At 36.4% G+C, this 72089-nt stretch overlaps 1 protein-coding gene across 1 annotated transcript; it reads right to left on the reverse strand.

Annotated features, from left to right (window-relative positions):
- Nucleotides 1-1138: 1138 nt before the first annotated feature.
- On the reverse strand, nucleotides 1139-36130 carry SNX16 (sorting nexin 16). The gene is made up of 9 exons (XM_061171808.1): nucleotides 36056-36130; nucleotides 34107-34354; nucleotides 33880-34019; nucleotides 28097-28183; nucleotides 20517-20665; nucleotides 6876-6945; nucleotides 2793-2929; nucleotides 2153-2272; nucleotides 1139-1409 (listed from the first exon to the last, which is right to left on the reverse strand). Exons 2-9 carry the CDS (start codon nucleotides 34252-34254, stop codon nucleotides 1313-1315), a joined length of 948 nt encoding a protein of 315 aa, XP_061027791.1. The 5' UTR covers nucleotides 34255-34354; nucleotides 36056-36130; the 3' UTR covers nucleotides 1139-1312.
- Between the last annotated feature and the right edge of the window lie 35959 nt (nucleotides 36131-72089).

The following is a 72089-nucleotide window of genomic DNA, read 5'->3' on the forward strand; positions in this document are numbered from 1 at the left end:
AGTTTCCTTCAGTTTTTAGAAAGCATACGCAGTTCAATATACCAACTGGGATTTCAAAATGCCAGCCTGATTACAGTGCTTATTAACAGCAATATGCAAAACAATAGAAATATAAAATAAATAACTTCATACTATAAAAATGAAACAAGGCACTTTCAACAAATATATGCAAAGCTGAGATAAACATTTTTTTCATAACGTGGACTCAAAGACTCTAGGAGACTTCTGTAAAGAGTGAAGTAGTGAAGGCACTACATAATTCTTTTTCCTAACTCCACTTACTAAAGAAATTCACCGATTAAACTTGGCACAAAAGAGTTTCATTGTCATAAAGTGCATCACTTGGCTAAATATATTAAGAAGAAAATCAGCATCAATACATTATAGCAACATATTCACATATACAGAAATAAAAATGCAATGCCAGGAGTTGACATAGGAACTTTGCAGGATATATGGCTTTTTCTCTTTTATTTTTCTGTATAACTGCCTATTTGCTTACAATCTATATTTTCAAAAGGGTATGCCTTGATTAGCAAAAAGAGGTAGTGTTCTGACAAAGGCAAACCCACTGATTCTATAGGTAGAGATTTAAGATAAAGATTATGTGGAAAATATACAAGTATAACATATAATACACTGGTACAACATTTATTTTAGTATTTTGATATTAGTGAATTTGCTTTTAAAATCAAGGTTATTTTATCACTTTAGCTATGTTATTACAGCTCTTTCAAAGAGTTTTCCTTTGGTACTAGAAAGTTTTCTTCTTTTAAATAGTAACATTCCAGATAAGCAACTTTTATTTAGAGATGATAAACATGTCAACATTTAAAACTCAATTCATCTTTACCATTTATTTAAACCATTAATGAAAATATATCATGTCTGAGACACAAGGAAGTATATAACCAACAGACAGCAACATGCAATTTATGTCCACTTAACTAATGTAACTGGTGATTTAAACACACACACACACACAAAGTGTGCACACCCACGTTAGTCTGGAGCAATATACTGGCAAAACAACAAAATAATTTATGCACAGTATTTCAGGATGTGGGCCTTGATGACAGAACTCTAGATTTTTTTTAGTGTGTTAAATACAAAGTTTGGCTAAAAGACAATGTAAAGCAACAGTGAATATATTTCCTATACCAATAACTTAAATTTTTCTTTATGTAAACTTTATACATGTGCAATCTTGCTGTTTTCTGTAAATGCTTCAGTCTCTTTTTTTTTTTAAATATCTGCTACTCTATTCTAAATTTGCAGGAACGTAAAAATGGAAGGAACCACTTGAGATGCATTAGTCGTCTTCCACATTATATGCCACTTCTGCCACTTCTATGTCTGATATGGAATTTTCAGGTTCACTAAAACTTGAGCATTGCTTATTATCAGCTCTGCAAAAAAAAGAGAAACACAATGAAGAGACTGGATGCACGCTATTTCACTTCACTATTACCTTAAAAATTTTTAAAGTCATGTAAAGAATATTTAAATATTTAATGGAAAAATATTTAATGAAAAAGAACATTTAAATATTCAATCAGAAATTTAATATTTTAAAGTTGTCATTGCCAGATAACACCTTTGGAGATATATTTTTAACTCTTTCAGTTCTCTGAACTACCACTTTTCAATACGAATCTAGTTTGTAATGACCTTTAACCAACAGAAAATTTGTTCTCATAATTATAGCTTAACCACTATCACTAATGTATTAATGGTGACCTTGGATTTATATGTAATAAAAATTCTATGGGTGTTCAAATATACCATCTTTTCATCATTCCTATTAGGTAGACACGGTGGTTGCTATTACAGTGTCCCACTTTTTGCGTGGAAAAGACTGACATTGAGAGAGATTAAAGTAATTTGTCAAGGTTACAAAATTAATGAATTAACTGAGTCACAGCCCAGTTAATTCAGACATATCTTCAAAATAAATAATGAAATTTATAGGCTGGATGACAAAGATTCATTTCTAGGGACAGCCTAGAATATCTATAATCTTCCTCTGTTTGCTCATCAGATTCATGATACAATAACACTGAGTTCATAAAAACATACTCTACAGAGTATTATGACTGTTTCTCTCCAATTATTCAGATGATTAGGCTATAATAAAACAAACATTATATACCTAGATTCTTCATCTAAGACATCTTGATCAACCTCAAGTGCAGAGGACTCCACCTTTAGGATCTGTCCACCTTCTGTTCCTGACACGAGCAGTGATTCTTCAGGTTCTAAACATAAGTTCCTAAAGGTAAAGTACAGCAACAAGTTATTTTCTATGAATAAAATAGGTATATATTTATTGTTCTGAATGCATGTAGCTTTAGTAGCCTTCAGCTGTTCTAAGTGTAGTCATATACCTAATAAACTGTTGACTCCGGGTGTCAACAGCGAAATCAGTACTTATGATTAATTTAAAATGATTTTAACATCAATTCGATATATGCTGACAAGAAGGCAAACTAGAACTTTCATAAGTGAAAAGTTGGCGTAAATGCCTAGAAACAAAGATACTATTTAAACAGGTTAAAATAATGTTTGTCTTGGTGAACAGCTAGAGCTTTATTTTCCTGATATTTCCCGTCCTTCAAATTTTCAGGCTTCTAAATAAATAATCAAACAGACAATTTTCCCAATCTACAAGGATGTACACCATGAGTCTAAGACTTTTGGAGTCATAAATTTCCTAAATTGTAACTTACAAAGGGCATTTAGCCCAGAGTATCGAGCTGAATTAGACTGAAAATGCAAGCATCACAACACACCTGATTCTGTTTTCTAGCGTGTCTATAAGAAGTTGCTTCTCACAGAGCAGTTTCTTCAGTGATTCCAACTCTTTTTGTTTTTCAAGTAGTTCTTTTTGAAAACGGTAGTTTGTCTCTTCTAAAGTTTCACAGAAAGCCTTAAAAACAAACAAACAGCAAATAAAAAACATATGCAGAAAGAGAATAACATTAATTACTTATGCAGTACCTTTCTCAAGGGCATAACTGAAGAGTCAAAGAACATAGGTAACCAAAATAATGTGTATACAACCCAGATGATTTGTTCTCCACCCTCATCTTTTTAGGTCGCTGCTACCTTAGTACCTACTGGGGAACTTATAAATAAATATAAGTCCCTTTTCTTGAGAATTATTAAGTAGTAAGCCAGGGTGCCTGAAATGAATATGTGATATCTCTCTAGTGTATAATTGGGAAAAAAATTACTAATAACCACTGTTTTAGCTTCTATTCTCCTTAGCCTGTTTTTGCCCAGTCCTAGATGATTATACTTTAAAGAAAAAAAAATAAAAAAAAGAAAACTGTGGCTATTGATTCCATTTGTATTAGCTCAGAAGACACATCCTATAATAACGATTTCCTTCATAGTGCCTTCAATATTATTTTCCCTTGCTTATCCTTTTACTATATTCACTCAAAGACATTCTATCCTTTATACCCAGGAAGCTAAACACTACTGAAATAGATTAAAACAAAAAACAAAATCATACTGCCATGATGAATGATGTCATGAAAAAAATGTGGGTCACTTACCTTGATGAGGCTTTCAGTGTTGCTGATCAATTCTTTTAATTGTTCCTAGTTATCTATCATTCCCTGTCTCCTTTGTGACTATGTTAAACCTTCACCCCTGGAAAATCCCCTACAATATGTTACTACTGGTGAGCCCAAGCCCAGCAGATGATCTTTATTCCTATACCAGAAAAAAAAAGTTACTCTCCCAGAATCCTAACTACATTTGCATTCCGTTCTTGTCCTCAAGAATATGTGCCTCTTCAAGTTAAGCCCAATCTCCTTTGGAAGCCTGCCCTATCCCATACACTCTCTCTTAAATTTTCAACCTTTCCCTCTCTTTTGGCCCTTAGGTTTATTTAATCAATTTGACTGAAGTTGATTAAGCAAACCCTAAAAATCTCTCCACATAAAAACAAAGTCATATCCACCACTCCCTTGATAGGAGTCTCTCTAGCTACTAACTCATCTTGTTCTTTTCAAAATAAAAAAGATTTCCAGGAAAGAAGTTTTTATAATCCAAATTTAGCCTCCCCATTCATGGCTAAAATCATTAGTTTTACTCTCTTTTCTCTACTAATTATACCCAGGCAAATGCTAACAATGACTTCTAACTGCCAAATCCAAAGTACTGTTTTTCTCAACTTCATAGCATGTCACTACTGAATTAAAAAGTAAAAAAAAAAAAAAAAATTAATGGAATCCTCTTTTATTGTCCTCTGTGAAACTTCCTGGTTCCCCTAACTTTACAGTTACTTCTTAGATTTCTACTTGTTCTTTGCATGTGGGCATTCATCAGAGTTTTGTTCTTGATTATATATTCTCTTGCTCTGTATCTCATCCTTGGGCAATTACTGTTATCACTTCAACTATAACCTATACTATTTGCTATCGACTTCCAATTGTTTTTTCTGTTCATCTCCAGCCCAGACCTTTCCTGAGTACATAGATATCATTCATATGCCTATTGGTCCCCTTCAACTGTATGTACTAATGGTAAGTCAAAATGCACTCCCAACGGAATATCTGCTCTACCACCTCATCATCAAAGCCACCAGGCAAACATCTTAGATCACTGCATTTCGCTACTTTCTATGACCCAGGTAACCCAGTCTTTTCCACTTTCTCCTTCTCCTCCTCCCCCACTGTCTCATCAACATCTCGCTATACTCATCTACTCTATACTCATTTCTACTGTGCAGTATTGGCATAAGGCTAGGTAATGCGATCAGTGAAAGAGAAGAGTGCAGAAGCAAACCCTTCCTTTCATGTTCATTTGACTTTTGATAAAGGTGCCAATACAATTCAACACAGGGTACCGACAAATTTTAATATCTATAGAAACTTAAGATCCTCACTTCACACCTTATACAAAATTAGCTCAGTATGGATGTAAGAGTTAAAACTATAAAACTTCTAGAAAAAAAAAAACAGGAGAAAATCCTGGTGGCCCTGTGTTAGGCAAAGAGTTCTTATGATACAATACCAAAAGCATAAGCCATAAAGGATGTGATAAAATGACCTTCATTATAATTAAAAACATTAGCACTTCAAAAGATACCATTAAGAAGATAAAAAGACACATACAGACTATGAGAAAATATTTGCAAATCATATATTTGATAAAGGACCTGTATCCAAAATAACGAATTCTTACAACTCAATAAGACAAACAACCCAACTAAAAAAATAAGCCAAAGGCTCAAACAGACAATTCATCAGAGAAAACATACAAATGGCAAAAAAGCACATGAAAAAGCGATTAACATAAAAATCATTACGGGTATACAAATTACAACTATAATGAAATACCATTTCACACCTACAAGAATGGCCATAATCCAACAGACAGATAATATCAAATGTTTGTGAGGACATGGAGAAACTGGAACTCTCATACACTACTGGTGGGAATGTAAAATGGCATAGCCACTTGGGAAAACTCTTTGTAAGTCTCTTAAAAAAGTTAAACATAATTTACCATATAACCAAACATTCTATTCTTAGGGATCAACCCAAGAGAAATGAAAACATATGTCCACAAAAAGCCTTCTCTGAAATTGTTCATAGCAGCATTATTCGTAATAACACAAAACTGGAAACAATCCAAATATCCCTCAGCTGGTGACTGGATAAACAAAATGTGGTGTATGTGCACAACAGAAAACCATTCAATAATAAAAGTAATGAAATACTGAGAGAGACTATAACATGGATGATGCTCAAAAACATTACTTTAAGTGAACGAAACTAGATGCAAAGATTATATATACTGTATACTATTGCATATTGTATATATTATGCATATACAATATTATGCATATTGTATATATGAGATTATATATATATAGGCACACATATACACTTATATGCACATATATATACACACACACAGTATGATTCTATTTATATGAAATATCCAGAAAAGACAAATTTGCAGAGACTGAGAGCAGATCAGTAGTTGTCTGGGGCTGGGAGTGTGGAATGGCTGCAAAATGGCTCATAGAATTTTTTTTGAGGTGATGGAATTTTCTAAAACTGGATTATGGTAATGGAGACACACTCTACAAATTTACTGTAAGTTATTAAATTGTACATTTACAATGAAATAGCAAATAGCAAATTTTATGAATGAAAATTTTACTTCAATAAAGCTGTTTAAAAAAAAGCTATGGCATTCCTCTAACACAAAGAACTGACTCAGTTTAACTGAAAACATTACAAATCTACCAATTAAATCTGTTCCATTTAAACACTATTAAACATTTGGAAGAAAAACTTGCATAAATCCTAGCTAATCTATTATTACCAAATCTGTTTGTGAATCTAGCCAATTGCTTCAAGAAGTAGGCTACTTTAACACGTCAAGTAGCGTAATTTGAGTAGCCTTAAGCTTGAGCTGAATTGATAACAGGACAATGACTTCTACTTCTGAAAATTAGTTTTTTAAATTTGATTTTAACTGTAGGTTCTTTACTTTGATACTTAGATGGAAGAAAACTCAGCATGCAAATGTTACTTTTAAATGTAAAATAAATTTCCAAGTAATTTTCTTTTTTCTGAAACGGTATAAATAAAGAGAATAAATGTAGAATTTAATTTTAGGGCTTCATAGACTATAGGACATGTATGAATTTTTATTTTTTCACTGAATTACGTTCATGTATTTCAATGAAAGAAAGCTTTGACTCAAACATTAAAAGCTTTCTGTGCAAAACTACCATGGTCCGAAATTATAACTTTGCTGTTTATTGTTCCATTCAAGAAACAATGTAGTTATTGTATGGTATTATTTGTTCCTCTTTTTCATGTGATATATAATACAGCACTTACCCTGCTTTCTTCTAGGCTATCAAATGGACCTGGTGGATCATCCAGACAAAGAAATTCTCTCACTGCAAGGCTTTCAAAGGAAAAAAAAAATTAGCTGGGGTACAAATAAGTTTACAAAAGATAGCAAGATAGCAGAAAGCAAAAGTTACTCTGAAGCTAGCTATAGTGTTTTAAGCAAGTTGGTTCTGCTGATAAATGAAAATAAGCAAGATGGCGTATGTGTTTTCACACAAGTAACAAAATACAAATATAAAATCTATAGAAGATACAAAGATTTTAGGTTATTTCTAAGATCTTATGAACATAAATAGATTGTGAATTTATGTTACATATAAACTACACGACATAAAACATAAATCAGAAATGGTACAGGAAACCAACGTAAATGGTGAAAAGACAGTATTATTTTCAAAGAAATATTAATTTGAACTAGTCTAAAAAAGTCATTATCTTTTTATGAAGAAATACAATTTCTAATTTATACTTCATTTGTTTCTTCTTCAGGAGATGATTCTAAAGTAACTAAAAAGTATTTACTATGAAACAAGTTAAAGATTTTTCTTGCAATCATGTTTGTTATATTAATTTACTTAAATATTTTCCCTAGAGAATTCAAGAGAAATAATTCTGATCATCCCATTTCTGAATTACCATAAAGTTCAAAATAATGAAATAATATGATATTGTTATACTTTTCAATTATCAGAAACAGGCTAAGAAGGTAGAAAACCGAACTTCCTTGTTACAAAATACTCCTCTTTCTAAAACGTAATCTTGAGAGACAGCTCTATATGTATGTTAAAACAAAAATGTGGAGACTTAAAGGATGATGATGAAGGGGGTGGTGATAAGGAGATAAATGGGATTTTTAGTAAAATCTTTCCAAAGGAAAAAATGAATATAGAGAAGTGGTGTTAAGAAAGTAATCCAGAAGATCCCAAAAATAGAAAAAAGAGGAGCAAGTTTCTGGATTATAAAATCTTGATAATATAGATAATAAAAAAACATACACTCAGGGAAACTGAGATAAAACTTGAGTATTCATAATCATGAAATAATAGAGATGGAAGGGATCGTAAATGTGATCTAGTAGAACTATCCATAGTATGCTGCTTATATTATCGCTTTTATATGCTCAGCCAAGAATATGTCTAAACACCTCCAGAAATAGGGACTATAATCATCTCTTAAAATAAACCATCCTAAGTTTGAATAACACAGACAACTAGAAAATTGTTTCTTCACTGAGCTGGATTTTTCTCACTGAAGATTCTATTCATGAGTCTTAGTTTGGCTTTCTGGGGCCCTTCCAGGTAAGTCTAAGTCTTCTTTCACATGATAACCCTAAAAATATGTCAAGAATGTTATGTTTACTCTAACCTTATACCTCTAACAAGCAATACTAACACACTGACATTTCCTTTTCTTTTTTCATGTAACAAAATTTACTGAGTACTTAAAGCCTATATGGTCTTCTGCATTCATGGAGCCAACATTTTTTTCCAGTTTTACTGAAATATAATTGACAATTAAAAATTATATATATTTAAGGTATATAACTTGACTCGATATATACATACATTATGAAATATGAAGTACAATCAAACTAATTAACATATCTATCACCTCACATGGTTACCATTTCTAACATTTTCAAAGTACACTACACACACAGGGCTTTCACATATCCTACTTTATTCAATTTCCACAACAATCATGTGAGGTGAGGATAGGCATTATACCTCCATTTTACAAGTGATAATAAAGTTCAGAGAGGTAAAATGACCCACCCAAGGTCATCAGTGCAAGTGGTAGAGCTAGACCTTAAATCTGTCTTCTGAGTATAAATATGTGTCTTTTTCTCCTTTAAACTCTTTTCTCTTATGTTTTGGTTCATTTGGATTCTTTCCCCTTGCTGATCACTTCTTTCTGACCACATTCAATTTCTCTGTATCTTTCTTTAATCAAAGTCTCTAGAATACTGCAGTTGGTCTAATAGTATAGAGAAGAACAGGACCACCATACGTTCTTTTGGTTTAGATATTATACTTTCTATCCACCCACTATTTATATCGGAAAACCAACTATTAGGCAGAATGAGGCACAAGAAATAAACTGATCTTGGGATTGACAGGTCAAAAGTTTGGATGAAACGCTGAGAGAACAGCCTTTAAGGATGAAAAGGAAAGTGCTAAGAAGTTTATGGAAGAGTCTTTTTAATACTTTCAGTGTATGACAACTTAATGTGTGACATTATTTCTTATAAGTTTATACTCAGATTTCCTCATTCATTAGTAACATTTTTATGTTCACCATTACTCTAATTATTGGAATGCTGCTGCTAGGAAAGAAAAAGGGGGTAAAGGGATATATGTATTTCTTTTTATACCTTTGGTTTATAGCAGAAATTCTTTTTATACCTTTGGTTTATAGCCCAAGATCCACAGTGATGTTGACAATGTACCTAGCTGTAGGAAAGTTTTTTTAGAGTAGTTATTCCATTTCATTCTCCTTCCCTAAAAATCTTTATGATTTATGGCTCACTAGAGTTCTACTCAAATGAAATCCAATGGATTCTCTAAATTTTTTTTCACTACAGTTCCAAGGTTATACTCCATGCCCTACTTTGTTTAATCTGTAGCATAAGAATGAAATTTAAAACTGGCACTACAACTGTGATTTACAAAACACTTTTTTCAGGGGTTCAATACATTTCTTCTGTTTCAATAGGACTCAGTTGATGGAGGAAGAAAGTTAATACTCTTAAGCTCTTTTCCCATCCAAGGAAAGGGACACACAAGAATGTCTTGGCAGATGGTAGTGTTTGAGAAAACAATTTCTTTCTCAAAAATTCGGGTACCTTTTCTCCCCCCTAGAAAAGGAAGCCTTTACCCCTTCTTGAGAATCACTGACTAGAGAACTTTATTTAGATTTGATAAATATTTGACTGCCTACGTGTGCCATGGCTCTGCTCAGTGATTTCTTATATATTATCAATGTATAATGTATAAACAAATCAAGTAAATTCAAATAAAGAATAAGTACCAAAGAGTCTATATTATTAAATGGTCTATGGATTAAATAGAAGTCAATTAAAAAAAAATTTATTATTTATTTACTTGTTCACTGATAGGTTCAATACAACCCCCTAATCTCTCTTCTGTATTTGATCTTTAATACTTTTGTTTCCATTTGACCATGATAATGAAGGTAAGAAAAACATCAGAATTATTAGGAGAGAAACCCATCTAAGAGAAAATTCAACAATCTGGAATTGAAAGGTATGGAAAGACTATCTTTCTGTTCTCTTTATCACGTAGAGTAACTTCTTACTGTGGTTGGGAAATCTCTATTTTAAAATTGTGATCAGTTGTTGACTTAACTTGCCTGAATATATAAGGAAACCAGAGATGGTACCCTTCAGCATTGTTTTCATCAGAGCAAATTTGCCCTATAGCTTAAACTCTTCCTTTGAGTCTCTTGAAAAAGTTTCCTTTAAAAGAGTTTTACTGTAATTTTCAAACTTCTTAAAAAACTATTTCATCCAGTGAATCTTCACCTTTTATTTCATAATATACCTTCCTTTTTTTCTTTCATGGGTATGTATTTGTATTGTATGTTTACCAATGTATTAATGTATACATTGGTAAGTATTTTTGACATAATTTCAAAAATAACTAATCTAACAGTATGGATAATCCCTAGCTTCTCTCCAAATATGTCAAACGATTAAATGTGATTATTAAGTTAATATTATATCATCACACACTCAAAGATAACTTTGTAAGAAAATACAAATTAATGTATGTAGACATGATTTTAAAAGACCAGTAATTTAATAGCTAAATGAGCTCTTTATCTCAAAATTTATATTAAAAAAAAGCTAAAACTAATGCCTACAATTCATTAAAAGGTCAATAAAGAACTATGTAAAATAAGTACTAAAAATACTAGATACTACTTCTGTCAAAACCAAATTAAGCACAAAAAGTCACTGCATGAAAATATTAATTGAGGGATTTCAGATAGAAATGTTTTATCAGTTACTATTTCTCTTCAGTATTCTCTACCAGTAAAAAGAAAATAACAAAAATTTGACATTAAATACAACCCCGAGGATAGGGACTCAGGGATCAAGGCTGGTGACAGTGAGGGTCATGGTGAGGGAGACGGGTTGGTGGGTGTGAAGCTGAAGGGCTCACGTTTACCCTCCTGGGGTGGATGTGCAGGCGAGGCTGTGAGCCTAGTTTATACCTTGATTATCTCTCACCTAGTTACTTTTAGTCCACTTGTGTCCCTACATTCAGTTTTACTCCTTCTAATACAAAAAATACTTCAAAAACAAATGTTTTATGTCAAACCCAGCTTAAAATCCATCTGTGCCTCCTCTAACAAGAGGGAACAAAGCCAAGGTCTTGGCATTGGCATAAAGTACCTGTGTACATTCAAGCTTTTACTGCCTTTCTTATTTGACACTTCAGCAATAGTGCATCCTCATGTCTATCATGTTGTTTCATGCTTGCTGCTATCATCCTGGCCCATCCTTCCCACCTTCAGCTGGCTAACTCAGACTTCATATTCATGACTTAGCTCATCTATTATCTCCTCATAGAATCTTCTCTGACTAAATCCCCCTCCCCTACACTCTACTTGGTTCAGTACTCTTATATGCATTACTACTCCACCTTGAAGAGATCCCTTTCATAGGACTTACTACACTGTATTATTAGTATTTTCTGTTTACCAAGCAGTCTGCTTCAACAAGAAGTAGATGACAAGTTCCAGGGCTGTACAGAATCTGAATAAATTAGCATAGCACAGAATAAGTATTCAAAAAATAATGAATTTATTTGTAAGAGCTATGCTAATTGCTCTTAAAAAAATAAATGAAACTATTAAGAACATCAGAACAAATTTCTATCCACTGTTGTAGATAAATAATACAGCACAACTCTCAAATTTGGGATGGAATTTAGTTTTTAATAGATATGCTTACTTTGACGAGGGAGTAAGCTTAGGACAGCAACATGTAAGACCAAAAGTCTTAAGAGTTAAAAGAAGGTTAGAATCTGGCTGTTTCTGATGGTATGCCTTCAAGATTTATAAAGAAGCACAATGAAAGGAATAGCATATGAGAAACTTAGAGCTGAAAGCAGATTTTTAGAGAACATTTAGTCCAATTACTTCATTTTCTAATTGGAAACACTAATTAAAATCAGCTAAGTAGGGCTTCCCTGGTGGCGCAGTGGTTAAGAATCTGCCTGCCAATGCAGGGGACACGGGTTCGAGACCTGGTCCAGGAAGATCCCACATGCCACGGAGCAACTAAGCCCGTGCACCACAACTACTGAGCCTGAGCTCTAGACCTGCAAGCCACAACTACTGAAGTCGGGGCACCTAGAGCCCGTGCTCCACAACAAGACAAGCCACAGCAATGAGAAGCCCGTGCACCGCAACGAAGAGTAGCCTCTGCTCACCGCAGCTGGAGAAAGCCCACACGCAGCAACGAAGCCAAAAGTAAATAAATAAATAAATATATAAAAAATAAATGCATACGTTTAAAAAAATCAGTTAAGTAATTGCCTAAAATTATTTCACTACTAAGCCCAGAAAACTGAATTTTGCATAAGGTCTTTGAGACCTAATTTAATAAGTTAAGAGTTTACGTGTATCTGAATACAAAATATTTAGCTTTATTACATTAAAAAAACTGTCCATGACTGAAAGTCCACCAAACTAATATTTTGTGGTAAAAATCATCCAACCAACCTTAGCAATAATGTGTTCATTCTCATGAGCTGTCATTATATAAACTACTGCATATATAACTGAATGCTTTCATTTTATAAAAATACTAAGACTAACTCAACCTCTCTTGACAGTATCTTCACATATAAAAACAACTTACACATTAATAAATTTCCTGTGAGAAGATGTGAAAATGTATAAAAAAGTTTCTTTACATATTCTTGTTCAAAAATTATAGATTTATTGAATTTTACAACTAGAAGAGACCTAAGAAGTCATCTAATCCAATATATCCCATGTAAATAATTCCCTCTTTAATACCACTGATAGTTATCTAGCCTAGTCTCTTCAAATACTGATGCTTAAGGTAAACTCACTTTCTCAAAAGGCAGAATATTTTTATACCAGACAGCTTGAAATGACATGTAGCTCTTTTTTATCTGAGCTGATGGGGGCTTCCTCTAATTGTTCACTTATTCCTAGTTCTACACGTTAGTCTTGCTATTCAAAATGAGGTCCCTAGGCCGGCAGCAACAGCATCACCTAGAAACCTGTTAGAAATGCAGACTCTCCACTCCAGACCTTGCTAATTCAGGACGTGCATTTGAACAAGATGCACACTATAGCTGGAGAAACACCGCTTTAAAGCTAAATATCATTTGATTAATTCTTTTCCCCATCACAATCTTTCAAATACATGAAGATGGTTATCATGTTCTTCCAAGTACTTTTTTTTTCAAAGGGTAAATTCTTATTTCTTTCAATTGTTTCCTCATGTAAATGTTTGGATACTATATACTACAATATATATTTTTTAAACCATGAACTGCTGTTAATCCAGATCTATCTGCACTTTTTTTCTTTTAACAGATGTAGAATTTAAAATACTGAATTTTGGCATGGAACTCCTTATAGATGAATGGTAATATAAGGAAAAATATGTAATTTTAACCCTTGTATTTTAAAGAATTAAGAAGAAAAATGTGGTAAATCAGGATATATGTGTAGTAATTCTGAAAACAGAGAATAGTAAGATATTTGGTGTGCTGATTAAATGATGTAATTATTTCAAAGTAGCACAAACCAGAATAAAACAATAAATAGCTAAATTTTAACTGTAACAGATTATGCAATATGAGAACTTCCCCATCTATCCATCTTTACACATCCTTCACCTTGACAAGCTGAGTTACATGGTGTTTCGGGTACAGGACTTTGCCTGCTTGCTTCTGCATTTTGATACAATATTCCCTCTCATTTGGAAAGTCCTTCTTTACTTTCTCTTTGTCGGTTCAAATAGCATTCATTCTTTAAAATCCAGCTCAAATATCACCCTCTAGGAAGCCTCCTCTAATTCTCCCAGTCAAAAGTTCCCTCTCTTCCTCTTCTGAAAGAGATGGAGCTCTATCCATTATAGTTCTTTTGGGTGTGTCTTCTTCCTATTCCGTTTTCTTGAATAAAGGATTAGCATCTAATGCACCTTTGTGTAGCTGTAATACCTTATATATAGTAAGACCTAAATAAACATTTATCAAACAAACAAAAACCAATAATAAATCCTTTATCATAAAAATACTAACATTATCTGTTTTCTCACTTTGTATTCTCTAAATGCATCTGAAAATAACATTCTCTTAAAACATTTAAACCAACAATTCTTAACATCCCTTCAGTTCTTACTTCACTTCTGTTTTGTTATAGTTAGAGAAGTTGTAATATTAAGAGCTGCCAGTTGTGTACTGGCAAGCTCTTAGCCAACATGAAGGTTAACAAATAACTGTGTCACGAGGTGCTAAGGAATCAAAACGGAAAGTGAAAGAACTGTATAAAGAATTAATATCAGATAATTACTTGGCCATATAAAGATAGTAATTTTCTATGCTGCTGTTCCAACTGTAACAGGATGCTAACAGGTATACCAATAAGTAATGTAAACTCACTGATATTTTAAGTAGTGATTCTTAAATATGTAGTTTCATGTTTTTATAAAGAAGTATTGGGATTTTGTCTTTATCCTTTCCTCCCTTATAAGAATTCATAAATGGCTGTTTGACAACCTCAGACTTTCTGGATATTCTCTAATTATTTGTCCTCCCACCCATAATCTTAATCTATTGTTCAAGATTCTCAAACCCCACTCCCTACTTCAGTATTGCTTGATTCACTGCAAACAGGACTGATCTTCCCCTTCTCTGAATTCCTTTTACTTTTATAATCTGTATCATGCCAAGTAGGACTTCATAAACTCCATTATTTTCTTCAAACAGAAGCTTAATTTCTTCAAATGAATTAAGTTCAGTAAGTATATCCTCAGCTTCCTTTTTACCCTTCTTAGTATGACAAAGGGCAAATGCTTAGGATACAGATTAATAACTTTTCCCTCTGCCAAGTCACGTTTTAAACAGTAATTTATTAAGAAACTGCTTAAATTGTGAAATAAAAAATGCTATTCATCACTCGCAAAAAATATAGTACCCTAGAACAAACAAGGTATACAAACCTTATTTAGAGTTGTATTTAAGTTATCTTACTTGTATTCCTTAAATGTCTGAGATATATGAAAAAATAAGTAAGCAAGTAAATGTGAGGCACAATAGAGGTTTTCATGCAACACTTTTTAGAACCTTTAATATTCTAGGAATGTCAAATGAAACCTTTCCCCAACTTATTTGACCAAGAAATCTTTCTTTCCCTGAAACACCTATCTATAAATTGAACACGATCATTATCACTGTTCTAAGGACTGCAGTTTTAGAAACAGGATCTTGAATGTTTACCATACAGACACAGATCTATTATCAATAATTAAAAAAAAAAATACATCTCAACTAAGGTACACTTTTAATGTTTAAAAAAATCAAGAAATCACAAGATGAGTTCATCAACGTGGTTCATACTATTTAATATTTCATTAAATAAAAAGAGTATAGTCATTTATAGAATAAATTTGATTTTAATTTACCATATTTGCAATACAGAGACATAAAGGTTTACTGAATAAGGAATAAGAGAAAGGGGATATGATGTTTTGACTTCTTAGCTGTAAAAGTCTTCTTTTACGGTATGGTATAAAATATATTTTCTTCAAAGGCTTTCTCTATGATTTTAGACTTTGTTGGTTTCTATTCCTGTTTTGTGTATCTGAATTAACACTAACCTTTTTTTTTCTTTTTTCTTTGGAGAGATGTAAAAAATTATAGAAAAGTAGGGAGCATCCACCTTCCTACCACCTAGGCTGGAACACACAGTCGCTAAGTTTTGTCATATTTGTTTCAGTCTCTTTCTCTTATAAATAGTACAACAGCAAATATCAACAGTTCTGCCATTCATTCAACAAGTACTTATTGAGCATGGACTCTGTGTTGAATTGTGCTGAGCACTGCACACTGAATGGTGGGTAAACCAGCCACATGACCTACTACTATGTATGCACCTTACAGCCTGGTAGGAGAACACAATCAAATAATCACACAAATAGTTACAAACTGAGATGCTGTGAAAGTAAAGTACCAAGCAGCCTTTCTCAGCTGGGATTCCATGACAGGATTAAACCCTGCTGACAATGATGTGAGTGACTATTTTCTCATTCTCTTAAGACTGGTACATAGCTAGTAGCATCCTAGAAGTATGTAATGAGAAGTTAATTCATTACATGCAATGGGTGTCTTAGGGCATTAGGAGTTGACTTTCAGAACCAGTAGAGAAGATACTATGAGAAGACCTGACCTAGTTTTTGGTGGTGGTGGTAGGTGAGGGGTTGGTCCAGACAGCCAGTTACCTAAAAGTCTGTGTTGAAACGTGAAGGAGTTATCTAGGCCGGGGCTGGGGGAGCAAGGGTAGTAGTGTGAAATGTTGCCTTTCTAGGGAATAGCATATTGAAAGGTCCTAAGGGACAAAGTAGCACGCGACTTTGAAAAATTACAAGACCAATATGGCTGATGTGCAGAGAATGGGGGCAGGGAGGAATAACAAAACATGAAGTTGGAAAGACACGCAGGTGGTCAGGGACCAGAAAGGATGACTTAAACTGCATTACAAAAGATCACTGTGGCTCCAATGGACTATAGAAATAAGAGTGGATGAGGAAGATGAGTGATGGGAAAGGAGTAATTAAAGTGAGAGAAAACTGCTAGACTAGGTGGCGATGGCAGGAATGGAGAAAAGTAGGCAGATTCGAGTAGTGTTTAAAGTATAAAGGCAGGGATGTGTCCACATGACTCGTGGGTTTTAGGTAGAGGATGATGCTGAATATTGGGGGAAAAGTCAGAGAGTAAGCATTGAAGTCTATCCTAGGTTTGAGGTTTGTCTGAAGGAGATGTCAAGGAGGCAACTGTAGATGTGAATCTGGAGATGAGAAAAGGGGTCTGGCTTATAGTTCCTTTATCAGAGGAAAGTGAGGGGGGATGGGCAGAAGACTTAAACAGACATTTCTCCAAAGAAGATATACAGATTGCCAACAAACACATGAAAGAATGCTCAACATCATTAATCATTAGAGAAATGCAAATCAAAACTACAATGAGATATCATCTCACACTTGTCAGAACGGCCATCATCAAAAAATCCAGAAACAATAAATGCTGGAGAGGGTGTGGAGAAAAGGGAACACTCTTGCACTGTTGGTGGGAATGTAAACTGATACAGCCACTATGGAGAACAGTATGGAGGTTCCTTAAAAAACTAAAAATAGAACTACCATACGACCCAGCAATCCCACTACTGGGCATATACCCTGAGAAAACCATAATTCAAAAAGACTCATGTACCAAAATGTTCATTGCAGCTCTACTTACAATAGCCAGGACATGGAAGCAACCTAAGTGTCCATCACCGGATGAATGGATAAAGAAGATGTGGCACATATATACAATGGAATATTACTCAGCATAAAAAGAAACGAAATGGAGTTATTTGTAGCGAGGTGCATGGAGTTAGAGTCTGTCATACAGAGTGAAGTAAGTCAGAAAGAGAAAAACAAATACAGTATGCTAACACATATATATGGAATCTAAGGAAAAAAAAAAAGTCATGAAGAACCTAGTGGCAAGACGGGAATAAAGACACAGACCTACTAGAGAATGGACTTGAGGATATGCGGAGGGGGAAGGGTAAGCTGTGACAAAGAGAGAGTGGCATGGACGTATATACACTACCAAACGTAAAATAGATAGCTAGTGGGAAGCAATCGCATAGCACAGGGAGATCAGCTCGTTGCTTTGTGACCACCTAGAGGGGTGGGATAGGGAGGGTGGGAGGGAGGGAGATGCAAGAGGGAAGAGATATGGGAACATATGTATATGTATAACTGATTCACTTTGTTATAAAGCAGAAACTAACACACCATTGTAAAGCAATTATATCCCAATAAAGATGTTAAAAAAAAAAAAAAACCTACCTAGGGAGACAAAAGATGTGTATGCAGAAAATTATAAGACAATGCTGAAAGAAATTAAAGATGATACAAACAGATGGAGAGATACACCATGTTCTTGGATTGGAAGAATCAATAGTGTGAAAATGACTATACTACCCAAAGCAATCTACAGATTCAATGCAATCCCTATCCAATTACCAATGGCATTTTTTACAGAACTAGAACAAAAAAATCTTAAAATTTGTATGGAGACACAAAAGACCCCGAATAGCCAAAGCAGTCTTGAGGGAAAAAAACGGAGCTGGAGGAATCTGACTCCCTGACTTCAGACTATACTACAAAGCTACAGTAATCAAGACAATATGGTACTGGCACAAAAACAGAAATATAGATCAATGGAACAGGATAGAAAGCTCAGAGATAAACCCATGCACCTATGGTCAACTAATCTATGACAAAGGAGGCAAGGATATACAATGGAGAAAAGACAGTCTCTTCAAAAAGTGGTGCTGGGAAAACTGGACAGCTACATGTAAAAGAATGAAATTAGAACACTCCCTAACACCATACACAAAAAGAAACTCAAAATGGATTAGAGACCTAAATATAAGACTGGACACTATAAAACTCTTAGAGGAAAACATAGGAAGAACACTCTTGGACATAAATCACAGCAAGATCTTTTTTGATCCACCTCCTAGAGTAATGGAAATAAAAACAAAAATAAACAAATGGGACCTAATGAAACTTCGAAGCTTTTGCACAGCCAAGGAAACTATAAACAAGACGAAAAGACAACCTGCAGAATGGGAGAAAATATTTGCAAATGAAGCAACTGACAAAGGATTAATCTCCAAAATACATAAACAGCTCATGCAGCTCAATATTAAAAAAATAAACAACCCAATCAAAAAATGGGCAGAAGACCTAAATAGACATTTCTCCAAAGAAAACACACAGATGGCCAAGAGGCACATGAAAAGCTGCTCAACATCACTAATTATTAGAGAAATGCAAATCAAAACTACAATGAGGTATCACCTCACACCAGTTAGAATGGGCATCATGAGAAAATCTACAAAAAACAAATGCTGGAGAGGGTGTGGAGAAAAGGGAACCCTCCTGCACTGTTGGTGGGAATGTAAACTGATACAGACACTATGGAGAACAGTATGGAGGTTCCTTAAAAATCTAAAAATAGAATTACCATATGACCCAGCAATCCCACTACTGGGCATATACCCAGAGAAAACCATAATTCAAAAAGACACATGCACCTCAATGTTCATTGCAGCACTATTTACAATAGCCAGGACATGGAAGCAACCTAAATGCCCATCGACAGATGAATGGATAAAGAAGATGTGGTACATATATACAATGGAATATTACTCAGCCATAAAAAGGAACGAAATTGGGTCATTTGTAGAGATGTGGATGGATCCAGAGACTGTCATGCAGAGTGAAGTAAGTCAGAAAGAGAAAAACAAATATCGTATATTAACGCATATATGTAGAATCTAGAAAAATGGTACAGATGAACTGGTTTGCAGGGCAGAAATAGACACAGATGTAGAGAACAAATGTAGGGACATCAAGGGGGTAAAGTGGCGGGGGTGGTGGTGGTGGTGGGATGAATTGGGAGATTGGAATTGACATGTATACACTAATAGGTATAAAATGGGTAACTAATAAGAACCTGCTGTATAAAAAAAAATAAATAAAATAAAATTCAAAAAAAAGAAGCAATACGTATATGCATAGTACATGTGTAATATAAGGTGATATACATAAAAGAAAGACTAAGAAAAAAGGGTGAAAAAAGTAAGGGCAGTTTTCTTATTTGTTTTCCATTCTTATGTGAAAAATTGCTAAAGATAGTTACGGACACAGGTGTCCATACAATATGCTATTGCTTCATTGTAAATGCTCTCTAATTTTTTTCAAAATGGCTCTAATTTATCTGATAATGTAAGTTCCAAAATTAGATACCCAGATGATATTAAATCATATAGCAATTTTCTTGTAAATATATTCAGATACAAAAAACTCATATAGGTCCTTTCTTTCCCTTTTTAATGATTTCTGGTATTTTCACTTTACCCTCTGTATAAATTAACCTGACTTCACAATTTTCATATTTTTGCATTACTTTGGAGACATATAAATATTATCATCAAAATTATATAGTGTAATTTAACTAAAAATCTACCAATATGTGAGCCACTCTGTTTAAATTATTACTAAAATTCTAAAATCAAGTTTAAAGCTGGGTGGTTTGAATATATGGCACACTGAATTTTCAACTCTGCTGACTTTTTGGAGGTGTTAATATAAATCAAACACCAAATAAAGTCCTTGCTGAAAAAAGGCAAGAAAATTACAGTTAGTGCTTTATTAGAGATAAATACGCCTACCTTATATTTTTGTGCTTGAATATATATGGTCCTAGATTTATTCTTTAGTTTAAACCAATTATTGGAATGCAGTTATAACCTGTTATTCAATTTGTTACATACCAGTTAGCAATGTCCTTGTGAGCTACTAAATTTTGAAGAAACGCTTGTAATCCTAATTGTCTATCTTCTAAAAAGTCGGCATTGTAATTATCTTTAAACCAGCGTTTTGGTGGAAGTGCTAATCGAAAGCCTGGAAACATCTCTTTTAACTGAAAAAGAAGAAAAAAGAAGATACAATGTTCAACTCAATTATATGAATTCTACAAAATCTATCCTGTTGACTATGTGAAACTATTCACATAACAAGCTTACAATAAAAGAATCAAATTCAGCTATGCTTTTTATGCCTTGGTTGTTTTATTTCTTGATTTCTACCAGTTGTGTATGCATAGGAGTTACAGTTGCTCCCTGTCCCTGCTAACACGTGGCACTGCCTGTCTTTTTAATGTCAGCCATTCCACTGGGTGTGTAGTAGTATTTCATTGTGGCTTTAATTTACATTCCTCTCTTGACAAATGGTGTTACGTATCTTCTCATGTGCTTGGATCTGCATATCTTCTTCGGTGAATTATCTATTTAAACCTTCTGGGGCCTCCCTGGTGGCGCAGTGGTTGAGAATCTGCCTGCCAATGCAGGGGACACGGGTTCGAGCCCTGGTCTGGGAGGATCCCGCATGCCGCAGAGCAACTAGGCCCGTGAGCCACAACTACTGAGCCTGCGCGTCTGGAGCCTGTGCTCCGCAACAAGAGAGGCCGCAATAGTGAGAGGCCCACGCACCGCGATGAAGAGTGGCCCCTGCTTGCTGCAACTAGAGAAAGTCCTCGCACAGAAACGAAGACCCAACACAGTCAAAAATAAATAAATAAATAAATAAATAAATAAACAACAACAAAAAAACCCAAAATGGTTCTTTAGTTTACTTCAAAAAAAAAAAAAAAAAATCTTCTGAACTCTCTGCTTTAAAAAAACTGCGTTACTTGTCTTTTGATTAAGTTGTCAGAGTTCTTTATATATTCTAGACAGAAGGCCTCTGTCAGATATATGTATGACAAATATATTCTCCCAGACTGTGGCTTGATTTTTCATGTTAACAGTCTTAACAGAGCACATTTAAAAAATTTTAATGTTACCTAATTCATCCATTTTTTTCTTTTATGGTTTATGCTTTTTTAGATACTACCTAAGAAATCGTTGCTCACTCCATGGTTACAAAAATTTTCTTCCATGTTTTTTCCTAAGATGTTTATAGTTTTAGCTTTTACATTTTGGCTTATGATCAATTTTGCATATTTGGCTTAAATTTTACTTTCTTAGGAAAGACTTTCCCACCTTTTAAGCTCGGTTAGATTTCTCTTTATACACTCTGATCAAGTGACTATAACTGGATAACAAGTTACCTCAAAACTCAGTGGTGTAAAATAACCATTTATTAGGCCATGGACTCTGTGGGCTGGTAAATCGTACAGGGAATGGTGAGGATGGGTTGTTTTGTCACAATGAATTAGAACCTCAGCTGGAAACTTGAAGTTGGGAGCTGGAAGCAACTGAAGTTCATTCCCACATATTTATACTGGATCATGCTGCTTGGTGGCTGAGACATTGGCTGGGGCTGTCAGTCACAAGCCTAACATGGCCTCTTCATGTATCCTGGACTTTCTCACAGCATAAAGTCTGGGTTTCAAAGGGGAGCATCCCAAGAGAGAAAGCCAGGATGAAGCTGTATGCTTCTTATGATCTAGCCTCATCATCCCACAGCATCAGTTCCACTGTCCTCTATTGGTTAGATCAGTCACGAGCTCACCCACGTTCAAGGGGGAGAGGAAACAGATTCTACTTCTTGATAGTCAGCGGCAAGATTCTGGAAGAGCATATGGGACTGAGAATATTGCTGCATACATTTTTAGAAAAGACAATCTGCCACACATTCTCAAATCATTAATTTATTTTTTAAATGACATTTAGCACGATGTAAATTAAGTAACATTTATTTAATTTTGGACTCTTCTACCAGACCAGTCTTCTAAACCTCGGTTGCACATTGGAATCACCCAAGGAACTTTGAGTAAGAACTCATAATATAGACTCTTTGTGAGGGCTCCATTGTAGAACAGCTCCCTCTTTTCTGAGGATAATTAATGAGGATCTTGTATCAATGACTGTGTCCTATCTCTGATATATTTGCATTTAATTAGTTGGGATATGGCCTGGGCATTGTAATTTTAAAAAGTTTTCCAGGGAAGTCCAAAGTACAGCTAAGACTTAGAATTGTTTTACATTGTAATGATTGTCTTATTCATAGTTGCACCCCCAGTGTCTAGCATAATGCCTGCTCCATTACAAGCAGCCAACAATCTATGTTCAATAAATGAATGAAATGAAATCATGTACTGTTCAAATTTCTATACTTAAATATAAGACAAAATATCACAATGTAAGAAAAACGACTAGCAAAAGAGAAAATTCACAGGGTAAAATGCTAAATAAAAATATAGAACATAAATTCTGTCTATATTTTTCTACTGGAAACCCTGATTTGATTTCAAGATGTAAACAGATAATTTTGGCCTTGGAGTCTGGTCATTTACTGTGTTTGCAATGCAAGTAATAAAAGCCATAAGGAGAAAATAAAAATAGTCTTTTTATTAATTTCAAGCTTTAAAATTTAAATGTCACATATGTCCACATGCATGGTTAGACATTTTTCCCCTAAAAAAATAATCCTCAGAAAAGAGTGAGTTGTTCCACAATTGGGCCCTCACAAAGTGTTTATATTATGAGTGCTTACTCAATAACTTTATTTTGAACAAAGGACAATTTGGGGACTATACGTTAGCTTGAAATAACTTTAGTAAAGGCTAGTTTTTATATTTCATTAAATTAAACATTAATAGATTTCCTGTGAAATGACATCATAATAGGCATTTGATGTTTCCATAAAAAAGCCTTTAAAAAAGTAATGCACATAATTTTCGGATTAAGTTGGAGAACTGAGTACACTCATCTAATTCTCTCTTTCTGCAGCCCTGCTAAAACTACAGTGAAGAGAAAAAAAAACATAAAACAACATACTGGAAACCAAAAATTAGAGAGGAGAGTAGAAATTGACTCAGGAGAGTGAAGAAAACCCAAAGTGTAGAAAAATTTATACCAGGTTTATACTTACAGAGACCTCAAATTGCTCACAAACTGGCAGCACAAGGCAGGAGATTGGAAAACACTTCTCTGGAGAGTCTGATCAATCCAACAGGAAAGACCTTAAGATCCTGACATCAGAAGTTCTCCAGCACAGCCCACCTTCCCCATTATACAGTGAATCTTAAAGTCAACATAAGCCTCACCCTTGGAGTAAGAGATTCCAATCAGCTTTTAGTACCCAACTTTTAATCATGACCAGACAACCAGAAAGAATTACTACACACTATTACTTAACATGGAAGACAAAGACAAACAGAAAAAAGTAACTCAGAGAACACAGACAGCACAAGGAGAAAAAAACATAAAATAATAAAAATACAAATTAAAAAATCACTAATACACTCAATGGATTAAGATACTACATTCAAGAAATAAGAATAAAATGACCAAAAACAGGGACATTCAGAGAATAAAAAAGATGGTTTTAGAAAGAAATAAGGAAATCTCCTTCCAAATAGCAAAAAAGAAAAAGGTAGTAAAGAAAGAGGAGGAAAAGATCTGGAACCAGCCCAAATGTCTGTTTTACAAGAAAGTTTACAGAAAGAGGGAACTGACAACACAGAAGGGAGGAATTCATTAATAAAGCAGTTCAAAAACATTTTTCTGATCTGAAACACATGGGTTGCCCACAGAGTGTACAAGATAATGAAAGAAAAGAACTTTACAAAAAGTCATTGTGAAATTTCAGATTAATTACATAGAGAAGATTCAACAGACTTCTAAAGAAGAAAAAAACAGGTGACGTACAAATGATCGGGAGCAAGAATAGCTTTGGGCTTCTCAAGGGTAATACAACACTAAAAGCAAGATGAAAATAGCTTAACGTCTTCAAAATTCTGAAAAAAAAAATTTCCAATCTATAATTCTATACCTAGCCCACATTTCAACCAAGTATGAAAACTGAATATTTTTAGACATGTGGGGTCTGAAAGACATCACATCCCATGTAATCTTCCTCAAGAAGCTACTAGGGGATTAGTTCTACTAAAAGGAAAGAGTAATTCAAGAAAGAAGACATGAGATAAAGGAAATAAAATCCAACAAAGGAAAAAAGTGAAAAAAACCCCAGAAAGACAGTAAAAGGCAAACTTAGGACACTACTTATGAACTGCCTGATGTCAATCAGTTCAGGACAGTTCAGGACAGTGTGACCCAAGAGACAGACATGTTGAGGATTACCACTGAATTTCTTTTTAATGAGAGGATCAAATGCTTGGTTGAGCTTAGCCCAGATTTTCATATGAGCTTGGCTTGTCTTGACAGTGATATTATAATGGTTCTGCTCCCTCCCTATGCTCTGCTGTGTGCTCTGCTTAGTACAGCTAAGACTTAGAATCGAGAGAATTCTAAGAGAATTCTAATTCCAACTGAGAATAATCATTTTACCTCACAGAAATACTCAGCTTTGACCTACTCTGCAACCTGGAAGTAGAAAATAGTGAGATTTTAAGTAGAATATAGAGAAAACCCTACTCTCATGGCCATATTTCTGCAAATTATTCATCACCAGCCTGCCCAACAACCCTGCCAGATGTCTCAATTCTGAAAAGTTCTATGTGTTCCAGATCTTGCTCATGACTTTGCCCTCTCACTTTCCCAGAAGAGGCTCTTAAAAACTCCTAGAGAAGCTGAAGCCAGATTATAACCCAGGAGATTAAAAAAAGAGGAATAAAAAAAAGACTAGCGTTCTACAGAAAATTTTCTTTCTAAACAGTGTTATTTTCAGTATGTTAAATAATTTTCATATTGTCAATTGACTATTTTTTTCCTCCTAGTATAGATAAATGGAAAACATAAACTCTTCAACGTTAGAAATCAGATCTATATAGTTTCTATATAATACCAAATTCCTAGCACAGTGCTGAACTCAAACTACTCATTTCACAAATACTTCATGATTGGTTTTATAAAATGAAAGATCCTAAGATTTTACTTTATTTTTAACAATTATAAAAATAATAACTACCATTTAAACTGTGTGGCTGCTGGTGTTTGACACACATTTTTGATTCTTGCCAGTAAAATCAGGTGATGGGTGGAGCTCTTGCTGGTACCTAGAAGACTGACACAGACACTTATCAATTTTAAGTGCCCAACTCAGAGTATCAAGGAGATATTTACTAGATTCAAATTAAACTTCTACTAACATCTTTCTTCAAAAGCTTAAGAGCTATCTAAATCTCAGCTTGCCTAAGATAAATATTTTGGCAACAAAGATGAATCTAGAGAGACAAAGGGAAGTAAACACTAAATAATATTTGAGTCCTGGAAAGAAAAATAAGAAGTCATAAAGGATGAAATAGCTCAAAATTGAAACTATTAGAAACTGTATGAACAAAAATTATAACAATTTCATAAAAAAGCTAAGAATTCCACTTAAGTATCTGGTAACTTCATGAATTACTTTGGTCTTCTTGTTTGTTTAATCATTAAAAAAAAATAAACAGAAGTAAAGAATTACAGGTTTTTAAATCGTGAATATAAGAACTCAGAAACAGAAAATAAAATTTACATATAATGGTAGAAATATATTAGAAATAATACTTTTAAGTATTTTGACATGTTGCAAAAAGTCATCTTAACAGTACCTTAATTAAGGATAAAATAGTTTAGCATTTTATATTTTACCTTTTCATTCAAATTGAGGTTTTCAGAAATGGTAGAAACTTTTTGGCATCCGGGCAGTTGCAAAGTCACATAAATGGAGTTTCCCACCACCAAACATTTTAAGAATATACCAACTTGAGAAGTTCTGAGTGTCCAGGAAGAAGGTGAGGGGAGGTGGCAGATGGGAAAGAATAGGACCAGTAAAGTTTCCTCTACTAAACATATGTCAAAATTAGGGAATAATTTGTGGTCCAAGTTCAGCTTACTTGGCCTCTCAGAAGTATCATAAATCACTTGCTTCTTTTGGAAAAATGCTCTTTCTCTTGGTTTCTTAAATACCAATTACCCCCACCTGCCCCACCTGATTTCTCTCCAGCTCTGTGAACGCCTCAGCTGCTGTTTTTCTACTGAACTCTTACTGCAATTAACTCAATGAATTCCCTAGTGTTGGAATTTTAGGTTGGTTCTAATTTTTTAACTATTAAAAACAAAATAAAACATGAACAAAGAAAACAACAATACATAAAGCATCATGATAAGTATCCTTAGGGCTAAATCTTGCTCATATCCGTAATTTATTATATAGGATAAATCCCAGAAATGTGATTGTGTCAAAATTATGCTCAGCTTTAGGGTGTCCTCTAGGAAGACTCATGTTTCCAACAATGGATAATACCATTTAAAGCCTGTCAACTTGACAGGTGAAAAATTGTTTAATTTTCTTTTCTTGGAGTACTTGTGATAGTAACTTATTAGTCATTTATATTTCTTCTGTGGATTACCCCATTCATATCATTTGCTGAATTTTCTATTTTTTTTTTGTTACTTATTTTTAAGGGTACTTAATGTACTGAGGTTTATTATTATCGTCTTTGTCTATGCAGTGGGTAGAATTCTAGATGGCCCTATGACCTTTGCCCCTGGTGTTGCCTCTGTGTTTTGTTTTTACACAGGAAAAGAGATTCTGTAGATGCAATTAGGGTTACTATTCAGTTGACCTTAAGAAAGGAAAATTATCTAGGTGAGCCTAATCTTATCACATGAGCTCTAGAAGGGTAAAGGTTTCTTCCTGGCTGGTGACAGAAAAAGTCAGAGATATTCAAAGCACAAGAAGGACTTGACTGTCTCTTCCTGACTTTGAAGATGGAAGGGCCATGTGCAAGGGCTGAAGAACAGTCTTCATGAGCCAAGAACAACTTTTGGCTGACAACTAGCAAGGAAACAGGGACCTTGGTCTCACAACCACAAGAAACCAAACTCTGCCAACAACCAGAATGATACTGGAAGCTGATTCTTTTCCAGACCCTCCAGGTAAGAGGCCAGTCAAGCCAACAGCTTGATTTTGACCTTGTTTGATCTTAAGCAGCAAACCCAGCTGAGCAGTCCAAATCTCTAGATAATGAACAGGTAAGTTTTAAGCCACAGTTTGTGATAATTTGTTATACAGCAATAGAAAACTAACACAATGTGCTAAATTTTTCTTTCTTGTTCATTCTTTTGTAGTCATATGATTTAGGGGGTCTTATTATACATATACATCTTTTCAAACTCACAAGATTATATAAATAATCACTTATATCTCTGTTGTCAATTTTAAGGTTTTCACATTTTTAGTATTAAAAATAATTTTTTGTTTCCAATAAAAGGAAGTTATGCATAGAGACGGGACTTCGAACTATTAAAGTTAAATGAAACAGTTAATTTTGTTTGGAAATAGCAAAGACTTGACTTCACTCAAATAATTAACAAGGAAGAAAAAACACAAATATAACAGCAGAACTCCAGGAACAGATAATTCAAAACTGAAAAGTCAGTTTTAGATTTATTAAAGTACTTACTTTATCATTAAGCCTAGAGAAGTCAGTGTATCTTCTAAAAACTACCCAGCTTTCTTCTTGACTCTTCTTTACTAGTATTTTATATACCTATGCAGAGACAGCGAGAAACAGAGAGTTTTAAAATATATTTATGTAAAAATATTTAAAAATTCAAACCAAATAATTTAAAAACTTTTACTTGACAACCCAGATCATAACAATTAATATATAAAAAATATCAGAAATTATTTAGACCATCAAATGTTCAAATAATCAAATGTAGGTACCAAAAGCAAGATTTTTTCTTAAGAAACATGACTGACATATTTGAGGCAAAATGCTTTTTTGCTGCACACAAATAATAAATAAACTTATCAGCCTCCAAAATATAGTTTATGCTAATATATTCTAAAATTAATAGAAGAATCAATCATACTTGAAAAAACTTTGAATAATCTTGTCTTATACAGTCAATTTAATTTTTAAACTCAGTAACTGTCAAGCAAAGTTTTCAAATAAATTAGATGTTTTAATCTTCAAGGCTGAAATACAAGATAAAAAATACCCATATTAGATAAAAGTTTACATTTATATAATGATGTACAATTATCTAGGCTATTGAATAGAAAACTTGGTTGAAGCAAGTCAATATTTTAAAAAGCATATAAGAAAAAGCTAGATCCTATTTTTTATAAGTATAATTTTGGAAGTACTATTTATAACAATCTCAGAGAAACATCTCCTGGTAGTTTTTGGTACAGTGTTTTGAGCTAAACTATATACATGACATATAAAAAGTACCTAGTAACTATCTATTGAATGAGTGAAACTCTCTTAAAAAGAGTAACTTTTTTTCTTAAAGTCTGCTGTGCAGTAACTTTCAATTGTAGCTCCAGATCTGCATTCTAACCACACATGGCTATAGAACAGTCAAAATGTGACTAGTCCAAATTGACATGTACTGTGCGTGTAATACAGACCAGATTTCAAAGACTCAGTATGAAAAAAGATGTAAAAATACATCATTCAAATGATTATATACTGGTTACATGTTGAAATTATATTTTAAGTATATTAGGTTGAACAAAATACATTACTAAATATAATTTCACCAGTTTCTTTTTACTTTTTCTTAACATGGCTACTAGGAAATTTTAAATTACAAATATGACTCATATCATAATCCTATTGGATGATCTAGAGACAATTCATTATTTAGGGACTGTAGATCATCCTTACCATTTGATTTTTCTCCCTTTCAGACTTCTTTTTCAGCTTTGAAGGGAGTCAGCAAGGGTTAGGATGAATCCCTTTGTTTTGAAGTAAAACATAAGTAATTTATCTTTATAACATTTAAAGGTGAGGCAGAAAATTATTTGGATACCCTGTAAAGTCTCCAGACAGCCCTGATGTAAAAATAGTCACGAAGGGGATACAAAGAAAACATTCTTTTTAGGAGTTACTAATTCAAACAAAAGGGATAAACTGACTTCAAAACTTTTGGCTATGAATAACTGATGCGTGATATAAGTCAACTTCATATGATAATTAGGTTTATCTATACATAATACATACCAACTTTATTTTCCTGTTTTAAAAAATGGGCCCTTTTCTAACTAAGCCACTCTTTACAGTGGTCCCTAAACACTCCTGTTTCTCTAGGAAAAACAAAGAGGTTTTCATTTTATCTTTTCTAGAAAGCTCTCCTACTTTTCTACTTGTTTAAGTAGTGCTTTCAATGAAAACTTTATGGACAGTATTGATCATTGCCTCCTCTATGTTCTAATAGCAGTTATTGTCTCTACTCTTTATTTGAAACTTAGTATGTACTACTTTGTACTGTCTATCTTGTTATGTACTCCCTGTTTTAAGTAAACAACAACAAATGTAGATGTATACACTAATCATAAGATACATACAGAAAAGTGCAAAAATCTTAAGTATATAACTTAATGAATTTTCAGAGTAAACACACCATGTAACTAGTACCAAGAGCAAGAAACAAAACATTACCAAAGAAGTCCACCTCACGACTCTTTCCCGATCCTACTCACCACCCCTCCTAGTCACTTTTTGTTTTTAAACACTTTTCAAAGGCTTGACACTCTATATAAGATCTTGCCAGTTTGTCCTAATACTTTCTTCAGTTAAGAGATCAATTTAAAGAAATATACCAAGGTAAAATTATTTTACAAACCTAAGACTCCCAAGCTTGTAACTCCAGCTTAGACTTCTACCCTAAACACAATACCGAATATATAGAGATATAAAATACATATATGTGTGTACACACTCACATGCACATACACATACCTGGCGTCTCCATTTTGATGTCTAACAAACATCTCAAACCTAGCACTTCCCAAAACAAATCCTGATCTTCCCCTCAAAATTTGCCATCTAGTTAAATGGCAACTCTATTCTTCACATTGTTTAGACCAAAAACCTCGGGATCACCTTTGATTTCTCCATCTACCACGTCCCAAGGCTCTACCTTCAAAATATATCCAGAATCTGATCACTTCTTAGGGCCTCTTCCACCACCTGGTCCACGCCACCATCATGTCTCCCATGGATTACTTCAGGAACCTAACTGCCTCCTGCCTCTAATCTTCCCCCACAAAAATCTAATCTCAATTCAGCAGCCAGAATGAGCCTTTAAAAAAATTAAGTCAGATCATCTGACTTTTCCTTTTAAAACTTTTCAAGATTCCCATCTCATTAGTAAAATTAGTAAAATTAGTAAATCATAAATTTACTTCATAAATTTTACTAATTAGTAAAATCAGTAAAATCTAAAGGCCTTATAAAGGCTATGTACTCTACTTGATCTGGGTGTCACACTCGCTTGCCTTTACCTGTTACCTCAGTTCGTACATCTCTTCCCATTGCTTATTCTCCTGTCAGCCACAAGGGTCTTGGCAGTTATGCCACCTGTCTGGAAAGCTTTCCCCCCAGATATTCCCATGCTAACATCTTAGTGCTAACAACTTTTCTGTGAGGCCATGACTGACAACGCTATTTAAATTGCAACTCCAGTTTCAAGAAACTCTCTATTTCCTTCCCCTCTTTTATTCCTCCCTATAGCACTTATCACCATGTGACATACTAGCATTAAAAAAAAAAAAAATACTTATCTATCTTTCATTCACTCAGTCGAGTTGTTGTCCCAACATTACCTGGAAGAGGGCCTGGCACATAACAGGTACTCCAAAAATGTCAAATTAATAAATAAATGACTATGACTAATTTCATATTTGCCACTTATTTCTTCCTCTGTATTGTCTTGAAAGAGTTTATATTTATGTATCACTGCCTTAAATTTGCCTATGAACTTTCCACACATGTCACCTCAACGAATGCTCAGTCCTTCGTATGGAAGGTAGGTCAATGTAAGGAAATGAGCCACCAATTTATTATAATTTCCAAAAATCACTCGCAAAAAAGTCAGGTCCATGCAGATTTCCCATCATATCATCAGTCTTACAATATGTGAACTCTAAAGACTGCCTCTTCATAAATTATTTCAGTATTTTTTTTCTTGGCGGTCCTTCCATACTATCATAAATTTACAGCATGAAATGTTGAAATAAATAGGAAATCATTACTTCAAGAAAATCCAAGAGAAAGAACAAACTAACTGTTTGAAAGAACAAGCTTATAAATGAATTTAATTTAGCAAGGTCACTGGATGTATAAATATATAATAACATATGAGACCAAAATATATAAACTAGCAAAGAACAAATAGAAAACATTATGTCAAGAACCTCAAACGACATCCATACCCAGAAATAAATCTTACCAAAAGATGTAAGACGTCTGCCTTGAAAACTACAAAATATTATTAAAAGAAGTTAAAGACTTAAGTAAATGGGTTAGGTTCATAGATTCAAAGACTTAGTACCGTAAATATGTCAGTTCTCCCTAGATAGATTCAATACAATCCCAATGCAAAGGGCCAAGACAATCCTGAAGAAGAACAGCAAAGCTAGAGTAATTAAGTTACCAGATGTCAAGACTATCATCAGGCTTTAGTAATCAAGACAGTGTGGAATTGGTAAAGCAGGGAAAAATGGAACACAGAATCAGATCCATACATTTATGGTCACCTGACTTATGACGTAGGCAACAGAGTAAATGCAGAGGAGAAAGAGTTGTCTTTTCAATAAAAATTTGACTTTAGGGAGAAAAAAAATGTGTCTTGACCCTGACCTCACACCACGGACAAAAAGCAATTCCAGATGGTTTACAGATCTAACTGTGAAAGGTCCAACAATAAAGCTTTTAGAAGAAAATATAGGACAACATATTTGTAACCTAAGAGGAGGCAGATTTTATTTTTTTTATAAATTTATTTTATTTATTTATTTATTTTTGGCTGTGTTGGGTCTTCGCTGCTGTGTGTGGGCTTTCCCTAGTTGTGGCGAGTGGGGGCTACTCTTCGTTGCAGTGTGCGGCCTTCTCATTGCGGTGGCTTTTCTTTTTGCAGAGCACGGGCTCTAGGCGCACGGGCTTCAGTAGTTGTGGCTCACAGGCTCAGCAGTTGCGGCTCGCAGGCTCAGTAGTTGCGGCACGTGGGCTCTAGAGCGCAGGCTCAGTAGTTGTGGCACACGGGTTTAGTTGTTCCGCGGCATGTGGGATCTTCCCGGACCAGGGTTCGAACCTGTGTCCCCAGCATTGGCAAGCATTTTCCTAATCACTGAGCCACCAGGGAAGCCCGAGGCAGATTTTAAAAAGTGCTAACCATAAAAGAAATTTAATATACTGGACTATAGTAAAACTAAGAGCTCTTGATTATCAAATGCACCATTAACAAAGGCAAACCACAGAGTGAGAGGTGATAGTCACAATACACGTTCTGAAAAAGGACTTAGGCCCAAAATGCATAGAAAACTACAAATCAAAGTGGAAAAGGCTTTCCAAAAGAAAAATGAACAAAGGTCTTGAACAGACACTTCAGAAGAGAATATCCAAATGGCCAAAAAAAAAAGTCTTAAATGCAAATTAAAACCACAATGTGGTATCATTCTACCCACTAGAATAGCTAAAATGAAAAAGACAGAAAAATACCACATGTTGGGAAGACATGGAGTAACTGGAACTCTCATACACTACTTAAAGGAGTATAACTTAATACAACCACTCTGGTCCATTGTTCATCAGTATCTTCTAAAGCTGGGCAGATGATCCAGCAATTTTACTCCTAGGGAGCTATCAAAAAGAAATGAGTACATGTGTTTACTGAGTGACAAGTACTAAAAGGTTCACAGCATTAGTATTTGTAAGAGTCCAAACTGGAAATTATCTAAACGCTCCTTAACAGTAGAATGGATAAATTGTAGTATATTCACATAAAGGAATAGCATCAGTAATAAAAATGAGCTGCCTACAATTACATGCAAAATCAAGGATGAATCTTACAAACATAATGCTGAAGAGACCATACCCAAGAGTACATACTCCATAATTCCACTTACATAAAGTACAAAAATAGGCAGAATTAATCTAGGCTATCAGGAGAGTGGGTATTGACTGACAGAGAGCATGGGGGGAGGCTTTTAGGCTGTTGTAATGGTCTGTTCTTGATTTGTGTGCTAGTTTCACAGCTGTGACTGGTTTGTGAAAATTCGTTCAAGTAAAGCAAAAGTTCACTACGGCATGACAACTTAAGGGGTATAAACCATTTGAATTTTATGTTCAAGAAATTACAAGTATAGGCTAACATCACTTAACACAAGTTTAGAACACAGGTTAATCAATTTTTCGTCTTCTACTGATGTACAGCAGAAGTCAATACTCACAGTAAATTTAGCTCTTTCTTCCATCACCTCATAACCCAGGATAATAGGTGTAGAAGGTCTATCTTCCAAATTCACTGTTTCAGGATTTTGTTCTTCACTTTCTCTTGGTCTAGCAGAATACTCAATGGAAGAATCTGCACCTGTAAATTTAGTCCTAATGAGGGGACTGCTACAGACAGATGAAGTGCTTTCCATTTGATCAGGTACACCTGTCTGTTTAAAATTACCCATATTTGAGTCTTCTAACTGGCCTTTGGAAGAGTTTGAGCTTGTTGAGATACTCCCAAAAGAAGAACTTCTTTGGTTTCTGTTGGTTGCAAAACTGGAAGCAGAGTTCCCTATTGGCATAGGAACTGGGACATAAGGAGTTGCCATCTTCTTTTGGCTTTTGCAACAAACCTGCACACTTCTGAGTTCAAACAATTAGAGAACAAATAATATGCAATCCATTATTTTCTTCTTAGGAATTCACTACCTAAAAATGAGAAGAACATATTGAAAGATTAGTCTTTAATCGGGAGCATTATCCAAAAAAACCCCAGAATGCTCATATCCATTTCTTTTAATTTCGTGGCACTCTATTACTTTATTTGGAATGAAAACATGCCCCAAACCCCCTCCTTTAATCCCAAAATATCATCTCTATGAACTCCCGTTTTTAAGGTAAGGAGAGCAGAAGTATTCACACCCTTTTTCTTGACCTTGATCCTTTTTTACCCACTTTATTTCTTCGTGATAGATTTCTATAACGTCCATTGTAACCTGATCTCATCTATATGAGTTGGAAAGAGGAAAAGTGATAAAGACCGTCCGGAAACTTTATTCTCTGCTTATGATCCTGACACTACTAAATACAGTACAGGGAGGGAAGGGTAAAGGGAAGGAAAGAAAGGGAGAAGAATTATTCATATTTCCTTCTGATTTAATTAGTGAAACTGAACAATTTAGACACCTTGTAAGATACATAATAACAGTTCGTAAAGCAACGGTTTATTAAACCCAGGATCAAATGGATTTAAAAAAAAACTTAGTCAAATTACATTAATCAAATAAACCCCAAAGAACATTAAACTTATATCCAAAAAGATTAAACGAATAAAAGTTTAAATATTCTTCAGTTTCTAGATCATCACTAATTCTGCTATGCCATAAAGTGCAGGTACGTAACAAATCTTCAAAACTCATACTCGGTAAGTTCTGTTGTCAAAAGGATGAGTTTATCTTGCCTCAGAATAATTTCGTAATGATACAAAGAAAAAAGCTTTACCACTAAGTTGTTAACTAATAAACTAAGAAATGGCGATAACTACAGACCGGGGAAATGGCACATAACAAGAGGTCTGCCTATCCAATTACATCTACGCAACCCTACTGGTGAGAAAGGTAGGAAACAAGCCGCTCAGGCTCTGACAGATGCTGAAATAAAATTTTTAACCCAGCCACGTGGCTCTGGGATACCTTCCCCATCATCAAAGATTCAGGAAACTTGAGCTGCTGATTCACCGCTCCTCGGTTCCGCCCGATGGCCTCCCCAAAAAGAAGCAAATAAAAGTCTGAAATCTCAACCTCCTCACCGCCTGTAAGGTCGCCCCGCCTCTAGCCATTCGAATACCTGAGGCCGCAGGACTGGCGCGAGGGGCGCTCAGACCAATACAGCCATTGACCTTGCAAAGACGTGAGCGCTACCCAAACATAAGAAAAACGTACTGGGCTCATTAAGAGTGTCTCCACTTTTGCCTTGGCATCGACATGCTCTGAGGACGAACATCTCAGTGCTACTCTGGAAAACCAAGGGCAGGTGAAGTGTCCCGAGCCTGAGCAACACGGTGGGCGAGAGAAGTCGGTGGCGAGAGCAAAGTGCAGAAGCCCGGGCTTAGCTCGACCCCAGGAGTGTCTGGTCGGTGTCTGATCAGGCCAAGGGTCTTCGGCTCGGTGGACGGCAAGACTCACCGCTCCCGGAGCTCCTTGGGGCCCCAAGACGGTCCTGCCTCCGCCGCCCAGGGCGCAGCCAGCGCCTCCCAGACGCCGGGCGGAGTTGGCGGTGGCCTGAGGTTGGCCTGGAGCTCCTGCCGCATACGCCCACCCTCCTGGGGAGCCGGCCCGCCGCCAGCCAACCGCGGGGGCGCAGGTGTCACTGCACGAGCGCCCAGGACAGCGCCCGCTGCCCGGTCCCTACCTTAGCCCGCTCCGCGATCCAGCTCGGGCGCGCTTCCCTGGGACGGTTAAATCCGACCCTACTTAACCGCAGCGTTCCGTCTCCACCCACCACACCGAGAGGCCTCACGTGACCCCCCTTCCAGAAACAGCTGCTCCCTGCCTCTGCCCGCCTCCGCCCGGGCCGCAGGGCCCAGGATCCCGGCGAGGTGGAGGGCGGGGCTGGGCGGGGCCGCCGCTTCAGGAAGTGACGTCACGGCAAGGGCGCCGGCCCCCAGAGGCGCAGGCAGGAGTTGCGGGGCTAGGGGTCTTTGGCACCTAGGTTGAAACTAGTTTTGTGGTAAGAATTTTACCTTCTTTTCCATAGCTTTATTTTTATAAGTTAACTTTTGAGAAATGGAGACTACGGTACCTAGTTTGCCCAACAGGTGATGAGAAGACTACAATTCCCGGGAGGCACTGCGGCCAACATTGGCCCGGGCTTCTGCTCTGCATCATGGGACTTGTAGTCATCATCAGTTCGGGCTGGTTCTACTAAGTTACAGATTAGTTTCCAGAATTAACAGCGCTTTAAGGGATGACAGTTGATTCTGAGTGAGAAGATAGAATGCTCCGCTACAGCCTATTTGTCCTACATAATTCAGAACTCCTCATTGGCAGAGAACTGCTGAAATTCTTCAGTGTGTTAGTGGCGGGTTTTTTTGTTTGTTTTTTTACTATCTCGAGAGCAATTTTATCTCAAATAATATGGCATTAGGCTTTTTAGACGTGCACATTTAAAGAGCTGAAGATTATCAGGAAAGTCGTTCTATGATAGTCAAATACTGAAATTCAGACCAGTCTGTAGGTCTGTTTATCATTAGAATTGAGCAATTTGATATAAAAATCTTTCCACGATTTCTAAGGCTTTGGAATATTACGAAGACTCGGAAAAATTGATAGTCGTAATTTCAAAATGCACATAGGAAGCTAATCTGGCTTGTGGCATAATAATGGTTTTGAGTTGATAATATTGCTCTTCCAGTGTGAATGAGACATAAAAAGAGAATTCTGTAGAAACAGTAGACTAAAACATGAGGTAGTTTTCAGGACAGACTTGGGAGTCTTGGCTGTGAGGTGGCAGTTATATCCATGATTTCTGTAAGTTAATAAAGGTATAGAAAGAAAAGAAAAAGGAGCTTTGCAATATTTTCCTCACTTGTGGTCAGGACTGCAGGTGGTAGCAAAAGATACTTCTGATGTGGGAAATCTGATAATCTAATATCAAGGAAGCTGAGGAATATTAAACTTTCAAGAAGTAAAGACATAGAGATATCCCAGTCAGGAGGAGAAAAAAGATCTAGGAAAAATCATTGGAATTGTCCAAAAAGAACTTCCTTCACTAATTATTGAAAGGAGCATACAGAATATACATACTATATGTAACTTTTATCTTCCAGAATATCTGGTATAGATGAATGTCTAGATTTTACTTTTAGAAAATGAACTGAATATTTCTTAAAAATAATTTTAAAGAGATATAATTGACATATAACATTATATTAGTTTCAAGTATACAGTGTAATGGTTCAATATTTGTATATGTTGTGAAGTGATCATCACAGTAAGTCTAGTTAATATCTGTCACCATACAATTACAATTTTTTTCTCATGTGATAGTTACAATTTTTTTCTCATGTGATGAAGGCTTTTAAGACTTACTCTCTTAACAACTTTTAAATATGCAATATAGTTTCATTAACTATAGTTACCATGCTGTACATTACATCCCCATGGCTGATTTATTTTATAACTGGAAGTTTGTACCTTGTGACCCCCTTCACTCATTTCACCCACACCTCCCACCTCTGGAAACCCCAGTCTGTTCTCTGTATTGATGAGCTTGGTGTTTTGTTTTGTTTTTAATTCTACATATAAGTGAGATTACATGGTATTTGTTTTTCCCTGTCTGACTTATTTCACTTAGCATAATGCCTTCAAGGTCCATCCATATTGTCCCAAATGGGAAGGTTTCATTTTTTTATGGCTGCGTAGTGTTCCATTTTATGAGTGTGTGTGTGTATGTGTGTGTGTATCACATCTTTATCCATTCATTTATAGATGGACACTTAGGTTGTTTCCATATAATAGCTATTGTAAATAACGCTGCAATGAACTTGGGAGTGCCTTGTATCTTTCTGAATTAGTATTTGTTTTCGTTGGATAAATACCCAGAAATGGAATTGCTGGATCATATGATAGTTCTATTTTTAAGTTTTTAAGGAACCTCCATATTGTTTTCCATAGTGGCTGCACCAATTTACATTCCCACCAACAGTGCAAGAGGGTTCCCTTTTCTCCACATCCTTATCAACACTTGTTATTTCTTGTCTTTTTGATAATAGTCATTCTAACAGGTGTGAGGTGATATCTCATTGTGGTTTTGATTTGCATTTCCCTGGGGATTAGTGATATTGAGCATCTTTTCATGTGCCTGTTGGCCATCTGTATGTCTCCTTTGGAAAAATATCTGTTTAGATCCTCTACCCATTCTTAATTGGGTTGTTTGCTTTTTTGCTATTGAGTTGTATGAGTTATTTATATATTTTGGATATTAACCCCTTATCAGATAAATTATTTGCAAATATTTTCTCCCATTCATTTTCTTGATGGTTTCTTTTGCTGTGTAGAAGGTTTTTAGTTTGATGTAGTTCTTACTAGTTTATTTTTGCTTTTGGAGTCAGATCCAAAAAATCATCGCCAAGACTGACATCAGGGAGCTTACTGCCCATGTGTTCTTCTAGGAGTTTTATGGTTTCAGGTCTTACAGTCAAGTCTTTAATCCATTTTGAGTTGATTTTGTGTATGGTGTAAGACAGTAGTTTAGTTTCATTCTTTTGCATGTGGCTGTACAGTTTTCTCAACACCATTTATTGAAGAAACTGTCTTTTCCTCATTGTATAATATATTCTTGGCCCCTTTGTTGAAAATTAATTGACCACATATGCATGGGTTTATTTCTGGCCTCTGGAACATCCTTAATAATTAAGAAAGAATATCCAGTGGTTGTCAGAGTAAAAGTTGTATTATCACAGACAACATCTAATGGCTAATCTCTATGTATGGAATATTTTATTGATAGTTAAGCTTGGATGCCTCTATACAGTGCACAAAATCAAATTGAATTGCATACATTTTAATTTGTAAAGTAACAGGTCTTTAATTTGTAAAGACCATTTTTCTGCCCTTTCATTATTTTAATTTTATATAAAAGGTATATACCTAGCAGGATGTATTGAGCCCACTCAAGGTACTATTTTATACAATGATATATAGATAGTGGTACTTGGTGGTAGTGGGTTTAAGGGGCAGGGGAGAGGAAAGGTAGAAAAAAACATAACAGAAAAAAGTATGTGCAATAGGCAGACATCTCTTGAGGTAGCTTCCTAGATCCCAACATTTCCCCCTTCTCTGAAGCTTGTCCCTCTTCTACAAGGCTGGGGTCCTCGTGGCCATGTTCGTAATATGATACTTTTATAACAAAAGTTTTTTGTCATAATTGATTGTATCTGAAGAGGATATTTGACCCAAGTTGTGTCCAAATGATGCTATCTTCTAGGAATTATTTTGAGGGCGGGTGGTGTGGATACAGGCTGGAAGTCACAATAGCTAAAGTCAGACTAAGGGAAATTCTGTGGTCCATGAAGTCCCACGGCTGAGATCCCTGGAGTTGATCTGGTTCTTCCCCATTCTCCACTTTTCCTTAGAGTTCATGAGTAACTTAGTGTTCTTCCAATAGATTTGCTTTTTCCTTAAATCTAGCCAGAGTTGGTTATTTTGCTTATAACCAAGAGTACAACTAATACAGCAAGTTGGAATGAGGCAAACTGAAGGTGCAAAGTAAAAGCTGATAAAATGCAAACAATTCCTTCACAATGATTTATAATAACTAAAAAACATAAAATGACTCTTTTTCAATTATTACTTTGATATATTCATGGATTCCCTAATTCATGTATGTTGTTTTCCATAGGCAGTGTTTCTGTAATCTTAATATTCAGGATCTGTACTCCACCTGCCCTTTATTTTCTCCCTGCCATGAAATTGTAAGAGTTCAGAAAAAGAACCACAAGTGATCTGTTCTTAGAGTAACAGGAGGTGACCAAAGTTGTAACAGGGCAGCATGATAGCCAACTTTTTTACAATGTATTTGTGACCTATGCAATTTCCTAAATCCAGGGTAGAAATTACATGACATTTATAATGGCGCAAAGAAGAGACTTCAATACTGCTACCATTGATTAGTGATTTTCCACTCATCATATTACATAAGGAAGCTTTTGAAAGCATGTGTGGAAATCCTACTGGAAATACAACAAAGAGACCAAATTCCTTCACCAAATCACAGTTACAGTCTTAGAACTGAAAGGGACCATAATGGTCATGAAGATAAGCCTCCATTTTAGAGCTAAGACTACTGAGGAAAACAGAAGCTAAAAGTTCTGCCTGTAATCAATCCCAGAGCCAGTGAATTCTTGACTCCCAAACTGGTAAACTTCTTACCATGCATAGTAAGACACCCTTTTCTGAGCACTTTTGCACTCTTTGTGTCCTAAATATCTTTCACCCTTCCAATAGTGTCTTGCCCCTGGTACATTCTCAGTTAACATTTGATACCTGGGAAGTCTTTATGGATTTTATGCATGAGGAAGGCCTGCATTGGGCCTTTAAGGATTGCTAGGAATTGAATAAGTAAAGGAAGCAGGAAGGGCACCCTAGGCAAAGTCAAAAACTTGAGAAAGGGCATAACAATGTGGGGTGCTGTGGGACACTGAGGAGACCAACCTGATTGGATTGAAGGGTCTTTGGATGTAGCTGGAAATAGAGATATGAGCTCCTACTCATCCCTCAAGTCCATCTCCAATATAATCTCATGAGTAATACCTTCCCGATTTCCTCAGATGGAATTAAGTAAGCACCGCCTCTATGAGCCCATTGTATTTGTATTTGGTACATGAATGGAGACAATCATCACATTATTTTTGAGTACTTTGTTATGTGTGCAGCCTAAGGGCCAGGATTATATATTGGACATCCATGTGTTGACAGCATTTTATATGATACCTGAGTAAGGCAGGTACTTCATGTAAAGTCTCCATAATAACTGTTTTTTTATACCTGGCCTATCTTACTTATTCACATTTCCTATAATATCCCTCTAGACTTTTGCATTTTCAATTCCTAGTTTAGAGAATAAAATCCAAATTTTTTGAGTAGGCCCATGAGCCCCTTCGTGTAATGACTTTTATCTCCTTTATGGTCTATTTCCTACAGATTAATTAATTAGTAAATTAATTAACCAGCTATTTATTGAGTACCTGTCACATGCAATGAATCTCAAAGTCCAGCTATATCAATTATTTCCCAGTCTAACCGTTTCATTTTTTTCTCTTGCTAGTATTTCTTGTAGCTTTTGCCTGGAATTCTACTCCTCTCGTCCCATTTCTGAGGCTCAGCTCTAGGTGACCTGCTCTGCAAAGGCTTGTCTGAATCCCTCTTCACCATGTTCCCACAGTCCTCTCTACAAGCTTCTGCTGTGGTCTTGCCCCCACTGGATGTGGTTATCCCTATATGACTGCCTTCCTGACTAGAACATGTGCTCCTTGAGGCATAGGACATGTCTTTTTCTTCTCCACTGGCTCGCAGAACCTCTGGCGTATGTTGGGGCTAGACTGAATAAATGAATGAAAATGGGTGACTAAAGTTTTCTTATTGGATCAGCTTGGTGGTTTAAGAGAAACAGACACACATACAAACATTCTCAGTGGAATTTGGTTTCAAAGAGACATTAAAGGGAAATTTGCTCTATGAAACAATGTGAAGCAACTCTGCTTAAAGAGAAAGGATTCCTTCATTTGCTCAGAGTAATTTGTAAATCACTGGACTAGATAGATGATTTCTAAGGTCCACTTCAGATCTAATGCTTTATGAGTTTATGTGTATCGTTTGAAACCTTAAGGAGATAACCAAACAAGTATCACAACCTGGTTAAGATCTATAAAAGGCATTATGCAGAGCAAAAATAAAATGAAAACCAAAAAAAGCTAAACTACTGAAATTAAACAGACCAATAGATCAGGTTTTATTGTACATTTAAGTCTTTGTCTTAATTAAGTTTGAGATATGCTGCAACTTCTGGGATAAACATAGAGAAGGAATTCTGGTTTCTGAGGTCCCAGTGCCAGGTTTCAACATCCCAGTGTGCAAGAGATCCTTTCAAAAAATAAAAAAAAAAGTTTTCAGGGGAAAAAGTATAGCCTTGGAAGAAGTAGCAAGTCTCTGATCCATCAATACCAGGATTCCTGCTCATCTCCTATGTGGGATATCAGCCTCTTCAGGGAGGGCTTAAATCGTCTGGGTTTCCTGTGGTCTTTTGTTTGGATTACTTCCAACTTTTTTCATCTGTAATATGTGACAATAATAGTTCTTCCTCATAGGGTTGTTGTGAAAAATAAAAAAATGATCTTGCTTGGTAAGTGCTTAGTACAGTGCCTGACAAAATGAACAATAGCTATTATTATTATCTTGAGTCAACTCGGTAGGTCAACTACTTTAAGAAGATAGACAATATTAATAGTATGTATGTAGATACTTGTTGAATGAATGAATGAACTATGAGCAGAGAACTGCACTATCGATTTTATGTACATTAACTTATTTAACCCTCAAAATAATCCCACGAGTCAGGTACTATTATCATAATTGATCCTTTACAGATTGAGTCTCTGAGAGGCCAAATAGCTTGTCCTTTATACATGAAAAGTTATTCTCTGAGAAGTTATCTTGTTTTGAAAGGTTAGGACTCAAGCCCAGTTCTGTCTGTCTCTGAAGCCCAAGCTCAGATCTCTCTTCCGCCATTCCTTCTCTGTCATTGCAGGGGGTAGAACCTAGACCCTCAGAGGGCCATACTTAGCAAGACATAGGTTGAAAACAAAGTCTTTGGACTTAGTTCCAGGAACTCCTGGGTTCCTCACTTCATTTACCAGTATGATAGCTGGCTCAGATGATTTCATTTCTTTTTTCTCTTTGACTCTTACCTAGCTGTAGTATAATTCATGCATCCTAGGTTTGGCTCCTAAAATAATTTGTCTTGATAAACTGATGTTCTCCTGTGCCTGTTCTGTCCTCAGATGCTTTACTGTTATTCTGATTTGCTCTTTGATATTGGTTCTGAGGTCTCACTTCTCTCATCTTCCTTATTAAAAGACTGGATGGGCCAGAAGGATTGGGAAGGAATTAACCAGGTGAAGGATGTGTCTGGGTGGGAAACGAGGAGTATAGTTGGGAAAAGGAGTATCCTAGGCAGAAAAGGTATAGAGGATTTTATGTAGAGATTGCTTAATAATGAGAGACAAAGTTGTTTGAATTGAAATAAAGACTTGCAGACAGTTTTAATTTTTATGTGGTATCAAATAACCTCAACTCTGTGAGGAGCCAGATCTTCCTCTTCATTCAACAAATATTTTTTGCCTGCCTACCATATGTTCCAGTTATTGTTCTAAGCCTCCAGGAATTTATCAGCAACAGCATATGCAAAGCCACTCTTCTCATGGAGTTCACATTTGGTAAATGTTTACGTGGGGACAAACAATAGACATAACAAGAAATAAGTTTTAAGAATTTATCTAGGTTTATATTCTTTGAAGACAATAAAATAGAGTAATATGATCAGAGTGGCTGGGGTAGGGGGACGTGCAGCAATTATCCATTGAGGCATCAAATCGGACCTCTCTGAGAATGTGAATGTCTAGAAGAAAACAACTTTGTAGACATGGGGGGTGCAGAGCATTCTAGGAAAGCTGCTTCATATGTTCTGTAGGAGGAAAACGGAAACCAGTTAGCAAAAGCACTCCCTTTTCCTTTTCCTAAGAACTCACTCTAATTCCAGGAAGTAAGATGCCAGATGTTTCTCCAATTGCATATGTGATCCATATGTCTCTGAGACATTGGATGTTAACATTAATACCCAAATCTTGCTAATTTCAAGCTCCCACTTCATTTTAAGGAGTTCTAGTCTCTTGTAAATTTTTCCTTTTCTACATACCCTTAAACTCCTCAAGAGATATCTTCTGTGCTCCCGGGAATCTGTTTTGGTCATTGCTCCCTGTCACCATTGCCGGATGAGCTGCTGTCACTGCTTTTGCCACTGATGGAGTCATGCTTGCATTGACAGCTCTACACTAGCCTTTCCACTAACAGAGCTGAGACATTCAGTGTCACTTGAGTCAAACTCTTACACCACGGTTGCAAGCTGGAGATCTTCCAGTAATGCTACCTGCCCCTGCTGAACTGGAGACCCACAGGACAGCAACCTGCTGCCAATTGAAACGGAGAACTTTCTTTCACTTTTGCTTGAATACTGGAGTGTTACACAGTTTGACAAGCAAGCCCTTTGAGTTTTGTTCACCTAGTCCTCTTTTCCCCAGGGAGCACCATACCATGTGGGTGGCTGAGTTAGCAGAAGCTCCTGTAACAGTTCTGCAGTGGACCTTATTGGATGCCAACTGTCTGAGTGTCTTTCTGAGTCTAGGGAATTCCAGTCTTATGAATCTGGGTGAGAGGTAAGAGCCCATTTCCCCCTATAAAATTCTAAATTGCTGTATACTTGCTTTCTCAGCCTCCATGGCAGCTAGGGTACAGAACATGCCCTTGGCATTACCAATCAGATGAATCTTTTCCCATGCCGGCTGTGTTTGTCCTCTGAGGTACAGCGTCTAAAGCTCAGTGACCGAAGCATCCTCACAAGACTTGTTTTATGGTTTGGTTTTAGGCTTTGTTCCTGGCTGCATTGTCCCCAAGTGTCCTAAAGGTTCTGTGGGCTAGTCAATATCTTAAAAATTTTTCTTTTATCTTAAATTGGACAGAGCCACCTTAGGGCTGCTTGCCACATAGGCAAGTGAAGAGAAGGGTCAAGAGAAAGGCCAAGAAAAGGGAAGGGTTTAATTTCTGTTCTTGGGGGGAAATATTCTCTTCTTCTCTGCAATTGGCTATGAACAAGGAAGCACAGAGTCCTGACTGCCATTGGTCGTCATCTTGCAACTGCAAGGGAATCACTTTGGGATGGAGCCGGTATGAGGATGGCAGAGTGAAGGGGGTTAAGCATCTTGCTGACATGATGGTACCTTTGATTTTACTGTGCCTAGAGTCTGCTCTGCTTCTGGTTTTGAAATTATCTGAGGTAATAAATTTCCTTATTGATAAGCAAGCTTAACTTGGAATTTTTTGTTGTTACTACCTTTACTATTATACAATAAATACAAATAATAATGCCTAGCCTTTACTGAGAATGCAAAATGTTGCAGGCATTTTTTTATTCATTCAACAAATACCCATTGAGCTCCTTTAATTGCTATAACCACCCTAATGTTACAACAACGTACTGTTATGTATGCAGCTGGATATATAGACTTAGACATATGTGTATATATATATATATATACTTTATAGATATACACATAAGCATGTATATAAATATACTTATAGGTATGGGTGTAGACATAGATAGACATAAAGATATGCAACTAGCTGATACATGAGTTTTATCACCTATGGCAGCTAGGTACTAAAGATGAGGATATAAGTTGCTAAGTACTCCCATGTTCTAAGGATGCAGTACACAGGTAGGTGGAGCCAGCAAACTTCTCCAAAATTCTTATTGAGGGCTGCTAGTTCAGAGAATTATTGAGATGTGCCACCAACATCACCCAGGTAATATTTGAGAAGACCTGAAGAGAGAGGATGAGGTGCCCTGGAGAATTCAGTGTTTGTGAATACAGTGTTTCTTTCCCATCACAACAGCTAACAGTTTAACCAACAGTTTTTCAACCTTATTATCAGGCTGGCCAGTTCCTCAGCCTGGGATATGCCCTGGACCATGCTTCTCTCATTCAGCTCATTTCACGTTTTAATACCAGGTTCTAAATTGGTTGGTATGACTTGGGGGTATAAGTAATAGAAAATATGGCTCACACTTGCTGAAACATTAATAATCAAATGTATTGACACAATTACCTGAAAATACAGAGGTAGGATGGATTTTAAGTTGGGTGATCTGATGACTTAATGGTTCTGTTCTATTTTCTGTAGTGTTAGGCTAAAAAGCCTCACGATGTAGGATGGCTGCTGGTAGTAATGAAGTATATATGTCTCCTCGTTAATTCTTGTGGGAAAAAGAACTTCCATCTGAATATTCCAAGCAGATTCCTGAGATTTATCCTGATTGGACGGTTTAAGTCAGATGCCCAACAATGCATCAGTGACTGTGGCCAGGGGAATAGAACACGTTTGTTGGCTTAAATCAACGAAGGTCCAGCCCTGAAGTAAGCAACTTTGAATAAGCTTTATGCAAAGAACATGGGTTGCATGGGGGAGGGGGTGTATGTCAGCATAACAATCTGGATGCTGTTGGGAGGGGAGGATGGAACATGGATGCTGAAAAACAATCAATAATGTTCTCTATGAGGGTAGTTAATGACATAATGAGAGGTGATCAATGATGAGGATATGTGTAAATCCTAAATAAGAGGCAGAAGAACTTGGATGGTGTCCCAATTAATGGGTAAAGATGTATAGCTTTAGAGAAAGGTTGGGATGGTTTTCAAGGATTCTTCCTCAATAAAGATCAGCTTGTACTTCCACTGGATCTCTACTGATTTATGGAAAGTCAGGTTAGGTGGTGTCTAGTACAGATTGAGGTCATGTATCTTCCCCTCTAGCGATCCACAGGGAGTAGCACCCACTTCATTGTGGCTGTTGAGTGATGAGAAGTGTTTGCCTGTCAGCAACAGTCCAGCTGGAAAAATGGTAAAGCTGACCCCCCAATCCCAGTTTTTCCTTTTCTAGAAGTGAAGAGAACAGAAAAGGAAGGAGCATTCCACTTAGGCTTAGTCCCAAAAGCTGGTTGAACATTCCTACTTGAATGTCCCATCAGTACTTTAAAGTCATTATTTCTTCATTGTCTCCCTCCTCTCTACCTTGATGTTCCCCTCCCCTCTCTACTTTGGTTGGTGACAATATTCCTACCTACTAGATCACCTGAAGCAGAAAACTTAAGAATTGTCCCAGATTTTTATTTCTCCATTCCTTATACCCTGTCAGAAGCAGTCTCTATCAATTGTTTTTTAAAATATCTTTCAAAACTGTTTTCTCTTCATTTATCACTACAAATACATTCCTTTGGGCATCCAATATATTGCCCTGGACCAATACAATTGGCTCCACATTGGTAGCCTTGACACCAGACTTTAATTCTCCACTTTTGCTACCAGAGTGAGAATTCTGAAACATAGATCTACATGCATCATAATCCTTTATTATTAAGCACCATTTATGAGATAAAACACAAAACTCTTTAGCCTGGCAGCTGGCATGAAGGATTTTATGATCTGGCCCCTGCCTACCACTCTAATCTCCTCATTCCTGTTTTTCTTTTTCTCTCTTTTCAGCCCCTATACTGGGTGAAGCACTTGTTGTAAATGTGAAATGCCTTCTCTCCTTGGTCCATGCTGCTGCTTCTCTCTCCTTTGAAAGAGTCCATTCATAAAGCTTACATTTTAAATCCTTCATGTGTTTTTTCATAAGTTTCCCAAGCTTAGTTGGCATTTCTTCCTCTGTGCTCCTGTTTGTCCTTAGTGTAAACTTCGGCCTTTATCACACTGTATTGAAATTGTTTTCATATTTGTCTCCCCCTTCTTTCAGTCAGCCCACATTTGCTGAGTACCTTGTGTGTGTGAAGCATAATTCCAAGTGCTGGTCATTTAAAAATAAACACTTTATACTTAACAACTTCAGTTAGCAGTTAAGTAGAGATAGGCACTTAAATCAATAAATATGAATGTGTTCTAGACACTAGGATGGATCTCTCAACAGGGTACCTGATCAGCATAAAGAAGAGAGAGGCAGTTTTACTTGGAGTTGGGGATTAAGTGTCAGGTTCAGTGGTAGTCACTTTACATGTATTATCTCATTTATTCTTTTCACCAACAGATATTTATTGAACACTTATGGTTGCCATACTCCGACCCAAGAGATACAGTGGTAATAAAATCAGAATTAGTTATTGCCCTCATGGCATTTACAGTATAGTTCAAAGGCAACAGACCAAACAGGTGATACAATGCAGAACAGCAAGAACCATAACTCGGTAGAGAGTGTTCATACGAAGGAAGTGGCCAACCCAGGCTGTGGGGTGGATAATCAGTGATGACTTCCTGGAGAAAATAACATCTAAGTTCAGATCTGAAGGATTATTAAAAGTTAGACAGGTGAAGGGAATGGGGATTGGAAGTGGGGGGAGGGGGGCATTCCAGGCAGGACAGTATTTCCTAAGGTCTGGTGGTGAAAAACAGCATGGTAGAGTCAAGTGTATTAGGGGCAAAACATTATGAGTGTATGAATATGTACAATTTTCCTTGCACCCCAGACCTTAAAGTAAAGGAGTCAATCTTGCTTATTAGGTCTTTTGCATAATGTAGTAATGAGCTGATTTTTTAATATAAGTAAAGCAACCAAGAGGATAGCTGAGATTGCCTGTCCCAGGAAGTTCCATGTGTGCTTCCTTTCTGAGGACGTGAGAGAAGTCTAGGCGTCTGCCTGCTAGGTTCTCTATGTCCTAAACTATTCTAGGATGGATTACCTTAGCTATTGGTCTTGGGTGGAAGATTGAGGACCAGGAGTGGTACATGATGGAGGTGGGATAGAATGGAGGGTGGAGCTACCTGACTATAAGAGAGCCATGTGGGGAAAAAGATTTTTGCCAGCTGCTCAGAATGGAAAACCTTCAGGGGAAGAAAAGGTGTATAAAGGTAATGCTTTGGTAGCTTTCTTTGAAATTCTGCATGAAACTCCTGTGTCACCTCTTTAAGAACGTCATACTTAAGATCTACCCTGTCCTTCAAGCTTTCAGACAACCTCTTGTTTCTGTGGCTGGCACACTACATAGAGACTTGACTGGGAATTCTTTGAATTTTAGAAGGAAATGCAAGAAGAGAAATAGAGGAAGTCCACAGAGCAAATACCTCAAATCATAGAGTTGGGAAGGCTCAGGATGAGGCCGAGGAGGTGGAAGACCAGGTCACAGAGGCCGAGGAGGTGGAAGACCAGGTCACAGAGGACCTTGAAAGCAAGGTTGAGGAGCATAGAAGTTTCCTCTTGGGAATGGGCAATGGGAAGACAAAGAAAAGAACCCAGGATCAGATTTGCATTTCAGACAGATTATTCTGTCTCTGGTGTCCAGAAGAAATAGAGAGGCAAGTCTCAAGGCAGGGAGGTGATTTGCTAGGGTATATAGAAATCCTTGAGGGCAAGTATTACTACCTTGATTTTTCAGATGCAGAAGCAGAGCTTAGGGAGGTGTTTGGCAGTAAACAGAGAGGATTAGGATTCTGGATTATCTGACTCCAAAGTCCATAAATTTTCTTAGTAGATCATACTGTCCCTGTGTACTCGACTGCACTATTCTTTGAAGGAAGAAGCTGGGTCTTCTTATTTATGGGTTCAGTGCCTGTCCTGGTTATTAATGAGTGACTAAACTTGGCACAACCTAGTGGCTTAAAGCAATAACATTTATTTTGCTCATGCCTCTGCGATGGGAACATGGCTTGGGAGAGACAACTCAGCTTTGCTCTACTCAGCCACACCTAGGGCGGCTTGAAGGCTGTGACTGGAACCACCTGTTGGCTCATTAATACACAAGTCTACCAGCTGATGCTCACTGTTGCCTAGAACCTTAGTTGGGGCTGTTGGCCAGACATCTCTACCTGGACTTTCCTTGTGTCTTGTTCCTTGTTTCCTCACAACATGGTGTCTGGGTTCCAAGAGTGAGCATCCTAAGAAAGAGTGGACCATGCTGAGGTTGTATTGCTTTTTTAAACTAGCCTCAGAAGTCACTGCCTTCTGCTTTTTGTGAATGCATCACTAAGGCTAGCTCATATCTAAAGAAAAGAACATTAGACTTTTGTTGGGAGGAGTGTCAAGGAATTTGCTGATGTGATTTAAGTCAACTACAGTGCCTAATAATCATAGCTAATACTTACCAAGCACTTAAACATAGCAAGCACTCTTTTATACTTTTTACTTATATTGAGTATTTGATCCTCATGACAACCTTATATTATTGGACCCATTTCACACGTGAGTAAATCTAGGTACAATAAGTTAAGTATTTCACCTAAGAGGGCACAGATAGTGGGGGCGGGGGTGTGTGGACTACTATTGAAACCTAGACAATTTGGCTCCAGGGTCTATGTTCTTAACCACTCTGTTATGTTGTCTATTACAGAGTCTGGAATATAGTCAGGACCAATATATATTTGTTGAATGAATGAATGTTTTGTATTTTGGGCTTCTCCCAAATGCTAATAAAGACATTCCTTAAGTGAATTATTTCATATCTGACATTTCATATCCTGTATCCATCATTGAATGGGAGATATACTCTTGTACAAGTGAAATAGGTTAAATCATGGATTTCCAACACCCCCCGCCCCCCCCACATACACACACACATATACATACAAAAATCATTGAAAGAGCATGTAGTTGTACATATTACATTTTTTTCTCCTTTCCCAAACTGGCTCTAGTTGCAGCGAGCGGGAGCTACTCTTCGTTGTGGTGCGCAAGCTTCTCATTGTGGTGGCTTCTCTTGTGGAGCACAGGCTCTACAGTGTGTGGGCTTCAGTAGTTGTGAGTGCAGGCTTCTCAGTAGTTGTGGCTTGCGGGCTCTAGAGAGCTGTCTCAGTAGTTGTGGCACTTGGGCTAGTTGCTCTGCGGCGTGTGGGATCTTCCTGGACCAGGGCTTGAACCCATGTCCCCTGCATTGGCAGGTGGATTCTTAACCACTGCACCACCAGGGAAGCCCTTCAGTGCTACTTACATGATACAGTTAATTTAGAATCTAGGAAGAGCCACCTTGTGGTAAAATTTAGCATTTCACAGTTATATATATTAAAGAAAAAGTTATAAGCAGCTTTAAAAGGAATCCATTGGCTAGCAAAACAAAAGGTACTGATATTATATACAAGTCGCTTAATATGGTGTCTGATATATATGGTTTGATTTTAACATTAGCAAATATTATCCAAAGGTATTTACTGAGAATTCAAAAAGCCTAGATTAGAGTAATTCATTAGTGTATGGACTAATTCATTACTGTATGAAGAACACTAATGGATTTATATTTAAAATGCTTGTTTCAAGGTTTCAGTTGTTTCCTAGTACACTGTTTCAGCACTGATTTGGACCTAAATGTGAAACTTAAAAAGTATATTCGATTAGATTTTTTTCTTAATATTTAATTATAATACAGCTTAAATTTTATTATATATTTCAATATATTTATATAACAATATATAGTATTATTATGTATATAATATACATAATATATTCATGTATAGTATTCATGTATCAGTAATCAAGAATACTAAATTTCCTTTTTGGTTCAGTTATAATATTGACACCTTTGCAGTTTTTCCTAAATTTCTTTCTTACATCCCAGCAATTCACTGAATTATCCGTCTCTCAATTGATTCTCACATGTTCGTGTCTTCCATAAAACCTTCCCCATTGAGTTGAATGTGGTAGTAAAGAGTTTGAAACTCTCAGTGAGTATTCGTAATGTGTACTGAAGTATGAATTGCCACACCATTGTTGAGTTTCCTCTCTCTCCTTCTCCACTGACACTTTGAATATTTGCTGTAAGTTAAGAGGTTAATTCAGCATCTTATTATCTGCCCTTCCGTTCTCCTGCCACTTCTCATTTCCTTTATTCCTGTTCCCCAGATCTCATCTGAAAATCTGGTTCCTGTCTGATAGTGGTGGAATCGAGATAGGTGGTAATGGTCTAGTATTGCCATGGAAATGTGTCAGGGAGATCTGCAATCTAAAATATAGTCCAGAGGGAAAAGGAGTAGATGAGTTAGATTGAAAAAAAGGAGAAAAGGAAAACACTGGGACATGCTGCTTCTCCTCACTAATAAAACCCTCTGTGGCTCCTGCTTCCTTTCTCATTTCCAAGCATATTTATCCCTCTCAAACCTCCAAGGAGTATGGCTTTTGTTTGGGCTCTTTTTGCTTATGTCTGTTGACATTTCTGGTTTGCCAGTTCTTCAACTCCAAATCTGGAATACATGAGGTTAAAAGAAAACACAGGTAACTCACTACCTTGTGGTTCCTTGGGTCTCCATGTCCCTAGCTGGTTTGCCTTCTCTCCACTTTCCAGAGTCATGTTTGTTTTATATACAGTTTCCAGGGTTTTCAGTTGTACTTAATGGGAGAAATAGGGGGAAGAAGATCTACTTTTCCTTCTTGAAGCAGAAGTTTCAAATTACTTTTTCTGTTTTCAAATTTACTTTTTATAAATCACTTCTGTTACTATGTGGAGAACAGATTCAGAAGGGAAGGGACTAGGTTCCAGTTCAAGATGGCAGTGTAGGAAGACCCTGAATTCACCTCCTCCCACAACACATTGAATCTACACCTACTTATCAGAGCAATTACTCCTGAAGAAGAACTAAGGGCTGATTGAACAGCTTCTGCATGACAAATAATAGAATGACCAAATACAGACAGGTAGGAGAGATGGAGACATAGTATCAGCAGGAATCCCACCCCTGTTATGGTGACCTCCAGTAGGGAGGTATATCACTGAGTGGTCTGCATACAGACTTGCCTGTCCTGGGGTATGGGGAAAGAAGAGTGGTTTAAAGGGCACCTAGACTATGCATGAAGGAAATCTATTTGCTAACCCTAGAGCATCTGCCATATAGGAGGGGGCCTGCTGTAATTCTCTTGGGGCCCAGAGGCACTGGAGAGCACCATTTTTTTGTTTTCCCCCTCCACCTTAATAGTATAAGCAGGAACATGGTTCAGGTGCTCTAGCAGGCCTGCCAGGGCCATCCCAGTGTGCCCCAGGCCCCTGGCCCAAACCAGCTCCAGCTGTCCCCCAAAGATGACTCTGGCATCGTGTGCTCTGAGGCCTCCCCCTACTGTGTGCCCACTCCAGCCATCCTGCCAAGGTGGCCCTGATGTGGTACACTATAGGACCCCCCCTAATCTGCACCTACTCCAGCTCTGGCTGTCCTGCCAAGGCAACCCCTGGACCCCACCCTCAGCTGGCACCCACTCCGCCTCCAGCCAGCCTGCCAAAGCCAGCCAACACATGCAGTCTACATAGGGGACTCTCCTACACAGAGCCATAGCTTCAAGACTGGGAGAGGTAGCTGTTTTGCTTAATTCATAGAAACAAACAGAGAAACAAAATGAGGAGACAGAAAATATGTTCCAAGTGGAAGAACAAGATAAAACCCCAGAAAGAAATCCTAATGAAATGGAGATAAATAATTTACCTGATAAAGAGTTCAAAGTAATAGTCATAAACATGCTCCCTGAACTTTGGAGGAAAATGGAGAAACACAGTGAGAACTTCAACAAAGATTTAGAAAATAAAAGAAATAACCAATCAGAGCTGAAAAATACAATAATTGAAACAAAAAATACACCATGGGGAATCAACAGCATATTAGATAATAAAGAAGAATAGATCAGTGGTCTAGAAGATAGAAAAGTGCAGAGCACCCAATGAGAATAGCAAAAACAAAAAAGAACTTTTAAAAATGAGAATAGTTTAAGGGATCTCAGAGACAACATCAAGTGTACTAACATTTGCATTATAGGGGTCCCAAAAGGAGAAGAGAGAAAAAGGGGCAGAAAACTTATTTGATAAAATAATAGCTGACAACTTCCCTAACCTGGGGAAGGAAACAGATATCCAGGTTGAGGAAGCACAGAAAGTACCAAGTAAGATAAACCCAAAGTGATTCACACCAAGACTTATCATTAAAATGGCACAAGTTAAAGAGAAAATTTTAAAAGCAGCAAGAGGAATACAACTAGTCACATACAAGGGAACCCCCATAAGGCTATTAGTTAATTTTTCAGCAGAAACCTTGCAGGCTAGAAGGGAGTGGCACAATGTATTTAAAGGAAAAAGGAAAAAAAAAAATCTTAACAGCCAAGATTATTCTACCTGCCAAAGTTATCATTCAGAATTGAAGGAGAGATAAAGAATTTCACAGACAAGCAAAAACTAAAGGAGTTCATCACCACTAAAATGGCCTTACGAGAAAATTTAAAGGGTATTCTTTAAGCAGGAAAGAAAAGGCCATAACTAGGAAAAAGAAAATATATGAAAGAAAAAAATAAATCTCACTGGTAAAGGCAAATATATAGTGAAGGCAGTGGTTTAGCCACTTAAAAATCTAGTATGAAAGTTAATAGACAAAAGTCATTAAATCAACTATACAATAAGTACATAAGAGATTCAAAATAAGAAGATATAAAATAGGACATAAAAAATGTGGGAAAGGGGAGTAAAAATGTAGTGCTTTTAGAATGCATTTGGATGTAAGCAACTATCAGCTTAAAATAAACTACTGCATATAGGTTGATATATATATGAACCTCATGGTAACTGCAAACCAAAATCTGCAATAGGTACACACATGCAAAATAGAAAGGAGCCCAAACATAACATTAAAGAAAATTATCCAGTCACAGGGGAAAAGATCAGGAAAAGAAGAATGGAACAGATAAGAACTACAAAAACAGCCAGAAAATAATAAACAAAATGGTAATAAGTACATACCTTATACCATACATATCAATAATCAGGTTCAATGTAAATGGACTAAATGCTCCAGTCAAAAGATATAGGGTGGCTGAGTGGATATGCTACCTACAATAGACTCATTTCAGATCTAGAGGCACACAAAGACTGAAAGTGAAGGGATGGAAAAAGATATTCCATGCAATTGGAAATGAAAAGAAAGCTGGGATAGCAGTATTCATATCAGACAAAATAGACTTGAAAACAAATACTGTAACAAAAAACAAGGGCAGTACATAATGATAAAGGGCTTGAGCCAAGAAGTGGATATAACATTTGTAAATATTTATGCACCCAGCATGGGAGCACCTAAATATATAAAGTGAATAAAGTGAACAGATGTAAAGGGAGAAATTGTCAGTAATACAATAATAGTAGGGGACGTTAATACCCCACTTACATCAGTGGATAGATCATCCAGACAGAAGATCAATCAGGAAACATTCGCCTTAAACAACACATTAGACCAGATGGACTTAATATATATCTATAGAATATACCATTCAGAAACTTCAGAATACTATCAAGTGTACATGGAACAAGCTCCAGGATAGATCATGTTAGGCCTCAAAACAAATCTCAATAATTTTTTTGAATTGAAGTATAGTTGATTGATGATATTATATTAGTTTCAGGTGTACAGCATACTGATTCAATATTTTGTATAGATTATACTCCATTTAAAGTTATTACAAAACAATGAGTATATTTTCCTGTGCTATACATTATATCCTTGTTGCTTATCTATTTTATACGTAGTAGTTTGTATCTCTTTTTTTTTTAATAAATTTATTTTATTTATTTATTTATTTTTGGCTGCATTGGGTCTTTATTGTTGTGCACGGGCTTTCTCTGGTTGCAGCGAGCGGGGGCTACTCTTTGTTGCAGTGCGTAGGCTTCTCATTGCAGTGGCTTCTAGTTGTGGAGCATGGGCTCTAGGTGTGCAGGCTTCATTAGTCGTGGCACACGGGCTCAGTAGTTGTGGCTCACGGGCTCTAGAGTGCAGGCTCAGTAGTTGTGGCACACAGGCTTAGTTGCTCCATGGCATGTGAGATCTTCCCGGACCAGGGATTGAACCCATGTTCCCTGCATTGGCAGGCGGATTCTTAACCACTGTGCCACCAGGGAAGTCCCAGTAGTTTGTATCTCTTATTCCCATACCACTATCTTGCCCCTCCCCCCTTTCCTCTCCCCACTTTGTTCTCTGTCCATATATCTGTGAGTCTGTTTTGTTATATACATTCGTTTTATTTTTTAGGTTATGTATATAATTGATAACATAGAGAATTTGTCTTTTTCTGTCTGACTTATTTCACTAAGCATAATACTCTCTAGGTCCATCCATGATTTTGCAAATGGCAGAATTTCATTCTTTTTTTTGGCTAAGATTCCATTGTGTGTGTGTGTGTGTGTGTGTGTGTGTGTGTATCACATCTTTATCCATTCATCAGTTGATGGACACTTAGGTTGCTTCCATATCTTGGCTATTGTAAATAAAGAATGCTGCTATGAACACTGGGGTGCATGAATCTTTTCAAGTTACTGTTTTCATTTTCTTCAGATATATATGCAGCAGTGGAATTGCTGGATCATATGGTAGCTCTGTTTTTACTTTTTTTGTGGAACCACCTTACTGTTTTCAATAGTAGCTGCACCAATTTACATTCCTATCAGTAGTGTACAAGTGTTCCCTTTTCTCCACATCCTTGTCAACATTTGTTATTTGTAGACTTTCTGATGATAGCCATTCTGACAGGAGTGAGGTGATATCTCATTAAAACTTTTGCACAGCAAAGGAAACCATTGACAAAATGAGGAGACTACCTACTGAATGGGAGAAAATATTTGCAAATGACATGACTGAAAAAGCATTAATAGACAATATATAAAAATAGGTCATAAAACTCAATAAAAAAAAAAACTTGATTAAAAAATGAGCAGACCTGAATAGACAGTTTTCCAAAGAAGACATGCAGATGGCCAATAAACACATAAAAAGATGTTCAGTATCACTAATCATCAGGGAAATGCAAATCAAAACCATAGTGAGATATTACCTCACATATATATACACACATATATACACACACAATGGAATATTACTCAGCCATAAAAAAGAATAAAATATTGCCTTTTCAACAACATGGATGGACCTAGAGGGTATTATGCTAAGTGAAATAAGCCAGAGAGAGAAAGACAACTACCATATGATTTTACTTATATGTGGACTCTAAAAAACAAAACAAATGAATAAATATAAGAAAAAAACAGACTTATAGATGCAGAGAACAAACAGGTAGTTGCCAGAAGGGTGGGGTGTAGGGTGACGTGCGACGTAGGTGAGGGGGATTAAGAGGTACAAACTTCCAGTTTTAAATAAGCCATGGGGAAGTAATGTACAGCACAGGGAATGTATTCAATAATATTGCAATAACTTTGTGTGGTGACAGATGGTAACAAGACTTATTCTGCTGATCATTTGGTAATGTATAAAAATATTAAATCACTGTGTTATATGCCTAAAACTAATATAATATTTTTAGTTCATTATGCATCAATAAAAAAGCTGCAAAACTAAATAGAAGGGAAAGAAGTAGTGAAGCAGCAGAAGCTGGGAGACCAGTTAAAAGTTGTTTGAATCAATTAAGAGATGACGTTGACCTGCATGAGTGTAGTGGAATTGGAGCAAAGTATATGTTTCTGCTTATATAATGATACATTCTTGTCAGATATTTATGTATTTCATGTTTTTATTTTTTCATCCAGCATATATTAATTGAGCACATACCACATGCTAGTGCCTGATTTAGTCTTTTGGTATAGAGTGGTAAGCAATATGAGTATTATCCCTGACTTTTATGGACCTTATCGCCTAATTTGGAAAGATATAATAAACAAGTAAATAAGTAAGTAAAAAAGTTATGAAAAAAGTAAAGAAAAAAAAAAACTAACTTGTAATTACAACTTGTGACAATGCTGTGAATGAAGTCAACAGTGCTGTAATAGAGCATAACAGAAGACTTACTTAATGGCATAGAGAAGGCCTCTGAGAAGATGGTAATTGATGTGAGACCTGAACAATGAGAGGAAACCAGGCATGTGAAAATCTGGGGTTTAGGTAGAAGGAGAAAGGAGGAGAATTGGATGAGGATGTAGAAAGCACTTTGGTTATGAGATAAAGGGTGACATGGGGGCTTGGACTTTTGGTGAAGTAGGAATATATGACAAAATGGAGTTAGTCTTGATAGGCTCTATGGGAGGATGTATACTTAGCACTTGGGCTGTGAACACTGAATAGTTTACTAAGCAGTAAGGAGTTTTCAGTGAAGCTGCTTTTCTAGGAAGCATGAACTATGATAGTTGAGAGGGCTATGGCTCATTCAAGTCCTCTCAGAGGGATTTGATCCTGATCGGCAACATGACTCCCTCAGGCAGCTGTTGTGGAATTGTGCAAAGCTTGTCAGATTCTTTTTATTTCCACTAAGTCTGTTTTTACCAGAACTTCACTTTCATTGCCTTGTTTAGCAAATATTTATTATGTTCACAAGTACAACATGTGCACTGTAATACTGTAATATTTGTACCCATATGGCAATACCATGATCATTTAGCTTTGTTCATTAACTGAAGAGAAGACAAAACAGATATACTTGCAATATTGTGTTGGTTCATATGTGTGCCAATGATGAAGATAATGTAAATTACTAGAGAAGAATATCAACATAAATTGAAGATGCCTTAATATACAACTTATTTGTTTTAAATTTTGACCCCTTTAACTAAAACACATTTTTAGTGTAAGCAGACTATTAAGGATTTTTGGAGAGAAGAAGGAACTCCTCAAAAAACAAGTAGAACTCCTATGTGTTCTACCTTTAGACTGTAAATCTTTAAGTGTACAGACCATGTAGGATGTATCATTGAAGTCCTAGTACCTATATAACTCCTGGACTGTACAAGGTGCTAAGTAAAGGACTGTAAAATGAATGAATAAATGAACAGAAAAATGAAATGTTTAAGCTGATGCTTTGAATACCAACCAGCATGATTTTTGATCACACAAGTGCTCATTTCAAATGGTGAATTTGTGTGTGTGTGTGTGTGTGTGTGTGTGAGATATCACACAAGTACATACTGCCCTAAGTGACAACAGAAAATAATTAGAAAGTAGGTTCACCACCAAAGAGTTTTTGTCTACGTTGTCTGTTCTTGGCTATTCCATCCACTCCAACTCTGTTAATTCCTACCTTCAGAGTTAAAGTTTACTGCAAGGGATTAGGGATGTACAAACTGCCTGCTAAAAGGCACCTAGCTGCTCATAAGCTAAAGACTGGTTTAATTCCGGAATATCTGTTGGGTTGGGGTGCAGTTTCAGAATGGGGATTGACTTTTCTACCAGGGAGGTGGAGAGAGGAGGCGAAATAATGTGGCATGTAGCAGAGAGGACAATCTTTGAGAGGGATTAACATGGTTACGGTAATTTCCATTTATTATCGGCAGTGTGCCTTGTGCTTTACTAAATGTTTTATATTGGCTCTATTAATCCTCAAAACAACACTCTAAATACTGTTCTCATCCTGTTTTTCCAGATGAGGGAATTGAGTGTTCCAGTTACTCTATCTTTGTTACAAATTACACCAGAATAACCATTTATTAGGTTCACGTATTTATGGAGCAGGAATTCAGATAGAGATGGCTTGTCTTTCTACTCCACAGGGTCTGAGGCCTCAGCTGGGAGACTTGAAGACTGGGTCTGTGATCATCTGAAAGCTCATCCACTCACAAGTTGAGTGGTTGATGCTGATAGGTGCTGACGAACTGCATGTGATATTTTCACATGGACTAGTTTGCACTTCCTAAGAGCATGGTGGACAGATTTCAAAGGTGAGTATTAAGAGTGGAGAGAGGGAGAGGAGGACGGAGAGGGAGAGAATGAGAGAGAGAGATCATTTTTATGAGTAGCCTTGGAAGTCACCGTAGCATTAACTTCTGTCACATTCTGTTCATTGAGTGACTCTGTGACTGTGAGGAATGCCCAATTTCAAGAGAAGGAGACACTGACTTTTTTTTTTTTTAACATCTTTATTGGAGTATAATTGCTTTACAATGGTGTGTTGGTTTCTGCTTTATAACAAAGTGAATCAGTTATACATATACATATGTTCCCATATCTCTTCCCTCTTGCATCTCCCTCCCTCCCACCCTCCCTATCCCACCCCTCTAGGTGGTCACAAAGCACCGAGATGATCTCCCTGTGCTATGTGGCTGCTTCCCACTACCTATCTATTTTACATTTGGTAGTGTATATATGTCTATGCCACTCTCTCACCCTGTCACATCTTACCCCTCCCCCTCCCCATATCCTCAAGTCCATTCTCTAGTAAGTCTGTATCTTTATGCCCGTCTTGCCACTAGGTTCTTCATGACTTTTTTTTTTTTTTTCCTTAGATTCCACATATATGTGTTAGCATACTGTGTTTGTTTTTCTTTTTCTGACTTACTTCACTCTGTATGACAGACTCTAACTCCATCCACCTCACTACAAATACCTCCATTTCGTTTCTTTTTATGGCTGAGTAATATTCCATTGTATATATGTGCCACATCTTCTTTATCCATTCATCCGATGATGGACACTAAGGTTGCTTCCATGTCCTGGCTATTGGATATAGAGCTGCTATGAACATTTTGGTACATGAGTCTTTTTGAATTATGGTTTTCTCAGGGTATATGCCCAGTAGTGGGATTGCTGGGTCGTATGGTAGTTCTATTTTTAGTTTTTTAAAAAACCTCCATACTGTTCTCCATAGGGGCTGTATCAATTTACATTCCCACCAACAGTGCAGGAGTGTTCCCTTTTCTCTACACCCTCTCCAGCATTTATTGTTTCTAGATTTTTTGATGATGGCCATTCTGACCGGTGTGAGATGATATCTCATTGTAGTTTTGATTTGCATTTCTCTAATGATTAATGATGTTGAGCATTCTTTCATGTGTCTGTTGGCAATCTGTATATCTTCTGTGGAGAAATGTCTATTTAGGTCTTCTGCCCATTTTTGGATTGGGTTGTTTGTTTTTTTGTTATTGAGCTGCATGAGCTGCTTGTAAATCTTGGAGATTAATCCTTTGTCAGTTGCTTCATTTGCAAATATTTTCTCCCATTCTGAGGGTTGTCTTTTGGTCTTGTTTATGATTTCCTTTGCTGTGCAAAAGCTTTTAAGTTTCATTAGGTCCCATTTGTTTATTTGTGTTTTTATTTCCATTTCTCTAGGAGTTGGGTCAAAAAGGATCTTGCTGTGATTTATGTCATAGAGTGTTCTGCCTATGTGTTCGTCTAAGAGTTTGATAGTGTCTGGCCTTACATTTAGGTCTTTAATCCATTTTGAGTTTATTTTTGTGTATGGTGTTAGGGAGTGTTCTAATTTCATACTTTTACATGTACCAGTCCAGTTTTCCCAGCACCACTTATTGAAGAGGCTGTCTTTTCTCCACTGTATATGCTTGCCTCCTTTATCAAAGATAAGGTGACCATATGTGCGTGGGTTTATCTCTGGTCTTTCTATCCTGTTCCATTGATCTATGTTTCTGTTTTAGTGCCAGTACCATACTCACTTGATTACTGTAGCTTTGTAATATAGTCTGAAGTCAGGGAGCCTGATTTCTCCAGCTCCATTTTTCGTTCTCAAGATTGCTTTGGCTATTCGGGGTCTTTTGTGTTTCCATACAAATTGTGAAATTTTTGGTTCTAGTTCTGTGAAAAATGGCAGTGGTAGTTTGATAGGGATTGCATTGAATCTGTAGATTGCTTTGGGTAGTAGAGTCATTTTCACAATGTTGATTCTTCCAATCCAAGAACATGGTATATCTCTCCATCTATTTGTATCACCTTTAATTTCTTTCATCAGTGTCTTATAATTTTCTGCATACAGGTCTTTTGTCTCCTTAGGTAGGTTTATTCCTAGATATTTTATTCTTTTTGTTGCAATGGTAAACGGGAGTGTTTTCTTAAATTCAATTTCAGAGTTTTCATCATTAGTGTATAGGAATGCAAGAGATTTCTGTGCATTAATTTTGTATACTGCTACTTTACCAAATTCATTTATTAGCTCTAGTAGTTTTCTGGGAGCATCTTTAGGATTCTCTATGTATAGTATCATGTCATCTGCAAACAGTGACAGCTTTACTTCTTCTTTTCCGATTTGGATTCCTTTTATTTCTTTATCTTGTCTGATTGCTGTGGCTAACACTTCCAAAACTATGTTGAATAATAGTGGTGAGAGTGGGCAACCTTGTCTTGTTCCTGATCGTAGTGGAAATGGTTTCAGTTTTTCACCATTGAGGACAATGTTGGCTGTGGGTTTGTCATATATGGCCTTTATTATGTTGAGGAAAGTTCCCTCTATGCCTACTTTCTGCAGGGCTTTTATCATAAATGGGTGTTGAATTTTGTCAAAAGCTTTCTCTGCATCTATTGAGATGATCATATAGTTTTTCTCCTTCAATTTGTTAATATGATGTATCACGTTGATTGATTTGCATATATTGAAGAATCCTTGCAATCCTGGGATAAACCCCAGTTGATCATGGTGTATGATCCTTTTAATGTGCTGTTGGATTCTGTTTGCTAGTATTTTGTTGAGGATTTTTGCATCTATGTTCATCAGTGATATTAGCCTGTAGTTTTCTTTCTTTGTGACATCTTTGTCTGGTTTTGGTATCAGGGTGATGGTGGCCTCATAGAATGAGTTGGGGAGTGTTCCTCCCTCTGCAATATTTTGGAAGAGTTTGAGAAGGATAGGTGTTAGCTCTTCTCTAAATGTTTGATAGAATTCGCCTGTGGAGCCATCTGGTCCTGGGCTTTTGTTTGTTGGAAGATTTTTAATCACAGTTTCAATTTCAGTGCTTGTGATTGGTCTGTTCATATTTTCTATTTCTTCCTGGTTTAGTCTCGTCAGGTTGTGCATTTCTAAGAATTTGTCCATTTCTTCCAGGTTGTCCATTTTATTGGCATAGAGTTGCTTGTAGTAATCTCTCATGATCGTTTGTATTTCTGCAGTGTCAGTGGTTACTTCTCCTTTTTCATTTCTAATTCTCTTGATTTGAGTCTTCTCCCTTTTTCTCTTGATGAGTCTGGCTAATGGTTTATCAATTTTGTTTATCTTCTCAAAGAACCAGCTTTTAGTTTTATTGATCTTTGCTATTGTCTCCTTCATTTCTTTTTCATTTATTTCTGATCTGATCTTTATGATTTCTTTCCTTCTGCTAGCTTTGGGGTTTTTTTGTTCTTCTTTCTCTAATTGCTTTAGGTGCAAGGTTAGGTTGTTTATTCGAGATGTTTCCTGTTTCTTGAGGTAGGCTTGTATTGCTATAAACTTCCCTCTTAGAACTGCTTTTGCTGCATCCCATAGGTTTTGGGTCATCATGTCTCCATTGTCATTTGTATCTAGGTATTTTTTGATTTCCCCTTTGATTTCTTCAGTGATCACTTCGTTATTAATTAGTGTATTGTGTAGCCTCCATGTGTTTGTATTTTTTACAGATCTTTTCCTGTAATTGATATCTAGTCTCATAGCGTTGTGGTTGGAAAAGACACTTGATATGATTTCAATTTTCTTAAATTTACCAAGGCTTGATTTGTGACCCAAGATATGATCTATCCTGGAGAATGTTCCATGAGCACTTGAGAAAAATGTGTATTCTGTTGGTTTTGGGTGGAACGTCCTATAAATATCAATTAAGTCCATCTTGTTTAATGTATCATTTAAAGCTTGTGTTTCCTTATTTATTTTCATTTTGGATGATCTGTCCATTGGTGAAAGTGGGGTGTTAAAGTCCCCTACTATGATTGTGTTACTGTCGATTTCCCCTTTTATGGCTGTTAGTATGTGCCTTATGTATTGAGGTGCTCCTATGTTGGGTGCATAAATATTTACAATTGTTATACCTTCTTCTTGGATCGATCCCTTGATCATTATATAGTGTCCTTCTTTGTCTCTTGTAATAGTCTTTATTTTAAAGTCTATTTTGTCTGATATGAGAATTGCTACTCCAGCTTTCTTTTGATTTCCATTTGCATGGAATATCTTTTTCCATCCCCTAACTTTCAGTCTGTATGTGTCCCTAGGTCTGAAGTGGGTCTCTTGTAGACAGCATTTATATGGGTCTTGTTTTTGTATCCATTCAGCCAGTCTGTGTCTTTTGGTGGGAGCATTTAATCCATTTACATTTAAGGTAATTATCGATATGTATGTTTGTATTCCCATTTTCTTAAATGTTTTGGGTTTGTTATTGTAGGTGTTTTCCTTCTCTTGTGTTTCTTGCCTAGAGAAGTTCCTTTAGCATTTGTTGTAAAGCTGGTTTGGTGGTGCTGAACTCTCTCAGCTTTTGCTTGTCTGTGAAGGTTTTAATTTCTCCATCAAATCTGAATGAGATCCTTGCTGGGTAGAGTAATCTTGGTTGTAGGTTTTTCTCCTTCATCACTTTAAGTATATCCTGCCACTCCCTTCTGGCTTGCAGAGTTTCTGCTGAAAGATCAGCTGTTAACCTTATGGGGATGCCCTTGTGTGTTATTTGTTGTTTTTCCCTTGATGCTTTTAATATGTTTTCTTTATATTTAATTTTTGATAGTTTGATTAAGATGTGTCTTGGCATGTTTTCCTTGGATTTATCCTGTATGGGACTCTCTATGCGTCCTGGACTTGATTAACTATTTCCTTTCCCATATAAGGGAAGTTTTCAACTATAATATCTTCAAATATTTTCTCAATCCCTTTATTTTTCTCATCTTCTTCTGGGACCCCTATAATTTGAATGTTGGTGCGTTTAATGTTGTCCCAGAGGTCTCTGAGACTGTCCTCAGTTCTTTTCATTCTTTTTTCTTTATTCTGCTCTGCAGTAGTTATTTCCACTATTTTATCTTCCAGGTCACTTACCCGTTCTTCTGCCTCAGTTATTCTGCTATTGATCCCTTCTAGAGTATTTTTAATTTTATTTATTGTGTTTTTCATCATTGCTTGGTTCCTCTTTAGTTCTTCTACATCCTTGTTAAATGTTTCTTGCATTTTGTCTATTCTATTTCCAAGATTTTGGATCATCTTTACTATCATTATTCTGTAATTCTTTTTCAGGTAGACTGCCTATTTCCTCTTCATTTGTTAGGTCTGGTGTGTTTTGACCCTGCTCCTTCATCTGCTGTGTGTTTTTCTGTCTTCTCATTTTGCTTATCTTACTGTGTTTGGGGTCTCCTTTTCACAGGCTGCAGGTTCATAGTTCCCGTTGTTTTTGGTATCTGTCCCCAGTGGCTATGGTTCGTTCAGTGGGTTGTGTAGGCTTCCTGTTGGAGGAGACTAGTGCCTGTGTTCTGGTGGATGAGGCTGGATCTTGTCTTTCTGGTGGGCATGTCCACGTCTGGTGGTGTATTTTGGGGTGTCTGTGGCCTTATTATGATTTTAGGCAGCCTCTCTGCTAATGGATGGGGCTGTGTTCCTGTCTTGCTAGTTGTTTGGCATAGGGTGTCCAGCACTGTAGCTTGCTGGTCGTTGAGTGAAGCTGAGTCTTGATGTTGAGATGGAGATCTCTGAGAGATTTTTGCCGTTTGGTATTACGTGGAACTGGGAGGTCTCTTGTGGACCAGTGTCCTGAAGTTGGCTCTCCCACCTCAGAGGCACAGCCCTGATGCCTGGCTGGAGCACCAAGAGCCTTTCATCCACACGGCTCAGAATAAAAGGGAGAAAAAATAGAAAGAAAGAAAGAAGGAGGATAAAATAAAATAAAATAAAATAAAGCTATTATAATAAAAAATAAGAAAACAAATTATTAAGAAAAAATTTATTAGGAATAATTTTTTTTAATTGTTTAAAATAAATTTATTAAATTTTTATAATAAAAAATAAGAAAAAAATTATTAAGAAAAAAATTTATTAAGAAAAAAATTTTATTTTTTAAAATAAAAAACAAGAAAAAAATTATTAAGAAAAAATTTATTAGAAAAAAAAATTTAATTTTTTAAAATAAAAAATAAAAAATTATTAAGAAAAAATTTATTAAGAAAAATTTTTTTTAATTTTTAAAATAAAAAATAAATTATTAAGAAAAAAAATTTAATTTTTTAAAATAAAAAATAGGAAAAAATTATTAAGAAAAAATAGATTAAGAAAAAAATTTTTTTAAGTAAAAAAAAAAAACAAAAAAATACGGACGGACCGAACCCTAGGACAAATGGTGAAAGCAAAGCTATACAGACAAAATCTCACCCAGAAGCATACACATATACACTCACAAAAAAAGGAAAAGGGGAAAAATTAATATTTCCTGCTCCCAAAGTCCACCTCCTGAATTTGGGATGATTTGTTGTCTATTCAGGTATTCAACAGATGCAGGTACATCAAGTTGTTTGTGGAGCTTTAATCCGCTGCTTCTGAGGCTGCTGGGAGAAATTTCCCTTTCTCTTCTTTGTTCCTACAGCTCCCGGGGTTCAGCTTTGGATTTGGACCTGCCTCTGCGTGTAGGTCGCCTGAGGGCATCTGTTCTTCGCTCAGACAGGACGGGGTTAAAGGAGCAGCTGCTTCATGGGCTCTGGCACACTCAGGCTGGGGGAGGGAAGGGTACGGATGCGGGGCGAGCCTGCAGCAGTAGAGGCCAGCATTACATTGCACTAGCCTGAGGCACGCCGTGCATTCTCCCGGGGAAGTTGTCCCTGGATCATGGGAGCCTGGCAGTGGCGGGCTGCACAGGCTCTTGGGAGGGGAGGTATGGAGAGTGACCTGTGCTTGCACACAGGCTTCTTGGTGGCGGCAGCAGCAGCCTTAGCATCTCCTGCCCGTCTCTGGGGTCCGCGCTGATAGCCGCGGCTCGCGCCCGTCTCTGTAGCTCGTTTAGGCAGTGCTCTGAATCCCCTCTCCTTGCGCACCGTGAAACAAAGAGGCAAGAAAAAGTGTCTTGCCTCTTCGGTAGCTGCAGACTTTTTCCCGGACTCCCTCCCGGCTAGCTGTGGTGTGCTAACCCCTTCAGGCTGTGTTCACGCAGCCAACCCCAGTCCTCTCCCTGCGATCCGACCGAAGACCGAGCCTCAGCTCCCAGCCCCACCTGCCCCGGCGGGTGAGCAGACAAGCCTCTCGGGCTGGTGAGTGCTGCTCGGCACCGATCCTCTGTGCGGGAATCTCTCCGCTTTGCCCTCCGCACCCCTGTGGCTGCGCTCTCCTCCGTGGCTCTGAAGCTTCCCCCCTCTGCCCCCCGCAGTCTCCACCCGCGAAGGGGCTTCCTAGTGTGTGGAAACCTTTCCTCCTTTACAGCTCCCTCCCACTGGTGCAGGTCCCGCCCCTATTCTTTTGTCTCTGTTATTTCTTTTTTCTTTTGCCCTAGCCAGGTACGTGGGGAGTTTCTTGCCTTTTGGGAGGTCTGACGTTTTCTGCCAGCGTTCAGTGGGTGTTCTGTAGGAGCAGTTCTACGTGTAGATGTATTTCTAATGTATCTGTGGGAAGGAAGGATCTCCGCGTCTTACTCTTCTGCCATCTTGCCCAGACCCCCCGAGACATTGACTTTTCCTCTTAATGGAGGAGTGACAAGGTTCTGAAGAGAAATGTTGACATGGTCACTTTTAGAAAATACAGTTTACCATACAGAGGCTCAGAGAGGTTAAATAACTCTCCCAAACAGCTAGTAAGTGGAGCAGCCCCAGCTGCTCCGATTTACTTGTCTCTGACTTTGTGTGCTTGCCCCTTGGTCATATTGCACAGTAGAGTGTTGTAGGATCAATACAATCCTAAAAGAACTATTGTGAATAAATAAGCAAAGAAAGTCACATGAACAACTTGAGATCAGAGTTTTGATTCTTACAGAAGACCCCCAGGCTTCATGATTTGCAGATCATTGAGACAATAGTTTGTACTTCTTTGGGTACCTTTCTGATACTACCTATTCACTTTTTACCTTAAATTATGTTCTTTGTGCATATATCTTATAACTCACCACATCTCCCAACACATATACTCTGGTTGCTCATTTTATTCAGTGTAGGATCTTTGTCTAATTTGATTCATGTTTCTACCTACTATGAGAAGCAGGCTCATAGTAAACCCTCAATAAATGCTTGTTAACTGAATAAATATGAGTTTATACTAGCATAAAATGGCAGAATAGTATAACTTGGTTTTTGTTGAACTGCTCTGGGATACTTTGATTATTAGTATTGTGAGGACCAGATTAGGTAATTCAAGTGAAAGTGCTTTAAAATGGTAAATGCCAAAAAATGTGTTTTATGGTGAATACAGTAGTGGTGGATTCAGTCCTGGAGCTCCAATAGACCTGTGAGGGAGACATTTTAATTCTTGGTCTTTGACAAGTAGCATGAACTGTTTTCTAGGAATAAAGATAAATCATGGTCACAAGATCATTGGATGGTAGGAAGATCTCCTTCTCAATATGTTTTTCTTCCTATCTATCTATCTATCTATCTATCTATCTATCTATCTATCATCTATCTATCTATCCATCTATCTATCTATCCATCCATCTATCTGTAATTTAACATAGCTCATAAATAAGACCATTTTACTTGTAATATTCTATTTTCCTTTTACTTTTAAAAATATATCTTAGAGATCTTTTTATGTAAGTACATGTAGATTTACCATAGTCTTATATTGCTATGTACAATTTTGTGGTGTGGGCACACTGTATTATATTGAAATAATTCCCTATTTCTGGACATTAGGTTGATCCTACTTTTCTGTTGTTGTTGAAATTATAGATAGTGTTGCAATGGCGTACTTGTGCATAGCAAGATTTCTATAGGATGAATTCCTGAAAGTGAATTACTGGGTAAAAGGACATGCTTTTTTATGTTTAAAATTTTGATAGCTGCTAGAAAATTACTCTCTTAAATGGCTATGTGAATATACTTCTACCAATATTTTCCTACATCTTTTCAGTGCTGACTTTGTTGTGCTTTTTCTAGGGGAACTGTTGTATAGAACATTAAAGAATCCTCATGTCAATAACAGAAGGATTTTGAATTGATATCTGGTTTGAAATTCTTACTCTGCCACAAACTAGTTGTATGATCTTGAGTAAATCACTCCTTTTTTTTCAGCCTCAGTTTCTTCATCCATAAAATACAGGCAATGATAACAACCTTCTTGAATTGTTGAAAAGAGTTAATGAGATAACTACATATGTAAAGTGCTTGGTAAAATTCTTGGAGCTAAGAATTATAGTTAAATTATTTTTCCCTTCCTTCATCAAATTTTTATTTAAATATATTACCTGAAAATATAAGCCCTATTTTGGCCTTTATGCATCTTATTACAAAGTCTTGCTTGATTACTAAATTTTCAGGAGAACAGCATTTTTTCTGAACTTATAGCTTAAATTAAATACACACACACACACACACACACACATATAAATATATAAATATATATATATATATATGTATGAAGAATGCATTTTGATTTTCCTGACTTAAAAATCCACACACCTGGGATTGTAGTTTTTTTAAAACTTCCTTTTAATTACTCCCTTTGACCATAGAGCAATCATTGTTTCTTGATAACATTTGTGTCTTACAAAGTATGTTTTTACGGTGCTATATCATACTAATCCTGAAGAAAAGCTATAGGTTTCCTATATATTGTTTTCACTGCAGATGTACTACTTTAGGGAAATATTTTAAAAGCTCGAGCTTCTACCTGTTAATGTAAAATGTTCCCAAGAAAAAGATAAAGGACAAAATTAAAAATTTCACATTTATACTGTAACCCTTGATTGTGTTTCCAGAAGTTGCCTGGTCTGAATGAAATTATTTGGTTTATAATGAGTTTTAGAAGAAATGAAGAGAATAGAGGTATTGGAAAATGAAATATGTCTCTTAATTGAAAAGAGACTATGATTGTTTCTTTACAATCTAAATCGAATTATTGTGACAGTGGTTTCAAGCAATTGGAAAGAAGAATTATTCTCTGGAAATAATGACTTCATTATATAACCTATAAAACATAAGTTAAAAAAAAACTTTAGTTGTCTTTCTGCTGAAATAAATGATTTAAAAATGAAAATATTTTTATTCTTGTTCTTCTGTAGAATTCATTTTCTTTCAAAATAATATATAAACATTAGAAGACAGGTGTCTGGTTCTGTACTGGAGCTTTCATTTGGGCCACCAGGAGATATAAACTACCTAGGCAAAGGAAGTGAAACACTATATATATCATACATATATATTAGGGTAGGTAAGTATTTATGATTTTAATTGATTTGCTTTCGTAGAAGTTTCAAGCAATTCATTTTTAAATTTACTATTTGAGATGAATACAATTTAAATTTTCAGGAATATAATTTGCATTTTTATATTATACACACAAACACATACACAATCCCAGTACATGAAAAAAACACTGCATTGGATGTAGTAGGATGCCCCAAATGTTGATGCTTATAAAAGAAGCATGATGAATTCATTTTCCTCACATGCTGAGAGAAAGAATACTTTGAACTATTTTTTTTTACCTTTTAGGGAAAATGATCTCCCCAAACTCCAATACTCACTAGATTTTTAATAATGTGAAATAGCACCCAATTTTCACCTCAAGAACAAATGCTAATTGTCCAAATCCAGATGTTAGAAATAATTACTAAAGCCTTCAATCATTTTCCTTTTCCCATTTACTGGTACATGGACCATGCAAATCATTATTCAGGCATAACCCTTAAATGCTTGGAGTCTTGATTGGGTTCCCACATTGTGGAAACTGGGAAATTTGGTAAAACAATGTAATAATACTTATCTGCCTGTTTGCATGTTTATTCATTTATCTAGTTAATATCTATTCTATGAATCTATCTGTCCATATCTCACCAACTTACCTACAGTACATGTACTATGTATATTACTCTTTCTTCTATTAAACAGGTACTAGTTTCTTCTGTACATATACTGTGTCAGTTACATTTCTTTTCTTTTCCATTTTTGTATAACATTCAATAGATTAACCTTCAGAATATAGGTGTTTGGGAACAAATACTCATAGAATCAGACTTGGAAAGTTGTAATTGTTTGAAAATTCCTTCTTGTTTTGAACTGAAACTTCTGTCCATTGTACTCACTTTTACTAATGAGCAGCATGCCTAATCTTTCCTGAAACCCTGATCTCATTTCATAGTCCTACTGTTTGTTTGTTTCTCCTTTCATCTTTAACTTAATCCTCTCCTACAGGGTTTCACACTCAGCTTTGGGGCTTTGTCTTAGATACATATCTCTAAACAAGAAATATTTATATGTTCAAATATCTGTATATACCTCCCCACTGTGGTAACTTTCTTTTTCTGTGTTCTGATTGTTGATCTTATTCTCCACAAATCTCAACTGCAGACAATTCTTAAAAGTGTCACCTATGTTCATACCAATGTGCAGACTAAGGGTAACAAACATAATAAATCTGAGATTATAAACTAGTGTGATTAAAACAACCTCATAAGTCTAATTCTTAGTCCTTCTGTATGCTGCTGTCAAAGATAAATCTTCTGATAATAAGACTTTCTCAAATCAATATCTCAAAACTCGTCACTAATTCTATACCGTGTAGAGAATGAAGTACGAATGCTGTATCGAGGCACTGCAGACCCTTTAATCCATCCTGCCAACTTTATCTACAACTATTCTCTCATCAGAAACTTTAGCAAAATAAATCTGCTCATTATTCTCTGATAGTCAGTGTAGAGAGGCCAGGTTGTCTGTATTTAATTCCTTCTCTACTACCTTCTCATGGTATAGCTTGGGTAAATTAATTAAGCTCTGTGCCTCACTAAAAAAGAACTAATAATAGTACCTATTTCATAGGGTTATTATGAGAAGTAAAATGTTCTTACATAAAATTCACAGAAAACCGTACATGACACATGGAAAGGATTCAACATATGTCAGCAAAAAATGGCAGATTTGAGTTTGTTTTCACATACCATTTCTTTTTCCTATAAAATCATTACTTTTTTCTCCATTTATTTAAGCCCTCCCTTCCTTCAAGACATATTTCAGATCAAATCTCCATTCTTCAGTGATGTCTACCCTTCTGAAGTTGCATGTTTCTTTTCTTTGTCATTGATACTGTGCTTATTAGTTAGACCAACCACATTATTTATTATTCAAGCTGGGACCCTTTTGATAGTGAAAATGAGTACCATTGATAATTACACTGCGACAACTGGTGTAAATTGGGACTGACCTGGACAAAGAGACAGATGGTTACTTTATGAATAGTGCAGCCTTAAGTTATCAAATCTGTTATTATCAAATCAAAGCAAAGTTTATCTTTATATGCAAATTGTTATGGAAAATCTCCCATCGATTTATGTGTCTCAG

The sequence above is a fragment of the Eubalaena glacialis genome, chromosome 17, assembly GCF_028564815.1.
Source record: "Eubalaena glacialis isolate mEubGla1 chromosome 17, mEubGla1.1.hap2.+ XY, whole genome shotgun sequence".
NCBI classification, from domain to species: domain Eukaryota; kingdom Metazoa; phylum Chordata; class Mammalia; order Artiodactyla; family Balaenidae; genus Eubalaena; species Eubalaena glacialis.

Excerpts from the sequence above, each read along its gene's own strand:
- SNX16 (XM_061171808.1), bottom strand. The coding sequence starts at position 34,254 with ATGGCAACTCCTTATGTCCCAGTTCCTATGCCAATAGGGAACTCTGCT. Across the intron at positions 34,020-34,106 it reads GTTAGAAGACTCAAATATGG|GTGCAGATTCTTCCATTGAG; the intron begins GTAATTTTAAAC and ends CTAAATTTACAG. Across the intron at positions 2,930-6,875 it reads ATAGCCTAGAAGAAAGCAGG|GCTTTCTGTGAAACTTTAGA; the intron begins GTAAGTGCTGTA and ends TTTGTTTTTAAG.